Genomic DNA, 71,302 nt, shown 5'->3' with positions numbered 1-71,302 from the left:
TCAGTCGCTCAGTGGTGTCCAACTCTGCGACCCCATGAATCACACACCTGGCCTCCCTGTCCATCACCAACTCCCGGAGTTCACCCAAACTCATGTGCATCAAGTTGGTGATGCCATCCAGCCATATCATCCTCTGTCGTCCCCTTCTCCTCCTGCCCCCAATCCCTCCCAGCATCAGGGTCTTTTCCAATGGGTCAACTCTTCACATGAGGTGGCCAAAGTATTGGAGTTTCAGCCTCAGCATCAGTCCTCCAATGAACACCCAGGATTGGTCTCCTTTAGGATGGACTGGTTGGATCTCCTTGCAGTCCAAGGGACTCACAAGAGTCTTCTCCAACACCACAGTTCAAAAGCATCAATTCTTTGGTGCTCAGCTTTCTTCACAGTCCAACTCTCACGTCCATACATGACCACTGGAAAAGCCTTAACTAGATGGACCTTTGTTGGCAAAGTAATATCTTTGCTTTTGAATATGCTATCTAGGTTGGTCATAACTTTTCTTCCAAGGAGTAAGCATCTTTTAATTTCATAGCTGCAATCACCATCTGCAGTGATTTTGAAGCCCCCCAAAATAAAGTCTGACACTGTTTCCGCTGTTTCCCCATCTATCTGCCATGAAGTGATGGGACCGGATGCCACAATCTTCGTTTTCTGAATGTTGAGCTTTAAACCAACCTTTTCACTCTCCTCTTTCACTTTCATCAACAGGCTTTTTAGTTCCTTTTCACTTTCTGCCATAAGGGTGATGTCATTTGCGTATCTGAGGTTATTGATATTTCTCCCGGCAATCTTGATTCCAGCTTGTGCTTCCTCCAGCCCAGCGTTTCTCATGATATACTCTGCATATAAGTTAAATTAGCAGGGTGACAATAGACAGCCTTGACCTACTCCTTTTCTTATTTGGAACCAGTCTGTTGTTCCATGTCCAGTTCTAACTGTTGCTTCCTGACTTGCATACAGATTTTTCAGGAGGCAGGTCAGGTGGTCTGCTATTCCCATCTCTTTCAGATTTTCCAGTTTATTGTGATCTACGCAGTCAAAGGCTTTGGCATAGTCAATAAAGCAGAAATAGGTGTTTTTCTGGAACTCTCTTGCTTTTTCGATGATCCAGTGGATGTTGGCAATTTGATCTCTGGTTCCTCTGCCTTTTCAAAAACCAGCCTGAACATCTGGAAATTCACAGTTCACGTATTGCTGAAGATTGTCTTGGAGAATTTTGAGCATTACTTTACTAGCGTGTGAGATGAGTGCAATTGTGTGGTAGCTTGAGCATTCTTTGGCATTGCCTTTCTTTGGGATTGGAATGAAAACTGACCTTTTCCAGTTCTGTGGCCACTACTGAGTTTTCCAAATTTGCTGGCAGATTGAGTGCAGTACTTTGACAGCATCATCTTTCAGGATTTGAAATAGCTCAACTGGAATTCCATCACCTCTACTAGCTTTGTTCATAGTGATGCTTTCTAAGGTCACATTATTTCACATTCCAGGATGTCTGGCTCTAGGTGAGTGATCACCCCATCGTGATTATCTGGGTCGTGAAGATCTTTTTTGTACAGTTCTTCTGTGTATTCTTGCCATCTCTTCTTAATATCTTCTGCTTCTGTTAGGTCCATACCATTTCTGTCCTTTATTGGGCCCGTCTTTGCATGAAATATTCCCTTGGTATCTCTAATTTTCTTGAAGAGATCTCTAGTCTTTCCCATTCTGTTGTTTTCCTCTATTTCTTTGCATTGATTGCTGAGGAAGGCTTTCTTATCACTCTTGCAATTCTTTGGAACTCTGCATTCAGATGGGAATATCTTTCCTTTTCTCCTTTCCTTTTCGAACTATCACTAATTCAAAGTTGTTAAAATGATAAGCATTCCATTGAATTAGACCCTGGATGCCTGCCTGATGGGAGAGGAAGACTCTGCCCTGGGAAGGATGGGCCCCACACTGGCTGTGAAGAGGTACTTCAGGGAATCCATGTCTACCTGAAAGAGAAGGAATACAGTGACTGCGCCCGGGAAATTGTCAGATTGGAAATCACGCGGCACTTTCTGTGTGTTAACAAACTCCTAAGAAAACTCAGAAGTAAGAAGGAACCTATCTTTTTGCCTTTCATACTGTTCATGGGGTTCTCAAGGCAAGAATACTAAAGTGGTTTGCCATTCCCTTCTCCAGTGGACCACGTTTTGTCAGAACTCTCCACCATGACCTGTCTGTCTTGGGTGGGCCTACACAGCATGGCTCATAGTTTCACTGAGTTAGAGAGGCTATGGTCCATGTGATAAGATTGGTTAGTTTTCTGTGATTGTGGTTTTCTGTCTGCCCTCTTATGGAGAAGGATAAGAGGTTTATGGAAGCTTCCTGATGGGAGAGACTGACTGAGGGGGAAGCTGGGTCTTGTTCTGAAACTTGTTCTGAAACTCCAATCCTTTGGCCACCTGATGCAAAGAGCTGACTCATTAGAAAAGACCCTGATGCTGGGAAAGATTGAAGGTGGGAGGAGAAGAGGATGACAGAGGATGAGATGGTTGGATGGCATCACCGACTCAATGGATATGAGTTTGAGTGGGCTCCAGGAGTTGGTGATGGACAGAGAGGCCTGGTGTGCTGCAGTCCATGGGGTCGCAAAGAGTTGGACACAACTGAGTGACTGAACTGAACTGAAGAAGGAATTTGATTCTCAGTGACTCGTGTCCTAGCTCAGACTCTTCATTGTTCAGTCATTTCCAAAGCTGTGATTTCTGCCTCAGCTATGAAGTAGTTTGAGTCACACTTGGTATCTGCAGTAATATGGAAAACATTGATATCCAACTCTTCTCAGAGTTGGAGGAAATTTAACTGATGTCCTGTGACTGAATCTCATTGTAGAAAAAATGTATATTTGTATGTATTTATGTTATTTACTTATTTGCATTAATTTATTCATGTTTATGGTATGTGTATTTATTGGTTGTATTTTTAATATAAGGTTATGCCACATTTTAAAAATAAAACTGTTACATTTTTACTTTTTAAATTTATTTTAAGATATTTTTCTGCTTCCTCTTTTTGAAACCTTTCCCAAAGTCCTTCTGCTGCAAACTACTTTTATAGAAGGGTGTTGTGCAGTTCATTCCTTTACTTGTTGGCCTTGGGGAGAGAGTCTTGAGTATGAGAGGCAGAGGCCCTGAACTTACAACGCTTACATTGGAGCAAAGGCCACCGCTGTGAAAAAAGTAGTTACAAAGTAATTAGATATTTACATTCAGGATCTGAGCCACGCAGGAGAAGTAAAAGATGCTTATGGCTGTGAGTATCCTCAGTAGCTCATCAGTTCCTGGGTGCCAAAGAATTGATGCTTTTGAACTGTGGTGCTGGAGAAGACTCTTGAGACCCCTTTGGACTTCAGGGGAATCAAACCAGTCCATCCTAAAGGATTCAGTCCTGAATATTCATTGGAAGTACTGATGCTAAAGCTGAAGCTACAATACTATGGTTATCTGATGAGAAGAGCTGACTCATTGGAAAAGATCTTGATGATGGGAAAGATTGAAGGCAGGAGAAGGGGATGACAGAGGATGAGATGGTTGGATGGCATCACCAACTCAATGGACATGAGTTTGAGCAAACTCCAGGAGATAGTGAAGGACAGGGAAGCCTGGCGTGCTGTAGTCCATGGGGTCGCGAAGAGTTGGACATGACTTAATGGCTGCATAACAGTTTCTGTAGGGCTTCCCTGGTGCCTCAGTGGTAGAGAATCCACCTGCCAATGCAGGAGATACAAGTTCGATCCCTGATCCTGGAAGATCCCTTAGAGAAGGAAATGGCAACCCCCTCTAGTATTCTTGCCTGGAAAACCCCCATGGACAGAGGAATCTGGTGGGCTATAGTTCATGGGGTCACAAAGTTCAAACAGGACTTAGCAACTGAACAGCAACAATAATTTCTGGAACGAGCCCACAGAGTTGGGCAGTATTGATGCATAGAAATATGACATGTAATTGCCCTGGAGATATGGAAAAGGGCCCACTGGTAAACTTTGTGAAAGATGTTAGATTTTCTCTTAAGAGCCAAGGAAGTTACTCTACAATTTAAAGGTTAAAGTGACTTTAACCAGAGCAGGTGCAAGGAAATTCATTAAACCAGCAGTTGTTTAAGTGTGGTCTGTAGAGCCCTGTGGATCCCCAAGGCACTTTAAGGGGATTCATGAAGTCAAAATGATTGTTATATCTTCATATAACGATATCAAGACCTTATTTGCTTTTTCACCACATTAACAACTCCTACGGGTGGTGCAAAAACAGTAGTGGGTAAGACTGCAGGTGCCTGTGTCGATCAAAGCCACGGCACCTAAATGTCCTAGTAATTCTCATAGTTTTCACCGTAATCTTCTTGAAGTAGAAGTTCCAGTTTCACTTAAGAATACCTTTAGAGAAACAGTAAGATTATGAATTTTATGGAATCTTAACTTTTGAGTATGCATTTAAAAACTATCCTCTGTGATAGATTTTTAATGTGCTGTGTGACAAGCACTTCTGCTGCGTGCATGATGATTGTTCTGAGGAGAAGCACATAGATTGATGACCGTATGAGCTGTGAGCTAAATTAGCCACTCTTTTCACAAACTCCATTTTTACTCCAAACCATGACAGACAAACTATGGCTATTCAGAATTTGGTATCTGACAGATATTTTCTTGAGATATTTATAAAATGAAACTGTCACTTCAAGGAGGACATTTTTTGCCAGTGATAACAGTTGGACTTTCAATATAAAATTAGAATTTTAAAAAATCTACCACTGTGATCCTGACAATCTCCCAAAACTTAAAGACTTTATGATGACAGCAATGAAGATATTAACAAATAAGTTACTTGAGTCTATATATTGAAATAGATGTAGATTTTCTAAGATCTGAATATCTCTGCACCAGTGTTTTAAAAATGACTCATGTATATACTACAAAATCATGCATAGGTTAAAGAGACCTATTCAAGGGGCAAGTCAGATTGATACGTTGTTATGTAACTGAATTTTAAAAGTACACTTTTTGGGTTTTTGACTAATCCTTGAGAAACTGCTACTTATCAAAGTCTATTTTTGTAAATGATGCATTTCATATACATACATACATACATGTATATGTATATATACATGGACGGAGGAGCCTGGTAGGTTACAGTCCATGGGGTTGCAAAGAGCTGGACACCACTGAGCGTCTTCACTTATATATGTATATATACTTTCTGGTGTCGAATCATCTTTATATTTCTAAGGTACTCTTAATCATGATGAATTAGTTTATTAATCTGATTTTGAATTCTGTCACACTGGAATGTGTATAGATTTGGGAAAATTCTGACTGTAATTGAATTACATTTCTGCTACTTCATAGCACCTATGGTCTGTTGTTCTTGCACATAGTAGGGACTCAGTAAATGAGGGTATCAAAGGACACGCTGAAGAGAACCAGTTATTGTTTAATGGCTTGGTAGGGTTGTTCAGAAGATAGAAATACTTCCTGTAAAGTGTTTAGCACAGTCCCAGATGCAGAGGGAATATTTAATGAATGTTACCTTTTCCTATTTCTTTTAATGTTATTTGAATTCTCTTACTGACTTGAACGAGTGTGTGTGTGCTTGCTCAGTTGCTCAGTAGTGTCCTACTCTTTGCAACCCCATGGACTGTAGTTTGCCAGGCTCCTCTGTCCATGGAATTGTCCAGGCAAGAATACTGAAATGGATTGCCGTTTCCTCCTCCAGGGGATTTTCCCGACCCAGGGATGGAACTGGCGTCTCCTGTATCTCCTGTGTTGGCAGACTAGTTCTTTACTAATGAGTCACCTGGGAAGCCCTTTAATGAGTGAGGCCAATCTATTTTCAATTCATGTTTCCTAAAGCTGTCAATTTGGGCTTCCCAGATGGCGCTAGTGGCAAGGACTAGCCAGACTGGCGGGCTACAGTCCATGGGATCGCAAAAGAGTCAGACACAACTGAAGAAACTTAGCCTCCACACACTCAAGGCTGTGAATTTACCTCAGTATGCAACTTTGCTTCTGCAAATTTGAAGAATAGTGATTGAATTTCCGTTACTTACTAAATTTCTCATTTCATTTTTAAATTCTGACTTGACCATAATTTATCAGGATGATTTAAAATCTCTAAATGATTGCTTTTGTGCTAAGTTGCTTCATTTGTGTCTGACTCTTTGCGACCCTATGAGCTGCCAGGCTCCTTTGTCCAAGGGATTCTCCAGGCAAGAATACTGGAGTGGGTTGCTGTGCCCTCCTCCAAGGGATCTTCCCGACCTAGGGATGGAATCCAGCTCTTTTATGTCTATCTTCATTGGTAGGCAGGTTCTTTACCACTAGCACCACCTATTTTAATATTAATTGCAGGCATTGTGATGTGAGCATGCATGTTTGCTCTGGAGGAATTATAGATATTTTCTGGGTAGTCTAATAAATGATAATTTTCATGGATGATTTACAAATATTTGATAGAAGTTATATTTCCTATTCTAGGTTATAGTGGCCCTATATATAAACCTCTGGTTTATAGTCTTTTACATCATATTTCAGTCCTTCTTTTCTCTATTATTTTTCTATATTTTTTTTTACCAACTTATCGCACTGTACTAAAATTTCAGTGCTACCATGTTTCTGTTTGCATTACTACATATTGCTACATTTTTTTCCACTAAATCTCTTATAATATTTGAAATTTAGTTCCATGCTTTTAAAATTTAATTATAGATCCAATTGCATTTCTATGTATATTGACCTTTTTTCTCAAATTTAGCATGTTTTTATTGAATTGTCCTGGATGTTAATGACGTTAATATTGATATTAATTATTTATCAAGATCTCATTGACGTTAACATTGCCACCTCTAATTATATCCTTCATTATATTTTCTTGCTCTGTATTTGCCCATCTTTTTTGTTATTGTAGTTTTAGTATTAATAAGTATTTAGTATTATTTGAATTTAGGCTTTTCTTCCTCTTCAAGGTAATAGTGGGGTTTATGTTTAAAGCCATCAACAGATTTTTTCATTCATAAGTAGCTTGCATTTATTATCTTGAGTGCTGTATATTTGGGTCTTAAGTACATTGATTTCTGCTTTACTGTTACTATTACTTTTACATTTTTTTAAAGCTACTGAATTAGTTTATTTTATTATTTATTTGGCTGTGCTGGGTCTTTGTTGCTGTGTGGGCTTTCTCTAGTTGTGGTGCCTGGGCTTCTCATTGCAGCAGCTTCTCTAATTGTGGAGCATGGGCTCCAGGTACACAGGCTTCAGTAGTTTCGGCTGATGGGCTGAGTTGTTGCAACTCCCAGACTCTGGAGCACAGGCTCAGTAGTTGTGGCTTTCGTTGCTCTGAGGCATGTGAGATCTTCGTGGACCAGAGATCAAACCGGTGTCCCTTGCATTACAAGGCAGATTCTTAACTACTGGACCACCAGGGAAGCCCTTTTACATATTTTTTTTTTGACACTTGTCATACTCCTTTCAATTCTCCATTGCCATTGATTTAAACCCAGTATACTTTTGAAAGCCATTTAGAGTTTCTCTTAAGTTTTGAATGAAAAATTGCAAAATTAAAACTGCAAAAATTAAACTATTGGGGGAGTTCCCTGGTGGTCCAAAATCACTGCAGATGGTGATTGCAGCCATGAAATTAAAAGATGCTTACTCCTTGGAAGGAAAGTTATGACCAACCTAGATAGCATATTCAAAAGCAGAGACATTATTTGCCAACAAAGGTCCATCTAGTCAAGGCTATGGTTTTTCCAGTGGTCATGTATGGATGTGAGAGTTGGACCGTGAAGAAAGCTGAGCACCAAAGAATTGATGCTTTTGAACTGTGGTGTTGGAGAAGACTCTTGAAAGTCCCTTGGACTGCAAGGAGATCCAACCAGTCCATCCTAAAGGAGATCAGTCCTTGGTGTTCATTGGAAGGACTGATGTTGAAGCTGAAACTCCAATACTTTGGCCACCTGATGCGAAGAGCTGACTCATTGGAAAAAACCCTGATGCTGGGAGGGATTGGGGGCAGGAGGAGAAGGGGATGACAGAGGATGAGATGGCTGGATGGCATCACTGACTCGATGGACATGGGTTTGGGTGGACTCCGGGAATTGGTGATGGACAGGGAGGCCTGGTATGCTGCAATTCATGGGGTCACAAAGAGTTGGACAGGACTGAGCAATTGAACTGAACTGAACTGGTGGTCCAGTGGTTAGGACTTCCACTACTGTGGGCCTGGGTTCAATCCCTAGTCATGAAGCTAAAATCCCACAACCTGCGTGGCACAGCCAAAAATAAATAAATATATTTTTAAAAGTAATTTTAACCAATTTTACTGTTTCCTTCTAGTTCTTATTAGGGCTCTTGCTTTTAGCCAATATAGTAAGTGTTCATAGGAGACATGATAGGAATAGATATCACATGAATTTATGTTCAAGTATAAACAGACAAGAGGTTCTAAAAGATTAGTGAAAATAAATTGACGGTTTATTTAAGAAAATCAGATCAGATCAGTCGTTCAGTCATGTCTGACTCTTTGCGACCCCATGAATCGCAGCATGCCAGGCCTCCCTGTCGATCACCAACTCCCGGAGTTCACTCAGACTCACGTCCATCGAGTCAGTGATGCCATCCAGCCATCTCATCCTCTGTCGTCCCCTTCTCCTCTTGCCCCCAATCCCTCCCAGCATCAGAGTCTTTTCCAATGAGTCAACTCTTCGCATGAAGTGGCCAAAGTACTGGAATTTCAGCTTTAGAATCATTCCTTCCAAAGTAATCCCAGGGCTGATCTCCTTCAGAATGGACTGGTTGGATCTCCTTGCAGTCCAAGGGACTTTCAAGAGTCTTCTCCAACACCACAGTTCAAAAGCATGTTAATTTTCAATGTGCTTAGCATGATGGTCGTAGAAGGCAATGGCACCCCACTCCAGTACTCTTGCCTGGAAAATCCAATGGATGGAGGAGCCTGGAAGGCTGCAGTCCATGGTGTCGCAGAGGGTCGGGCACGACTGAATGACTTCCCTTTCAGTTTTCACTTTCATGCTTTGGAGAAGGAAAGGGCAACCCACTCCAGTGTTCTTTCCTGGAGAATCCCAGGGACGGGGAGCCTGCTGGGCTGCCGTCTATGGGGTCGCACAGAGTTGGACACGACTGAAGTGACTTAGCAGTAGTAAGTCATGATGGTAAGTTGAATGCAGTAGGCAAAATTACTGCCATGTATTTCAAATGTGATGACTGGAAAATTTTTTGGAGTCCTGTGGTCAGTAAGGGCATAATCAACTTAAACAATTCTCATTGTAAGGTGAAGCATATGAGGATATAGCAAGGAGTCTGGTATTCTTATCTAGCTTGTAAACTTGCTCTGAAGACAGTTCTCATCTCATCCTGGGAATCAAAATCTTTTTGAATGCTGATGATACTGTCGTCTATCATTAATGATTACAGCTTCTGACCTGTTTTTCAAGACATACTGAATCTGCATCCAGGCACGAATACAGTTAAGGAAACAACTAGAAGATCTACCAGAGTGTCACATAAACTACTCTTTTTTGATGGCTACCCTGTGAGCTTTAACCAAGAAAGCAGGTGGATCAAGTTAGGTCTGAGGGAGAGCATAAGGGCAGGGCACCATGCTCTCCATCTGTTCCTGGGAGCCTATCATGGCCTATCTTTAGGGATCCATTATCCAGCATTGAACTGGAGCAAGCTAAAGCAGGGAGAGGAAGATTTAGGCAAACCTCCTCCCTGTGCTCCAGGCCCTCAGCTTTGGAGTCTTACTTGACTAGTGAGTAATACATTCCTGAACAAAAGATATGAAATTGGAGTTTTACTGCCACCTATGGGATGATGCTGTGAAGTGCTGCACTCAATATGCCAGCAAATTAGGAAAACTCAGCAGTGGCCACAGGATTGGAAAAGGTCAGTTTTCATTCCAATCCCAAAGAAAGGCAATGCCAAAGAATGCTCAAACTACTGTACAATAGCACTCATCTCACACGCTAGTAAAGTAATGCTCAAAATTCTCCAAGCCAGGCTTTAGCAATATGTGAACCGTGAAATTCCTGATGCTCAAGCTGGTTTTAGAAAAGGCAAAGGAACCAGAGATCAAATTGCCAACATCCTCTGGATCATGGAAAAAGCAAGAGAGTTCCAGAAAAACAGCTATTTCTGCTTTATTAACTATGCCAAAGCCTTTGACTATGTGGATCACAATAAACTGTGGAAAATTCTGAAAGAGATGGGAATACCAGACCACCTGATCTGCCTCTTGAGAAATTTGTATGCAGGTCAGGAAGTAACAGTTAGAACTGGACATGGAACAACAGACTGGTTCCAAATAGGAAAAGGAATATGTCAAGGCTGTATATTGTCACCCTGTTTATTTAACTTCTATGCAGAGTACATCATGAGAAACACTGGACTGGAAGAAACACAAGCTGGAATCAAGATTGCCAGGAGAAATATCAATAACCTCAGATATGCAGATAACACCACCCTTAGGCAGAAAGTGAAGAGGAACTCAAAAGCCTCTTGATGAAAATGAAAGAGGAGAGTGAAAAAGTTGGCTTAAAGCTCAACATTCAGAAAATGAAGATCATGGCATCCGGTCCTATCACTTCATGGGAAATAGATGGGGAAACAGTGGAAACAGTGTCAGACTTTATTTTTCTGGGCTCCAAAATCACTACAGATGGTGACTGCAGCCATGAAATTAAAAGACGCTTACTCCTTGGAAGGAAAGTTATGACCAACCTAGATAGCATATTCAAAAGCAGAGACATTACTTTGCCAACAAAGGTCCATCTAGTCAAGGCTATGGTTTTTCCTGTGGTCATGTATGGATGTGAGAGTTGGACTGTGAAGAAGGCTGAGCGCCGAAGAATTGATGCTTTTGAACTGTGGTGTTGGAGAAGACTCTTGAGAGTCCCTTGGACTGCAAGGAGATCCAACCAGTCCATTCTGAAGGAGATCAGCCCTGGGATTTCTTTGGAAGGAATGATTCTAAAGCTGAAACTCCAGTACTTTGGCCACCTGATGTGAAGAGTTGACTCATTGGAAAAGACTGATGCTGGGAGGGATTGGGGGCAGGAGGAGAAGGGGACCACAGAGGATGAGATGGCTGGATGGCATCACTGACTCGATGGATGTGAGTCTGAGTGAACTCTGGGAGCTGGTGATGGACAGGGAGGCCTGGCATGCTGTGATTCATGGGGTCGCAAAGAGTCAGACATGACTGAGTGACTGATCTGATCTCTGGTGGGATGTAGTCAAATACTGGCTTAGAGACTGGCCATATTGGTCTCGAACTTCAGCTGGGAAGAAGGCAGGAAATTAGAAATCAAAGAACATTTTGATGTCCTACTAATTTAAAAGCAAAAAAAACACAAATGAAACAAATGTAGAAATAAAACAAAAAATATTCTGATTCATAGTAGTGATCCTAGTAATGCGAAAAGTAGGCTTTTGGATGCACATATTCATCTTACTCCAAAGTACGTTTACACATATAACTGGCATATTTGTATAATTTAAACCCAAAAAGAGACACATATTTAATTAACAAATTATTTGTGAATGTTATCCCTGAGCTGACTTACATTGTGTCTAGCACCATGTAAAGACAAGCTGTAATAACTGACTCTTGGGAGGAAGGCATTGGGTTTTTGTTTTTTGCTTTCTCAAAGGATCCTTGAATTCTGTAATGCAAATTTACTCACCCACCTCTATGATCAATTACCTGCAAGTTCTGCACATTAATAATTTCTTTCTTTTTAAACATACAATTTAAAAAATTTTTTAATTAATATTTTGGCTGCTCTGTGTCATATTGCTGTGCTTGGACTTTATCTAATTGCAGCAAGGGATACTATTCTTTGTTGTGATAAGGAAGTTTCTCACTGTGGTGGCTTCTCTTGTGACTCATGGGCTGTAGAGCATGGGCTCAATAGTTATGGGACACAGGCTTAGTTGCCTCAGGGCTTGTGGGATCTTCCAGACCAGGAGTCCAGTCCATATCCCCTGCACTGGGAGGTGAATTCTTAACCACTGTACCACTAGGGAAGTCTGATAATTTCTTTCTTAGAAAGAATTCCTTGAAAGCATATGCTCACTGGATATTTTTTTCTCTCCGTAGGCTCACAGGACCTATGTCATGATGACAAGCACCATAGTTTTAAGAGACAAAAGGAAATTCACTGTGGAAAAAAAAAATACACAGTGATATAAGTAGCTCATGATGAGGCTAGAAATGTAATTTTTCCAGCCAAATTCAACAACCTTCCTGTAATCATTCCAAATCTCTGGACTACAGAAAGCCAGGTATCAGCTCCATCTCTTTGAGCTGTTTCCAGGCCCCTTTCAAGGAAGTTGGACCTGACTATACCTGCTGACATTCCTTCCCCAAGAGGTTGCCCCACAGCCCTCTCCTGAGATGACCATCTTAGCCTAGCCCAGGCTGAGTTCCTGTCCCTTTGTAGAACTCTGAGGCGGAAAAGATAGGAGTATGATGAGTGAGCAATCCGCCCTTTCTTCCATAGTTCTGCTGACCCAGAATTCAGATTTGTGTCAGGATTTGAGCAGATTTCTGCTTCTGGAATGTGGTGACCTGTTTCCTGGGATATGGTGACCTGTTGCATCTGAAGGGTACTGAGGGGGATGGCAGTGATACTTCTAGCTTGGAAGATGGTAGGATGATGAAACCTTTCACCTACTCAGTGATATCAAGGGGAGAAACATAACTAGGCTTTCATTTTGTCATGCCTGAGTCCCATTCATGAGGGCTATTAAGCTGGAAGAATTAGGCACAACAACACCCTTGTCAAGGATCTTCGGTAGGTCTAAATTTCATATTGTTACCGAGTCCATGCTTGCTCTGCTCACCACACAACAGGCCAGCGAATCTGAGGGAGGAAGTGTTGAGGCAAGGAAGAGACTTAAATTGGGGAGCCGGCAGCCAGAGAAGATGGGAGGCTAGCGCCTCAAAATAAACATCTTGTTTAGGGCCTAGATGCCAGGTTCTTTTATGGAACAGAGATGCACGGGAAGAAACAGAGTAAAAAGACTTTTAACTCTGCAGACTTGCAAATGTCCCCTAGAATAACAAGCCCCAGGCAGGGGAATGTGTTAGTTTTACTTCCTTACAGTCAGTCCTTCACAGATGGGTGGGGTCAGGTTATCTCCCTGAGGCAGGCCATTATGGATGTTTATAATAACAAAAATGGGTTAAAGTCACAGAAGCAGATCCAGTGCAAATTTAAAATTAATTCTTCCCAGTTATAATATCTGTCCTCATCTGGACTCCAAGGCTGCAGTCACATTAACAAAATGCCTGTGTTGAAAGCTGTTGTCCACATCATCTACAGTATAGTAGACTTGCTTGTGTTTCCCACCATAGAAGGGCAGCAGATCAAGCGGCAAGACGCTGGATTTGAAGTCAGAAAGACTTGGATTCAATTCTGAGTACTATTTCCAACCATTTGAGCTGTAAGGAAAATTACTGAAGTTGAGTCTGTATTTTCTCGTCAGTAACAATTTCCTACTCATGTCTGATTGTCTTTAAGGTTCTACTGGTCCTGTTTGATGGGCTCAGAGACAGATGAATTTTAGAAACCAAAGTACACAGAACCCTGAGGATAAAAATACTGGCAACAATTACCATCTACCTTGTCCAGTTCCTAAAGCCTCCATCCTGTGGAAAACTAAAGCAGGGACACTGGTGACAGCAACATTGCAGAGCTCCTGAAGGGCTCGGATTTCTACTTTCATTTTTCATCTTACTGTAAATTCATCTGATTGTAAAGTGTACGGCAACACTTCTATAATGTAGATGTATCATTTTTATTATGTACACTTTCCAATAAAGACAAAAAGCTTTAGAAATAGTATGTAATTTGTCTGGGGCAACAGTTACCAAGTGATGAAGTCAAGATTGAAACTCAAGGTAGTCCGTCCTGACTAACCCCTTCTACCCTATACATTCCCCGGGGAGCACAGATGAATGGATAAGATCTTAGCCTACAGCTTACAAGTAATTAATAATAGGCCAGAAGCATTCTGCCAGGGCCTCGCTGAGAGGTAGAATGGTATGGAAGAGCTGTAGGGTAATCAGCATGGCTACAAGCCAGCAGAGACTGATTTGTAAGGACCCCACCTAAGAGTTGGATATGACCGAGTGACTAAGCACACGCACACACATACTCCCAACCCAGAAGCAGGTGTGTTTCAACTTTAACCTATGCCCTCGGGAACCCACAGGGCCAACAATGTTGTAAACGCCTGTGCATTCTTCTCTCATTCTCACATTCCTTGCCTGGTTTTAATTTGTGGAATCAGATCTGCAGTCAGAATTTCTTGGCTAAAATGTACACCAGCAAGAAAATTAGCTCTTTCTTCTAAAAACAGCATTAGTGCACATAGTTTAAAAATGAACAGGGTTCTTCTTTAGGAAGCTTGAATCTTCTTCCCACCAGCCACAAAATGACTCCCGTTCCTAGTCTCTTTACAGTGAGGAATGGTCATGTGAATGAATTCTTGCCAGTTGAACATGGTTGGAAGTCATGTTTTCCTTGCACAGGTCTGGCCCTTGAAAACACAGCCACGTACTCCATCAGGCTTTTCCCCTTTACAACGGAGAGGAATAAACCCAAGCACCACAGAGACATTTAAAATCACATATTGTTGATAGCAAGAGCATTGTACAGAAGTGTCCCTGATTCACTGTTTGGAAGAGAACCATCTGATCAGGAATGTTTACACTGAGGTGTTAACACGGAGGGAAGATAAACCTCTATTGTGTTCAAAATGCAGTTATAATGTTTTTCTGTTTGAGCAGCTAATATTAATTACCTTAACAGACCGAAGTCTGTAACAAAATAATGAAGAAAATTTGCCATGAAAAGTTACATCTCAGCTTTTAGTAAGAAATAGAATATTTCTTGCCATATTAGTAAAGAAGAATGTTACAATCATCAGCGATTGCAGCCCTTCCCATGAGCTAGTGAGCCCTGAGGGAACTCCAGAAGGAGAACACACGCCATCTAGCAGCCCTCATACTGTAGCCACTCCCTACAGTGAGCCCTGAGGAAAAGAAGATCAGGATGTGTAAACACAAGAAATTGGCCCCAGACAGCTAAGGTGCATAGCAAAGGAATGATTCCAGTCAGCCCAGACTCTTGCATCTTCCATACATAGAAAACTGCTGAATTCCTTTACTTGGCATATCTAATTTTAGTTCTCGATAATCTTGATGTTCAGACTACCTTCCCTTTGTTGCAAAACTTCTAGGTAACCTGGGTCTTCCCCATGCCTCCTCGGGGCAGTCCTCTCAGGATGACTTAAGATGTCTCCCAGGCTTGAAGTCCTAAAAATTCCCATTGAATAAAACATAACTCTCAGTTTTTAGGACATGAATAGTTTTAAAGTCGACACAAGAGACAGCATATACCTTCCAAAAAAACAAAAAAGATAAATGATTTATTATAACCAGGTTATTTAAAAAAGCATAGGTTTAAAAAAAAAAGCATAAGTCATTTACATTTCTGAAACTTTCTTTTTTGGAAACCCTATGTATTTTAAATATAAAGCCTTGAATTTCAGATTTTTCATAGCTGATACAGAAAATACAATGCAGATTGCTTGCTTGGATTTGACGAACAGTAGTATTAACATAATTGATTAGAGAATTATGAAAATAATTTTATTATTTTCTGAATTTTCTGTGAAATTTATTCATTGAGGAAAGCACACTTCACTCATCCTTTGGACAATCTCCAAGACAAGGCAGCTATAGTCCTCCTCTTCTAAATAGCTGCTGACTCCTCGGAGGCACTTTTGGGACAACTTTCCCAAGTAAGGACAAGCTAGAAGATTGTCTATTTTCATCTTCTGCTCCAGCTCCAGACTGGCTAGAGAGTAATTTAACAAGCAGATCTTACTCCAAACTATACTGTAGTTTTCTGAGTGGAACAGGTTTAAGATCTGGAACAGATTGAGAATCCAACGATAGAAACTGGTGGCTTGTGTCTTCTAGATGTTGATATCTCCTACGTTGTAGTGAAAAAAAAGAAAATGAAAGCCAGTCCTGTCATGCTTGCGTGATTGATCTCATATCTCAAAAACTGAGGATTTCCTGCTTTTCACAGCTTTGAGCCTAGCTTTGAGCCTAGGAGAGGCTGAAGCAAGGTATCCCTAGCACCATTAGCAAATAGATCGTGCCATTCAGCTCAGTGATTCAGCGGACCACGGAGAAATGGCACGCGCTGCTGCGGTTCAAGTGAGCCCAAAGCTCCTTTGGCTGCGCCCCAGCGGCCGGGAGGGGGCACCCGAATTCGCCGTAACGCACCGACAGCACCGCCCACCCAGCGGGACCCGCCTCCAGGTTCAGCGCCACGAACTCTAGCGCGGGATCCACCGGGAGAACCCAGGGGTCCCAGGCCGCCGGGGCCCAGGGAACGCGTGGGGCCGACGGAGCCGTGAGGAAATTTCCTTTTCGGGCCCTACTGCCCAGGGCAGCTTTGCCGCGGCTTCGCTCAGAGCCTTTGATTTCTGCACCTGTTCTTGCGTTCATCCTCCCCTTCCTGGGAAAAGATTTTAGCCAGAGCGGTTTACACCGTGCCTGTTAATGCTGCGATTGATGGCTTGAAATCAGAGCATGTCGTGGTATGTTTTCAGATTCAGGGTTGTTTCTGGGGGAAAAGACTAATTCAGGGAAAGGGGAAAGGCATCTACAATCTGGACAGGTATCTTCCAAGTAATGGGATCCCCCAGTCCTGCGAGTGGAATGATTTAGGGACACGGCTGATGCGCGGCTCAAACTTACTGGAGCCTGAGGCAAAAGGTAAGCTTTGTTTCTATATGTTTCCTTTTATGATTTTTAATGGTTTATTTTTCCTACAGTTTTAAATTGGTGGAGAAATATTGAAACTTATTGAAAATATCATTATTAATAACCATGTAATTATTATAAACTATTAATTAACATTAAAATTCACAGCACCATTTGAAATATTGAAACTATTATTTAAAATACTATTAATTATTAACATTAAAATTTTAAATATTGAAGCTATTATTTATTAATAGCTGAATAATTATTATACACTATCAATTATTAATATTAAAATTCACAGCACCTTTTAAAATTTACATGTTTTATTTATACCCAAACCAGAATTCATTATAATTTTTCTTCATTCTAATAAAAGGAAACTAGTCAGTTTTCAAAATATGCTTCTTTAATTATCTTGTTTTCATTATTAAGAATCACTATTTTGACATTTTTTGTGGTTTTAAAGAATTTTTAATTAACTTCAGCTGGCTGGAATTCCTTTTGCAGCATCCCACTGTGACTAGTATTTTCTATAAAATTTTCAAGGCCACTTCTGATTTTGCTTAAGATTGCACTAAACCAAATTTATGAGTCACTTGAGAAGATCGAAACACAAAACTGATTTTATATTACAAATTACTGATGTTGCATCTTGCTTGCGTGTGTTTGTGTGTGTGTGGGTGTGTGTGTGTGTGTTAGTCGCCCAGTCATGTCTGACTCTTTGTGAGACCACGGATTGTAGCTTGCCAGGCTCTTCTGCCCATGGAATTCTCCAGGCAAGAATATTGGAATGGATTGCTATTCCCTTCTTTAGAGAATATTCCCAACCCAGGGATTGAACCCAGGTCTCCCATATTGCAGGGAGATTCTTTACCACCTGACCACCAAAGAAGCTGCACATCTTGCTTAAAACTACTTAAAATAAATTTCTGCAGAACTTAAATCATTAAAATACGTAAGAGCCAAGTCAGTGGCTGCTTTTTGCATATCAGATGTATTTACATGAAAATAAAGTTCCTTTGTTAAATACTCAAAATGTGAATGCACTTAGTTTAGATTTTTATATTCATATCTAAATTTCAAAGTTGAAATCAGGATGTCTATAATCTAACTTTAAAAATATGCTTATAGCCCAAAATAATTGATACTTTCATCCAGTTATTCCTGCATTTCCAATTTCTAATTCCTGTTTGTCCATATATTTTCAAGTTCAGAAAGTGCGTGCATATCTATCCCAAGCGTTTTACATTTATTAACGTACTTTCAGGGCTTCCCAGGTGGCTCAGTGGTAAAGAATCCACCTGACAATGTAGGAGCCACAGGAAACAGGGGTTTAGTTCCTGGATTGGGAAGATTCCTTGGAGGAGGAAATGGTAACACACTGCAGTATTCTTGGTGGGATAATCCCATGGACAGAGGAGCATGGTGGGTAAATCCAAGAGGTCACAAAGAATTCAAGCAAGAGTTGAACACCACTAAACCTGTATGCAGGTCAGGAAGCAATGGTTAGAACTGGACATGGAATAACAGACTGGTTCCAAATAGGAAAAGGAGTACATCAAGGCTGTATATTGTCACCCTGCAGAGTACATCATGAGAAACACTGGGCTGGAAGAAGCACAAGCTGGAATCAAGATTGCCGGGAGAAATCTCAATAACCTCAGGTATGCAGATGACACCACCCTTATGGCAGAGAGTAAAGAGGAACTAAAAAGCCTCTTGATAAAAGTGAAAGAGGAGAGTGAAAAAGTTGGCTTAAAGCTCAATATTCAGAAAACTAAGATCATGGCATCTGGTCCCATCACTTCATGGGAAATAGATGGGGAAACAGTGGAAACAGTGTCAGACTTTACTTTTGGGGGCTCCAAAATCACTGCAGATGGTGACTGCAGCCATGAAATTAAAAGATGCTTACTCCTTGGAAGGAAAGTTATGACCAACCTAGATAGCATATTCAAAAGCAGAGACATTACTTTGCCAACAAAGGTCCATCTAGTCAAGGCTATGGTTTTTCCAGTGGTTATGTATGGATGTGAGAGTTGGACTGTGGAAGAAAGCTGAGCGCCCGAAGAACTGATGTTTTTGAACTGTGGTGTTGGAGAAGACTCTTGAGAGTCCCTTGGACTGCAAGGAGATCCAACCAGTCCATTCTAAAGGAGATCAGTCCTGGGTGTTCTTTGGAAGGACTGATGCTGAAGCTGGAAATCCAGTACTCTGGCCACCTCATGCAAAGAGTTGACTGCTTTTAAAGACTGATGCTGGGAGGGATTGGGGGCAGGAGGAGAAGGGGATGACAGAGGATGAGATGGCTGGGTGGCATCACCGACTTGATGGATGTGAGTTTGAGTGAACTCCAGGAGTTGGTGATGGACAGGGAGGGCTGGTGTGCTGCAGTTCATGGGGTCACAAAGAGTCAGACACGACTGAGCGACTGAACTGAACTGAACTGAAGCATGCGTGCAACATACTTTCAAACTCACTGTGTTTCATTTGTTGTAAGCAAAATGGTAGGCCTCCTATGAGTAAGCTGTTTTGTTTTTGTTTTGTTTATTTATTTATTTGGCTGTGGTGGGTCTTAGTTACTGCATGCACGGTCTTCCAACATCCTTGCAGTGTGATCTTTAGTTTCGCTTGTGGGACCTAGTTCCCTGACGAGGATGAAACCCGGGCCCCCTGCACTGGGAGCTCGGAGTCTAAGCTACTGGACCGCCAGGGAATTCCCTGAACAAGCTGTTTTATTTCTAGATGGGTTTATGGAGGGTTTTAGTAGAGCTTTATTAACTTTTACCATTTGGTTTAAAATAGCATCCTGCCAAATTAAACTGCATGAAAATGTATAATCTTTTTGTGCCAAAATGCTTTAAATTTCAGCACAATGTACATTGTCACTTGATACTATATCTTTTAATATTTGGCAGACATCTTTACTTTATGTGTGAAGTGCCACGATTACACATGACCTTGATACCCATCAGATGTCTATTTATGTTATTAATATGGATTTTAGAATAGGAAAACTGAAAAAATACATTTATCCTCTGTACAGTACTAAAAAAACTTATCATATGTCAAGTCACAAAAGCAATATGTTGATGATTGAACTAAAACTATGAGTTGAATAAGGCACAAATTTAGCATAATGATTCTTGAGGGAAATAATGAATTGTTCATCATTGCATGCACTTCTCTGTCTTTCCACTCTGACAAGTCCACCACAAAGTAATATTATTTACAAAAATGAGAAATTGCTATTTTAGCCAAATAATGATTTAAAATAGTAAAATATTTAAAATAATCATGTTTCTGTCATTTCCTACATTCTTCAAAATAATTCTCAGAAAACATATTGCAAAAACAGAACAAGATATGCACAGAGATAGTAAGCTACACTTTCCTCAAAGTTCCACCTATTTCTCTCCTCTGCTTCACAAACAAGTTTGCAAAATCGTTGTCTGTACGCAGTACCCTTAATTCCCCTTCTTCACTTACTCGCATCTGGTTTCTGCCCCATTAATTCTACTAAACAAGATCCTGCTACGGTCACTGGTGGCGTAAGTTTCAGGTCCTCTGGGACAGGTCAGTCCTCACTCACCCTGCAAGTCCCACCGTGTCTTTGAAACACGCTCCTTTCCTTCAATAGTCTCTCCCCTGTTCATCCTTGTGTCCTTCTCACTGCACTGCCCCCTGCCTCAGTGCCTGTTGCAGACTCGCATCTGCCTGACCCTTAAATACTGAGGGGCCTCTTCTCATTGTCTATTCTGTTTATAAGCGACCACATCCATCCCCATTTCCTTATTACCAGACACACAATGCTGCTGCTGCTGCTGCTAAGTCTCTTCAGTTGTGTCCAACTGTGTGACCCCATAGACGGCAGCCCACCAGGCTCCTCTGTCCCTGGGATTCTCCAGGCAAGAACACTGGAGTGCGTTGCCATTTCCCTCTCCGAGACACACAATAAAGAATTTCAAATCAGTACTTTTACCTGTGGTGTTTGTTTATTGTAGACCCACTTGGCCAAAAGCCAATCAGGCTTCTACAATTACATACCTCCCAGGTACCATAGAAAAGGTATCCCTCTTTTTTCCCTGAAAATTACCTGTAAAAATTACCTGTAAGTATCTTCTGATGTGAGAACCCAGTTTTCCATTACTTCTTTTTGTATTTTTTAATATAATTGAAAATTTTTAAAAATACATTATTTTTATGTATCGTTCTCTATGAGACTGAAAGTTTCAACGTAGAAGGTACTGAATTAGATTTATTTACCAGTGTTTCTTAAAGGCAATTCCACAATCTGCCACTTTGATACTCAATTAATACATGTGACATGAACTGAATGAATGAATGAGTAGATAAGTATTACCATCAATTACTCACTTTTGTTTAGAATACTGAAGATTGAATTTAGGTGTTAAGAATAAACAGACTCAGTGTCTGGATTTCTACACAGAGACCACTGCACAAATATGTTTCCAGTGAGGCAGTGTCACCTGTGGAGATTTCTTTGCTCAAAATACAGGATTTTCTACTTAAATACTCATTGCTGGATTAGTTCATTTTTGTGTGTATTCAATCATTCAGTAAAAATATGTTTGGAAATGCCATTCACTAAAAGAGAGCAGAATAAATTTGATCTCACACACAAAAAAAGAAAACTAAAAGTTTGATAAGAATTTAATAAATAAAAAATCATAGTTAATGAAATGGAAAGCTGAACATATTTCCTAAATCTTAATACAATGTGAAGGCAAGCATCCTTATATGAAAATATAAATATGACAAGAACAAATATAAATAAATAATAAATAAATCAGGGAAATAATCACTTAAGGACTGATGACCCTAGAGCTAAGTTTTTAACATCCTTGCTTAATACTACAAAATATATGCTTAAGTAATTCAGTAAATTTTGTGGCTAAAGCAGAAATCAGAAACTTCTGAAATGACCACAGGTGAATGTGCAAGGCTGATGTGACATCTTAGTGAGAGTCATTTCAAGGTGAGTTCAGATCTCCACCCATCTTTCTTAACCTTTCTTGCAAGCTGGTTGATGACGAGAGGGCTCTCATCATCTCCACTCTGACGATTTCCCAGGCGCAGTCGCTGTATTCCTTCTCTTGCAGGTAGACATGGATTCCCTGGAAGTACCCCTTCACAGCCAGTGTGGGGCCCGTCCTTCCCAGGGCAGAGTCTTCCTCTCCCATCACCTGCCCCAGGCAGGCATCCAGGTCGTCCAGCTGCTGATGGAGTCCAGTGCAGAGCTGCTCCAGCAGGGTGGTGTCCCAGGCAGCAGAGGAGCGCTCTGTGTGGAAGAGGTTGAAGCTCTGCTGGAGCATCTCGTGGAGCACAGAGATGGCCTGGGCCTCCTGGAGCTGGCTGCCCTCCACCATCTCCTGGGGGAAAGCGAAGTGTTTTCTGTCCTGCAGACAGAAGCGAGGGGAGAGTCTCCTCATTTGGCCCAGGAGCCTGAGGTTCTGCCTGCCAACCAGCATGTGCTTCTGAGACAGGTCACAGCCCAGGGATCCTCCCAGGCCGTAGCTGACCAGCACCAGGGCCATCAGTAGAGAGAGCACGAAGGCCATGGGGAAGATGAGGCTGCTGCTGGGCTGGCTGGGACGGCGTCTGGAGGAACCTTGAGGTAGATTCTCTGATGCCACTCTTTCTAAGCAAGGCCATTAAATAGGGAACATGGTAGTTTTCATTTTCTAGTCATTTCTATACACTTTTACTTCCTTTTTTGATTTTCCTGTATTTATTCTGAATATGGTCAAAGAAATTGTCATCAGTCTAAACTATTAATTTTATCTATTTCCCAATAACTTAAAATGTACCCATCCAAATGGATATTTATCAATCAAATGAGAAAGGTCTTTTACTTAACTCAGGAGCGATGTATGTTTGTAATTACACACATTATTGCTTTTTGTGTCTTATGCATAAATGTTGCTCTGCTCTTGTTCATGAACTCATCTGTAGCCTTGATCTTAGGCTCCACTTTTCCCTCTTACTTTACATAGGAAGCCAGGCTCCCTCATCTCTGTTTCTGTGTTTATAAAGTATTTACCAGTTCACTCTGGTAATTAAGCTCTTTGAAATAAATGATGGTTTATCTTCAGTGTTCAATTTAGAGAAGATTCTGATTATTGTGAGTCCATGAGCTCCTCCCATGTTTCTCTTCCTTCTAGAACACGTTCCTGCAGGTCCATGTGGTTGTGCTTCAGGGAACCATGAAGTCAGGACTATTACAGACATCACGCTTTCTTTCCACCATTTTCATGCTGGAGACGTATTGTCCTGCACTGGCTGGGCCAGTACCCCACCAGAATCCTGGTTCTTCTCAGGGAACATGGTGAGGAGACTCTAATTCCAGGATAATTGTATTTCCCCAGGTGTACATCACTCACATGGGAGAGATCACATGGAGCCACCCCCTGTCCTCTGGAGTGACTGAGTCCCCTTGCTCACCTGCTGGGTTCCCTCCCTGCAGACAGGCTCACCACAGCCTGAGAACATGAAAAATCTTTCTGTGGAGGGCTTGTTTACTTGTTGGGAAAATAGATTGTCTTCCTAAACCCCCACCTTCTCCTCTGGAATGTTTATGTGAAGGACCCGAGTTCCCAGTGGTGATCCCTCTTCTCCTGACCCATATCCCCAAGTGTCCTAAGTGTCAGTATTGCTCACATGCTGAGAGTAAGGTGTGTTTGTGCAAGTAGAGAGAGGAATTATCCAACTACAATTGTTTTACCTTTAGTAGAGAGATAATTTTTATTTATAGTATAGATTTATCTGTATAGTATAGATTTATCATTCAACTCTCTTAATTTTTTGAACACGTGTGATGTTCAGAGTTTCTGAGTTGGCGGAATGAGATTCAGCGGTGTTGCTGTCTCTCATCAGAAGTTCATGTCACAGAACTTAGTGAGCTTCAGTTGTTCATTCAGTCAGTTGATTCTACTGGGCTTTGTACCTCTGTCTCTGTCTTCCTCTGAGAATGCAGGGCTCACACTACTCAGTCGGGGGGAAATAGCCTTCTTTCTTTGCTTGTGGGTGATTCTTCAGTTGAAGTTGTTTTAATTTATATTGACATACTGGACAAGATTAGTCTCACTGCTCCTGCTCTAGTCCTATTTCATGATGAGGTGAGAACAATAAAAGGAAGTAAAGAAAGCCAGAGGGGCTGTATCTCTATCATTTTCAAGACTTTAGATTTTTTTGTTTTTCTTTGCAACTTTCCTAGAAAGTAAAATTCGAGATGAGAAAACAAATGTAGACAAAAAGAAAACAAATGTAAATCTGAACGTCATGAATATGAAAAAAGGGAAGTGGCTTTCCCCTGACACGATGACGTTTTCTGAGTTAGCAAACTTCAGTGCAGCACAGCTGGGGACACGCTGAGGCAGAGGGGAAGGATGAGGCCAGTGTGAACAACAGAAAGGCTGGGACACAGCTGCGTCTGCCAGAAACTCAGTGAAGGAAAAGTTCTGGGTCAGTTGACTGCCCTTGGCTTTGCAGGATTAGTTACCTCATTTTTCTTTCATTTAATCCATGTAAGATCAGTTTTAGGAGAGAAGGAAGAAGTCACACCCATCAGCTCATATGAAACTGATAAGCGGAACCTCAGTTGGTATAACACTAACTCTCTGTGGCAGAATTGTGGAGACCAGCCTTGCTGAGCATCTGTCCTGGTGATAAATCCACTCAACAATGAGAAGATGCTTTGTGAAAGCTAGAATTAAATAAAAGGGAATCAGATAATTCCAAAGATCCTTTTGTTAATCTGGGTAATAGTAATCATAATATTGAAAAGTAATAACTGGATTTTGTTTGCTACTAATGGACTTGCCATTTTAAGCTCTTTAAAATATTAACCCAGTTCTCTCATTAACCCTATTTGGATCACAGCATTTATACAACTGGAGAGAAATATCAATCTGGAGCATTGAACTATTCCCAATGTACCAAATACAAAGGTACACCTAAGGAGCTTTACAATGATTTGTCTGAACAAGCCCATTAAAAAGAGTGAAGGGTTCAAATGAACATGATAATGGGAAACCAACAAAATAAATTGGAGGAGGAGAATGAGATGACAAAAGCCCTTAAATCCCTTGCAAATGCTAAATGGCTTTGTAGGGCAATAAGGGAGGTGGTCTTAAGTCTAGAGAAATCTCTTTAAGGTCTAATCAAAATAGACAAAATTACTATTAAGTAGTTAGAGGGGAACAGATTTTTCTGCTAATTGAAAAATAAAAATAAATGAGGGACTTTCCTACAGGTCAGGATCTGGCCCTTCTCACTGTGACCTGGATTCAGTCCCTGGTATGAAAAATTAGGTCCCGCAAGCCATGAGGTGGTAAATCTAAGATTTTATGAGTGATTTCTTCAATGAGATATAGTAAAATAACTTTATTAGCCCTATAAGAGCTGAGCCCTGGGATCTTTGTATTTTAAATTCTGGACTTTTCTCGTGAGTTTAAGAACAAAGGGAGAGCATCAATTTCTAGCCACATGAACTCTGACTTTTCTCCTTCGAGATGACAGCTAAAATGTCACTTGGCATCTTGTTCCCAACAAGTAAACAAGTGGGAATGAAGTCACTACCCATTGTGTTTCCTGGCCTCCAGCAGGCTCTGATAGAAGTTCAGAATGGAGATCGGAAAGAGGCACTCTGTGCTCTGGGAAACTAACACAACAGACCAGCAGAGAGTTAGACAATTTTCCTGAGAAAAAGTTATGAACCCAGTTTTTGCAACTCCTCATAGGTAGAAGAGCACTAAAATCATTCATGGAGATATCTGTTCCTACTGACTCTCAGCCACCTTTTACCAAGTGATGGCATGTAACCCCTTTAGCACAATCACATTTATATACTGACCCCCTCTAAAACCTTGAAGCAGTTCCTCAGAGCTGAGTAGAGTCTGTCCTCTTGGCTAGAATCCTCAGTAAGCCCACCCAAAAAACTGAAGTCCCGGCAGTCAGGTTGCCAGTATTTTTTCAGTTGCCAAGAATCCTTTGTGGTGCTCCCTCCCTTTTAAGGTTGAGGTCATAGGACTCAATTTTAAGTCCTTTTCTCATTTTATACTCTTTTCCCATTTGATCAGTTTTTCTGTTCCATGCTTTATATTTAATGGAATTGCTTGTAAATTTCCATCTCCAATATCCAATGGACATTTGCACTGATATGTTTACTAATGAGAGGGTAACAGGCAGGAAGGCCAGGGGTCTCCAAAGGGAGGAAATAGCCTGCACACGTCAGACATTTTTCTCTCTCTTAAGCGGCAGGAGGAAACAAACTAGCGATATTTTTTCCTTCTCTATACAAATTTAAAAGGAGGTTTCTCTTAAAATACTGTGTTGCCATAATGACATCTGGTTTCACCTGAAGATAACTATTCTCAAACTTAGAGATAACCAATGCCTTTTTCTTATGGAAATGTTTGTCTTAAGCTATGCTAATATACTATACATTTACCCCAAACTCTGTCTTCAAGTTGGTTCTGCCTCTTGGCTCAGAACCTACTTGACAAACCAGTATGTTATACTCAGATATTGTTCCCCTAATCTATGTAAATGAAACTATTTGTATGGTGATCTGCCCTTCTTCAATATTCAAGTTAATCATTTTATGGCCCAGGATGAACCATTTGGTGCCAAGATTATCCCAAAATGCATCTTATGGGTGAGGGGCCTGGTGCCATTCTGAGTTTTAAGACATACCTTTCTTTCATTAACAGACTGCTAGTGACTATATAACATCCTGCGGAAGACTAGCAGGGGGGTACTCTTTCTGCCCTCTTCTGATGCCTATGTCAGAAGCTTTCTCTATCTCCTTTATACTTTAATAAAACTTTATTACACAAAAGCTCTGAGCGATCAAGCCTCATCTCTGGCCCCAGATTGAATTCTTCTCCTCCGAGGGCCAAGAATCCCGGCATCTTTGCGTGATTCAACAACATTTCACTAATTACCCCTATAGTAGTTAACATTTATATCCTCTCACAGCTTGGTCCATATTCTACTGGCAGTATTCCAATTTTCTCCCTTTTATTGTAGAATTCAACCTAACTGATACTCATTTCTACTACTAATTAGTACTATTTTTAAAATAGTTAACATTTTAATATGAATTAACTGATTATTGATTTGATATAATTTCCTTTTAAAAAAAATCAAAGTTACAAAAGTGATTGAATTAGTTATGTTTATATCTAGGTCTTGAGGGCAACACACAACCTGGCTAAATGAAGTGTATTTTTCACTCTAATCTGCATATCAAAAAAATGGGTCAAGGACTTGTAAAATAAATTCTTTAATCAAGTTGTGCATTCACCTCGGTGTTGCTTTTTTAAAGAAAAAAGCAAAGGATGTTTTTTAATAGTAATAATTTAATGAATAATAAAAATTATAAGCTGACTAAATACAAAATATGTATTTTCCCTTAAGTATACATACATAATATTATATAAACAAAATAATTTAAGTAAATATAAATAAATAAATAAATATTAAAGTAGATAAATGTCCATGTAGATGAATAAGTAGATAGATCAGCTTTAGTATCTGTGAGGGAGTAGTTCCTGTAGAGTAAAACATGATATCCTTTAATATTCCTGAAAACCTTTGACAAATTGAATCAATTCAGGGCAGGATGACAGCAGAAATGAGAGTCCTTGACATGGCAGCACAGGAGGAAGTGTGGTCTGTTGGTCCATGACAGTCATTTCCGTGTTGAACCAGGTGTGTGTCAGTCCTTTCTCCTGAATCTCTCCTGCAAGTTTGTTGAGGAAGAGAAGGCTCTCATGACTTCTGCTCTGACAACCTCCCAGGCACAAGGGCTGTGTCTCTTCTCTCGCAGATAGAGAGTGATTCTGTGGAAGTATTTCCTCACAGCCAGGCTGGCATCCTCCTTGAGCAGGGGAGCCCCTCGCAGCCCCTCCTCCTGCCTCAGACAGGCTTGCAGGTCAGTGAGCTGCTGATCCAGTGCAGCGTGGAGCTTGTCCAGGAGGCTCTCGTCCCACGTGGTGGCCGAGCCCTCTGTGCTGAAGAGCTGGAAGGTGTGCTGGGTCACCTCGTGGAGCACAGAGATGGCTTGAGCCTTTTGCAGCTGGCTGCTACCCAGCACCTCCTGTGGGAATGCGAAGTCATTTCTGTCCTGCAGGCAGGAGGAAGGGGAGACCCTCCTCAGTTGTCGCAGGAGCATCAGGACCCTCCTGTTGGGCAGGCTGTAGGAGTGAGGCAGGTGGCAGCCCAGAGAGCAGATGGCGTTGCAGCAGAGCAGCAGCAGGGACAGGAGGAAGGACCAGGCTGGGGCCATCAGGGACCTTGCAGATGCTTCTGGCCTGGGGAGGTGGGTGACTCTGTGAACCTGCTTTCTAGGTTCTCTGAAGACCTTCCTTCAGGTCTGTGTCTTAAATAGGAGCCCATGCTTTCCATTTTCTGAAAGTTCCCTTTTGCTTTCTACTTTTGTTTTTGCTTTTCAATTTGCACTCTTCAAATGGGTTAGGACAGCATTTCACAAACGTTGTTTTCATTATTGCCCCCCCTTCCCCTATTGACAGAGTCTTCTGAGATATTTTTTTCCTATTACCCCGACCATGAAATTTTAACAACACGATTATGCTGTGGATCCATCTTTGTACTCCATGCATATCTTTATACATAGAAAAAGAAAGTGCAAAGCTTCCTTGTTGTATTCACCCTAGGGTTAACAATGCCATAAAATGAAAGGTGTACATTAAATGTAAAAGCTGTTGAATTTTATTTAACTTGATGAATGAGTTTGAAGAATGACTTTTAATGGAGGATACTTACTTATATAAATAGTAATGTACCAAATTACATATTCATATGAAATTCATTTAAAAATGTATAATAATACCACAGTATAGATAGACTTAAAAATCTTTCAAAACTCAAAATCATTGAAAATCTTAAATTATTTTCTTATTATTTATTTTGAGGTACTTTTAACTTTCCTTCAAATCAGAAACCAATTTTTAATTCCCTGGCTACTCAATATTCATCTCTATTTTATCAACATTTCTTTCTGTTTAGCTCTTGACATGCTTTTAAGCATATTCTTGACAACTTTGATAGGGATAAGTAATAAAATACCATGATATCACTCCAATGGAAGAAAGTGAAGAGGAACTAAAGAGCCTTATGATGAGGTGAAACAGGAGACTGAAAGACTGGGATAACACTCGACATTTAAAAACCTCAGCTTATGACATCTATGGTAAATAGATGGGGAAAAAGTGGAAACTGACAAATTTTCTTTTCTTTGTCTCCAAAATCACTGTGGGCAGTGACTTCAGCTACAAAATTAAAAGACAGTTGCTCCTTGGAAGAAAAGCTATGACAGAACTAGACAGCATATTAAAAAGCATAGGCATCACTTTGATGACAAAGGTCTGTATAGTCAAAGCTATGGTATTTCCAATGATCTTGGGAGAGTTGGACCACAAAGAAAGCTGAGCGCAGTAGAATTTTACTTTCAAATTGTGTTGCCTTAGAAGACTCTTAAGGGTCCTTTGGTCAACAAGTAGATGAAACCAGTCACGAAATCAAACCTGAATATTTTTGGAAGGACTGACGCTGAAGCTGAAACTCCAATAAATAAGTGTTAGTTGCTCAGTTGTGTCTTGATCTTTGCGACCACATGGACTCTAGCCAGCCAGTTGCTCTTCTGTCCATGGAATTCTCCAGGCAAGAATACTGGAGTAGGTTGCCATTCCCTTCTCCAGGGGTCTTCCTGACCCAGGGATCAAACTTGGGTCTCCTGCATTGCAAGTACATTCTTTACCATCTGAGCTACCAGGGAAGCCCTATACTTTGGCCATCTGATGTACAGAGCCAACTCAATGGAAAAGACCCTGATGCTGGGGAAGATTGAGGGCAGGAGGAGAAGGGGGCAACAGAGGATGAGGGTTTGATGGCATTACCAACTCAATGGCAATGAATTTGAGCGAACTCCAGGAGATAGTGAAGGACAGGGAATCCTGGTGTGCTGCAGTCCATGGGGTCGCAAAGAGTAGGACAGGATTTTTAGTGGCTCAAAAATAACAGTAAAATTTCCTTCCATTGAACCCTGAATGGTAAGCTTCTCCAGGCAGCTGCAAGAGGGAGGTCTTTTTCTTGGGTTCCTTTGGGAAATGCCCACTTGGGAGAGTTTGCAGTTCTGGGTTCTGCAGACAACCAGGGCATAGCATCCTCAGTGAGCCTCTTGATACTGACTTACTGTCACGGGAAAAACCTTTCTTTTTCACAGGGAGCCTTGTCATAGCCATGCCCGTGACAGTGTTCTCTGGTTGGAAGCATGGAACCTTGCATTTTCTGAGCCTTCCCTAGAGTTTTGTGCTTTATTTTCCAGGAAGGATTCCACTTACTGAGGGGTTTCAGGTGGGGAGTCAGTGAGTTGGAGTCGATTTTACAGATTTGGATCCTTTCTGGTGTGATCCAGTGACAGCTCAGAGACAGGGGAACCTGGCAGTGGTAATGGGACCTCTGGAAGGTGTCTGGGATGCCCTGGGGGTGAGTCAGAGGGTGGCCACCACCAGGGCCAAGGACCAGGGAGCTGTGATTTCCTGTTTTAAGAATATTTATCCCTGCGCAGACTAAATTTTAAAAAATCTTCTTCTTGGCCTATCACAGATAATAAGAAAAGAAAAGTAATTTAGAACATGGAACTAAAAGATTTCTTCTTGAACAAGTTGGCAGGAAAACTCAGGAATTAAGGGAAAATATTTTAATTGTCAAGATGCTGAAATTAACTGACTGTTACCGATAACATGAAGTTAAGCAAATTGGTTAATTTCATTCCCCCTCTCTGACTTGTTACTGATTAAAAGATTGGTTGATGCAAATATTTGGACCAAGCCATGGATAGGGAACAATTGGCTAAAAGATTAAATGCCTTGAAAAAATTAAATTAAAAAAATTAAAATTTAGAAAATTATTTTGAGTATTTTTTCCCATTATCCCCTAGGAAGAACCTGAAGGCAGAGCATTCTTTCCTGTTGCCTTGTATTTCTTGGTGTTTCTTTTCTCTCAAAATACTTTTAATGTCCTTAAGATGGGCCATCATTCCTCTGTTTGATCCAGACTCTATGATCTTTATTTGTGAGCACAGATTACCAGTCCTTTTTGTTAAGAAGGAGGTTGAGAATAATTACACATGACAATTTCTTCTCTGTCATGTGTGCTTTGAACATGAAATATTTATGTACGACTTCAACTAGTGTATTGCAGGAGCTAAAAATGCCATGCCCTGTGTCTTAATTCAGGCTGCTCTAACAAGGTCCCAAAGCCTGGGTGGCTCATCAGTGATAGAAGTTTATTTGTCAGAATGGTGGGGGCTGAAGTGTGAGATCAGGGTACCAGCAGGGTTGAGTTCTGGTGAGAACTCTCTTTTGGGTTGCAAACTGCCAGCTTCTCTCTGTCCTCCTATGGTGGAGAGGAAAGAGGAAGCAAAGTGTCTTGTGAGTCTCATAAAGACAATAATCCCATGCTTAAGGAATCCCTCCTCATAACGTCATCTATTGGAAGTGGATGAGCAAATTAGAAGTGTTCAAACGAGATGGCAAGAGGGGAGATCGACATTTTAGGAATCAGTGAACTAAAAAGGACTGGAATGGATGCATTTGACTCAGATGACCATTATATCTACTATTGTGAGCAAGAATCCCTTAGAAGAAATGGAATAGCCATCATAGTCAACAAAAGAGTCTGAGATGCAGTACTTGGATGCAATCCCCAAAATGACAGAATGACCTCTGTTCATTTCCAAGGAAAACCATTCAATATCACAGTAATCCAAGTCTATGCCCCAACCAGTAATGCTGAAGAAGCTGAAGTTGAATGGTTCTTTGAAGACCTACAAGACCTTCTAGAACTAACACCCCCAAAAGATGTCCTTTTCATTATATAGGACTGGAATGCAAAAGTAGGAAGTCATGAAACACCTGGAATAATAGGCAAATTTGGCCTTGGAGTCCAAAATGAAGCAGGGTAAAGGCTAATAGAGTTTTGCCAAGAGAACTCACTGGTCATAGCAAACACACTCTTCTAAAAACCCAGAAGACTCTACACATGGACATCACCAAATGGTCAATACTGAAATCAGATTGATTACATTTTTTGCAACCAAAGATGGAGAAGCTCTATACAGACAGCAAAAACAAAACTGGGAGCTGACTGTAGCTCAGATCATGAACTCCTTATTGCCAAATTTAGACTTAAATTGAAGAAAGTAGGGAAAAACACTAGACCATTCATGTATGACCTAAATCAAATCCCTTATGATTATACAGTAGAAGTGAGAAATAGATTCAAGGGATTAGATCTGATAGACAGAGTGCCTTAAAAACTATGGATGGAGGTTTGTGACCTTGTACAGGAAGCAGTGATCAACAACATCCCCAAGAAAAAGAAATGCAAAAAGGCAAAATGGTTGACTGAGGAGGCCTTACAAATAGCTATTAAAAGAAGAGAAGCAAAAGGCAAAGGGGACAAGGAAAGATATACCCATCTGAATGCAGAGTTCCAAAGAATAGCAAGAAGAGATAAGAAAGCCTTTCTCGGTGATCAATGCAAAGAAATAGAGGAAAGCAATAGAATGGGAAAGACTAGAGATCTCTTTAAGAAAAGTAGAGATACCAAGGGAACATTTCATGCAAAGATGGGCACAATTAAGAACAGAAATGGTAAGGACCTAACAGAAGCAGAAGATAATAAGAGGTGGCAAGAATACACAGAAGAACTGTACAAAAAGATCTTCATGACCCAGATAACCACGATGGTGTGATCACTCACCTAGAGCCAGACATCCTGGAATGTGAAGTCAAGTGGGCCTTAGGAAACATCACTATGAACAAAGCTAGTGGAGATGATGAAATTCCAGTTGAGCTATTTCAAATCCTAAAAAATGATGCTGTGAAAGTGCTACACTCAATATGCTAGCAAATTGGGAAAACTCAGCAGTGGCCACAGGACTGGAAAAGGTCAGTTTTCATTCCAATCCCAAAGAAAGGCAATGCCAAAGAATGTTCAAACTACCACACAATTGCATTCATCTCACGCGCTAGCAAAGTAATGCTCAAAATTCTCCAAGCCAGGCTTCAACAGTACATGAACCATGAACTTCCAGATGTTCAAGCTGGTTTTAGGAAAGGCAGAGGAACCAGAAATCAAATGGCCAAAATCCGTTGGATCATCAAAAAAGCGAGAGAGTTCCAGAAAAAACATCTACTTCTGCTTTATTGACTATGCTAAAGCCTTTGACTGTGTAGACCACAACAAATTGTGGAAAATTCTTCAAAAGATGGGAATAGCAGACTCCCTGATCTGCCTCCTGAGAAATCTGTATGCAGGTCGAGAAGCAATAGTTAGAACAACATGAAACAACAGACTGGTTCCAAATAGGAAAAGAAGTATGTCAAGGCTGTATATTGTCACCCTGCTTGTTTAACTTATATGCAAAGTACATCATGAGAAATACTGGACTGTATGAAGCACAAGTTAGAATCAAGATTGTCAGGAGAAATATCCGTAACCTCAGATACGCAATAACCTCTGACACTCTTATGAGAGAAAGCAAAGAAGAACTAAAGAACCTCTTTATGAAAGTGAAACAGGAGAGTGAAAAAGTTGGCTTAAACCTCAACATTCAGAAAACTAAGATCATGGCATCCGGTCCCATTACTTCATAGCAAATAGGTAGGGAAACAATGGAAAGAGTGAGAGGCTTTATTTTTCTGGGCTCCAAAATCACTGCAGATGGTGATTGCAGCCATGATATTAAAAGACGCTTGCTCCTTGGAAGAAAACCTATCACCAACCTAGATAGCATATTAAAAAGCAGAGACATTACTTGGCCAACAAAGGTCCATCTAGTCAAGGCTATGGTTTTTCCAGTTGTCACGTATGGATATGAAAGTTGGACTATAAAGAAAGCTGAGCATGGAAGAATTGATGCTTTTGAACTGTGTTGTTGGAGAAGACTCTTGAGAGTCCCTTGGACTGCAAGGAGATCCAGCCAGTCTATCCTAAAGGAAATCAGTCCTGAATATTCATTGGAGGGACTGATGTTGAAGCTGAAAGTCCAATGCTTTGGCCACCTGATGTGAAGAACTGACTCATTTGAAAAGACCCTGATGCTGGGAAAGATTGAAGGTAGAGTAGAAGGGGACGACAGAGGATGAGATGGTTGCATGGCATCACCTACTCAATGGACATGAGTTTAAGTAAGCTCCGGGAGTTGGTGCAGGATAGGGAAGCCTGGCATGCTATAGTCCATAGGGTCACAAAGAGTTGGACACAACTGAACTGAACTGAACTGAACCTCATCTAAACCTAATGATCTCTGTAATATCCCATCTTCTGTTATGATCACATGGTGGGGGTACCTTTCATTATACGAATTTTGGGTACACACACGCATTAAGTCCGTAACATGGTAAGAAGATACCGACGTGTTGTGTTTATGGCAATGATTCATTAGAATATATTTCATTCTTGATATTTATTTGAGGATAAAAAAACACATTCCTTGATGTTGCCATCACTTTTTGTGGCACATTAGTCCTGAATTGATTACTAACTAAATGTTACAACGCTACTGTGAACATAATTACCAAGGACCTACCAGAAAAATTCCACAGATCAGTCTTTATAAAAAAATGATGTTGTCAGGAACTACAAATTCCTTAGCCCTTAAAAGGGACACTTAATCCTTCCAACATAGTTGAAACTGAGTTGTAAATATTCTCATTTCCAAGAGCCACCTGGTAAGACTTTATTTGAGTGAAATAATGTAATAAGAAAATGGCAAATCCAGGTTTCAAAACCTAATATGTCAGATTCCAAGCCCCACCTCCCTAAACACCATAAACATCTGTGCAAACTGCATGTATTGAACCATCACTTATTTTCCTGTTTTACTAACATGCATTGTGCCTTTGTTGTCTATACCTCACTGTTACAGTACTTTATATTTTCATTAGTTTATTGTCTATCTCCAAATTTCTAGATAAATTGAGCAGTTTACAAATTTACACATAATCCTGATGAGTTCATATAATTAGCAAAATAAAACTATCAACTGGTAATTATTTCTGAGAGTCTAATGTGATTGACAAAATTAATAATTCTAATAATAATTAAATATCATATTTAACTGACCATATAGATTTATAGAGATTGCTGAATTAGTCCTCACCATAAATTTGAGATATGTGATAGATAAGACCCCTGAGAGTTATAGGCCCTGCAAGAGATTGGATTACAAATATTTCCATGAGCCTCTGTAGAAAATGGGCTTCCCTTGTGGCTCAGTGGGTGAAGAAAGCACCTGTCCATGCGGGAGATGAGTGTTGGATCCATGGCTTGGGAAGATCCTCTGGAGAAGGGAATGGCAACCCACACCAGTATTCTTGCCTGGGAAATCCCATGGACAAGGGAAGCCTGGCAAGCTACAATCTATGGGGTACAAAAGAGTTGGACTTGACTTACAAACTAAATAAAAACGATAAAAACTCAGGAAATTCACCTTCATAAAGATTTAATAAATAAAAGAAATTACAAATTTAATGAACTGGAAATGTAAATGTATTTTCTAAATTTTAATACAGTGTAAAAAATCTTTTATATGAGAAAATAAATATGAGGAGATAAAAGGATAAATATAACTAAATAAATAAGCAAACAAATAATAAATAACATCAATGCAGTCATTGCTTAGGACTGAATCCCCCTAAACTGAATACATTTACTTCCTACTACAGACAAAGTACTGGTTGAATTAATTTAATAAATTTTGTGATTAAAGCAGAAATCAGTCTTCTGAAATGACTACAGGTGAGCATACAAGGGTGATGTGGCATCTTAGTCAGTGAGAGTCATCTCAAGGTGAGTTCAGGTCTCCATCCATCATTCTTAACCTTTCTTGCAAGCTGGTTGATGAAGACAAGGCTCTCATGATTTCCAGTCTGACGATTTCCCAGGCGCAGTCACTGTATTCCTTCTCTTTCAGGTAGACATGGATGCCTTGGAAATACCTCTTCATGGCCAGTGTGGGGCCCGTCCTTCCCAGGGCAGAGTCTTCCTCTCCCATCACCTGCCCCAGGCAGGCGTCCAGGTCGTCCAGCTGCTGATGGAGTCCAGTGTGGAGCTGCTCCAGGAGGGTGGTGTCCCAGGCAGCAGAGGAGCGCTCTGTGTGGAAGAGGTTGAAGCTCTGCTGGAGCATCTCGTGGAGCACAGAGATGGCCTGGGCCTCCTGGAGCTGGCTGCCCTCCACCATCTCCTGGGGGAAAGCGAAGTCTTTTCTGTCCTGCAGACAGAAGCGAGAGGACAGTCTCCTCATTTGGCCCAGGAGCCTAAGGTTCTTCCTGCCAACCAGCATGTGGTTCTGAGACAGGTCACAGCCCAGGGATCCTCCCCGGCCGTAGCTGACCAGCACCAGGGCCATCAGTAGAGAGAGCACGAAGGCCATGGGGAAGATGAGGCTGCTGCTGGTCTGGCTGGGACGGCGTCTGGTGGAACCTTGAGGTAGGTTCTCTGATGCCATGCTTTCTAAGCAAGGTCATTAAATAGGGAACATGATAGTTTTCATTTTCTAATTATTTCTATACACTTTTACTTCCTTTTTTTATTTTCCTTTATGTATTTACAATATGATCAAATAAAATGTCATAAATCTAAACTATTAATTTTGTGTATTTCCCAATAACTTCCTATGTGCCCATCCAAATGGATATTTATCAATCAAATGAGAAAGGTCTTTTTCTTAACTCAGGAGTGATGTATGTTTGTAATTACACACATTATTGCTTTTTGTCTCTCATGCATAAATGTTGCTCTGTTCTTGTCCATGAACTCATCTGTAGCCCTGATCTTAGGCTCCATTTTTCCCTCTTACTTTACATAGGAAACCAGGCTCCCTCAGCCCTGTGGTTTCTGTATTTATAAGCGATTTACCAGATTACTCTGGCAAATACGGTCTTTGAAACAAAAGATGATTTATCTTTAGTGTTTGATTTAGAAAAGAGTCTGATTATTACAAGTTCATGAGCTCTTCCCACGTTTCTCCTCCTTTTGGAACATATTCCTTCAGGCCCTGTAGTTGTGTTTTAGGGAACCATCAAGTCAGGACTATTACAGACATCGCCCTTTCTTTCCACCATTTTCATCCTGGATACCTATTTTCCTCCACAGACTGGGCCAATATCCCCACCAGAATCCTGGTTCTTCTTGGGGAACATGGGTGAGGAGACTCTAATTCCAGAATAATTGTATTTCCCCAGCAGCACCTCACTCACAGGGAGAGATCACATGGAGCCACCCCCTGTCCTCTAGAGTGACAGAGTCCCTTCCGCACCTGCTGGACTCCCTCCCTAAGGACAGGCTCACCACAGCCTGAGGACTTGAAAATCTCCTTTCTGTGAAGGGCTTGTTTATTTGTTGGGAAAGTAAATCATCTTCCTGAAACCCCACCCTCTCCCCTGGAGTGTTTGTGTGAAGGACCCAAGTTCCCAGTGGTGACCCCTCTTCTCCTGACCCATGTCTCCAGGCGTCCTAAGTGTCAATAGTGCTAAGGCGCTGAGAGCTAAAGTGTGTTTGTGCAAGTAGAGGAATTATCCAACTGCAATTATTTTACCTTTAATAGATAATTTTTATTTTACCAAATATAGATTTTATCATTCTACTCTCTTAATGTTTTGAACACGTGTGATGTTCAGAGTTTCTGAGTTGGCGGAATGAGATTCAGTGGTGTTGCTGTCTCTCATCAGAAGTTCATGTCACAGAACCTAGTGAGCTTCAGTTGTTCATTCAGTCAGTTGATTCCACTGGGCTTTGTTCCTCTGTCTCTGTCTTCCTCTGAGAATGCAGGGCAGTGAGACTCACACTACTCAGTCGGGGGGAAATAGCCTTCTTTCTTTGCTTGTGGGTGATTCTTCAGTTGAAGTTGTTTTAATTTATATTGACATACTGGACAAGATTGGTCTCACTGCTCCTGCTCTAGTCCTAATTCATGATGAGGTGAGAACAATAAAAGGAAGTAAAGAAAGCCAGAGGGGCTGTATCTCTATCATTTTCAAAACTTCAGATTTTTTTGTTTTTCTTTGCAACTTTCCTAGAAAGTAAAATTCGAGATGAGAAAACAAATGTAGACAAAAAGAAAACAAATGTAAATCTGAATGTTATGAATATGAAAAACGGGAAGTGGCTTTCCCCTGACACGATGACGTTTTCTGAGTTAGCAAACTTCAGTGCAGCACAGCTGGGGACACGCTGAGGCAGAGGGGAAGGATGAGGCCAGTGTGATCAAGGAAAGGCTGGGACACAGCTGCGTCTGCCAGAAACTCAGTGAAGGAAAAGTTCTGGGTCAGTTGACTGCCCTTGGCTTTGCAGGATTAGTTACCTCATTTTTCTTTCATTTAATCCATGTAAGATCAGTTTTAGGAGAGAAGGAAGAAGTCACACCCATCAGCTCACAAGGAATCCCAGTTGCTAGAAAACTAATGCTCTCTGGCAGGATTGTGGAGACCTTCCTGAGCATCTGTCTAGGTGATAAATCTCTCAACAATGAGAAGATGCTTTACGAAAACTAAAATTAAATAAAAGGGAATCAGATAATTCCAAAGATCATTATATTAATCTGGGTAATAGTAATCATAATATTAAAAAGTAGTAACTGAATTTTGTTTGCTGCTAATAGACTTGACATTTTAAGCTCTTTAAAATATTAACTCAGGGTCTCATTAACCCTATTTGGATCACAGCATTTATACAACTGGAGAGAAATATCAATCTGGAGCATTGAACTATTCCCAATGTACCAAATACAAAGGAGCTTTATAATGATTTGTCTGAACAAGCCCATTAAAAAGAGTGAAGGGTTCAAATGAACATGATACTGGGAAACCAACAAAATAAATTGAAGAAGATGACAAAAGCCCTAATATCCCCTGCAAATGCTAAAGGGTCACTGTTAATAGTTTTGAAGGGCAATAAGGGAGGTGGTCTTAAGTCTAGAGAAATCTCTTTAAGGTCTCATCAAAATAGACAAAATTGCTATTAAGTAGTTAGAGGGGATGGAGAAGGCAATGGCACCCCACTCCAGTACTCTTGCCTGGAAAATCCCATGGATAGAGGAGCCTGGTAGGCTGTAGTCCATGGGGTAGATAAGAGTCGGACACGACTGAGCGACTTCCCTTTCACTTTTCACTTTCATGCATTGGAGAAGGAAATGGCAACCCACTCCAGTGTTCTTGCCTGGAGAATCCCAGGGACGGTAGAGCCTGGTGGGCTGCTGTCTCTGGGGTCGCACAGAGTTGGACACGACTGAAGTGACTTAGCAGCAGCAGCAGCAGTTAGAGGGGAATAGATTTTTCTGCTAATTGAAAAAAAAATAAAAATGAACGGGACTTTCCTACTGGTCAGGATCTGGTCCTTTCACACTGTGACCTGGATTTAGTCCTGGGTATGAAAAATGGGATCCCACAAGCCACAAGGTGGTAGGTCTAAGATTTTATGAGTGATTTCTTCAGTCAAATATGGGCTTCCCTGGTGGTTCCAATGGTAAAGAATCTGTCTGCAATGCAGGAGATCTGGGTTCGATCCCAAGGTAGGGAAGATCCACTGGTGAAGGGAATGGCAATCAACTCCAATATTCTTCCCTGGAAAATTCCATGGACAGCGAAGCTTGGAGAGCTATAGTCCATGAAGTTGCAAAGAGTTGGACATGACTAGGGACTAACACTTTCACACTTTCTTCAATGAAATATAGTATCCCTGGTATCTTTGTATTTTAGACTCTTGACTTTTCTCATGAGTTTAAGAACAAAAGAAAAACATCTAACAATTTCCATCCATTTTAGCTCTGACATTTCTCCTATAAGATTACAACTAAAATGACACTCCGCATCTGGTTCTACCTGAATGAAGTCACTACCCACTGCAGTCCCTGACCTCCAACACACGCTTGATAGGAGTTCAGGATAGAGATCAGGAAAGAGGCACTCTTTGCTGCAGGAAAACTGACACAGCAGGCTGGCAGTTCAGGTCCCTCCATTGTGTCCAGCTCTTTGCAACCCCATTGATAGTTGCACGCCAGGCTTCCCTATCTATTCCTGTCCAACAGGCCAGCAGAGAGTTAGATAATTTTCTGAGAAAAATTTATGAACCCAATTTTTGCAACTTCTCATACTTAGAAACGCTGTAAGATCTTTCAGAGAGACATCTGTACCTCCTGACTCTCAGCCACCTTCTACCAAGTGATGGCATGTAACCCCTTCAGCATAATCATGTATGTGCTGACACCCTCTAAGTCCTTGGAGCAGTTCCTCAGAGCTGAGGAGAGTTCGTCCTCCAGTTATAGTCCTCACTAGTCCTCCAAAAAAACTGAACTCTGGCAGTCATGTTGCCAGTATTTTTCAGTTGACAAGGACCCTTTGCAGAAGACCTCCTCAGGTCAACTTGCTGGTCTCATTCATAGTGAAGACACCTGCATTTCTCACCTCCAGTCCAGATGGGTCATCCTATTGTTTACTGATAGAGTCCAGTGAAGAACCTCTTTTCTTTATTTTTCCAACCATGAATTCAGATGTGGGTACTGAGAAAGCCTCATGTATTACCAAGATGGAAGAGCATACATACTTCCTGGACAGAATTATGGAAGGTTTTGAAAGGACTCCTTAGCGTGGAGAGACTACCTTGGACTCCAGGGTCAGCCTCATGGTTTTGTATAGTTGAATTTATTTAAAGTTCTAGCCTCAATGTATTAAACATTATAAAATAATACTGTAGAACTTTAATAAAAATATTGTTTAAGAAATCATTTGTTAATAAAATGATATTTTAACAGTAATATAGGAATGGTTTTTGCTTCTTTTAGGACCCTATTCCTCAGACAGGTTTCCAAGCCTCTAAATGTACTTTAAATGTCTCTCTGATGATTCATGGGGTCACAAAGAGTCGGACACGACTGAGGGACTGGACTGAACTGAACTGAACTGACTTTAAATGTTCCTGCTCACTGCTGTTTGTACCAACTGGAAACAAGAAAAAGACGATTGATTCATCAATGTCCTTTTTCCAAATTGCCTACATTAAATACATGAATTTCCACAAAGATCTTTGCTACTTTTAGGAATTGTGATCTTCCAGAGTGTACATTACTGATATGTGTCCTTTCAGGAAGGCTCTGTCACGCTAGTTGCTAAGTGTATTAAAATCGCTGCCTGTGTCCCTTCTATTTAAGATTGTTTAATTTTGCTTGTCTCTGAAAGAGGCAAAGGTATCATGATGGAGTTAAAGAACTTCCTTGCATTTCATTGTCCCCAGGCACGTCTTGCCCTGCTCTGTGATAACTTGCTGGGTCCTAAGGAGGTAGCAAGTCTGCAACTGTGATGGGCGTGACCCTCCTCCCTTCAGAGACTCTGAAGCCTGCTGTGGTATGAATGTCACCTGTGCTGGAGGCACAGCTAGTAGCTAGGCTTTCATGCTGTCTCTGTGCTCTCAGCATCCACTTCAGTCTTCTCATTCTCTGGAAAGGAATGTTGTAGAGAAATGCTTGCCTCAATTCTGCTCATCTGTATTGTTCCATGTCCTGAGGACTTGCTGCTATTGTCTTGCTTCTTCTGAACCACTTTGTGTATCATCTTGAGATTCCTAGCTTAATAGGAAAGTAAAAATGTAAACCTAAAGGGCCTGTGCTGTGATTTTCCATAATGTTCAACACATCATTGATTCCTTCTTCATTAAGAAACCTGCTGGTTTCTGTTGATTAATTCTACCAAGCAAGCTCTCACTAAGGTGATCAGTGTCATCTCTTTTCCCAAGTAGGAAGAACTTTCCATCTACATATCCACGCATGCATTGAGTCTTAAGGGGTTGCAACCCTTCCATCTCTGTCTTTTCACCACTCTCTCTTGTGTTGCTAACACACGGCCATTCCATCTCTGCTTCCTTTGTGGCATTCCCTCCCTTTGAAGGTTGAGGTCATAGGACTCAATTTTAAGTCTTTTTCCCATTTGATACTCATTTCCCACTTGATCAGTTTTTCTGTTCCATGCTTTACATTTCATGACATTGCTTGTAAATTGCCATCTCCAACATCCAGTGGGCATTTGCACTGAAATGTTTACTAATTAATTGTAGTAGTTAACTTTTTATATCCTGTCACATCTTGCTCCACATTCTACTGGCAGAATTCCAGTTTTCTCCCTTTCATTGTAGCATTCAACCTGATATTCATTTCTGCTACTAATTCAGTTCAGTTCAGTTCAGTCTCTCAGTCGTGTCTGACTCTTTGCGACCCCATGAATCGCAGCACGCCAGGCCTCCCTGTCCATCACCAGCTCCCAGAGTTCACTCAGACTCATGTCCATTGAGTCGGTGATGCCATCCAGCCATCTCATCCTCTGTCATCCCCTTCTCTCCTCCTGCCCCCAATCCCTCCCAGCATCAGAGTCTTTACCAATGAGTCAACTCTTCACATCAGGTGGCCAAAGTACTGGAGTGTCAACTTCAGCATCATTCCTTCCAAAGAAATCCCAGGGCTGATCTCCTTCAGAATGGACTGGTTGGATCTCCTTGCAGTCCAAGGGACTCTCAAGAGTCTTCTTCAACACCACAGTTCAAAAGCATCAATTCTTCCGCGCTCAGCTTTCTTCACAGTCCAACTCTCACATCCATACATGACCACTGGAAAAACCATAGCCTTCACTAGATGGACCTTAGTGAACATTTTATTATGAAGTAACTGATTATTGATTTGAGGTTAATTTCTTTTTAAAAAATCAAAGCTACAAAAATGACTGAATTAGTTACATTTACATCTAGGTCTTGAGAGCAACACACAACCTGGCTAAAGGAAGTGTATTTTTTATTCAAATCTGAAAATCAAAAAAAGGGGTCAAGGACTTGTAAAATGAATTGTTTAATCAAGTTATGCATTCAGCTTGGCGTTTCATTTTAAAGAAAAAGAAATAAAGAATGTTTTTATAGTAAGAATTTAATGAAAAATAAAAATTATAAACTAAGTATGAAATTCATGCCAATCCCAAAGAAAGGCAGTGCCAAAGAATGCTCAAACTACTGCATAATTGCACTCATCTCACACACTCGCAAAGTAATGCTCAAAATTTTCCAAGCCAGGATTCAACAGTATGTGAACCGTGAACTTTCAAATGTTCAAGTTGGTTTTAAAAAATGCAGAGGAACCAGAGGTCAAATTGCCAACATCCGTTGGATCATCGAAAAGCTCCAGAAAAACATCTACTTCTGCTTTATTGACTATGCCAAAGCCTTTGACTGTATAGATCACAACAAATTGTGGAAAATTCTTCAAGAGATGGGAATAGTAGACCACCTGATCTGCCTCCTGAGAAATCTGTTTGCAAGTCAAGAAGCAACAGTTAGAACTGGACATAGAACAACAGATTGGTTCCAAATAGGAAAAGGAGTATGTCAAGGCTGTATATTGTCACCCTGCTTGTTTAACTTATATGCAGAGTACATCATGAGAAATACTGGACTAGATGAAGCACAAGCTGGAATCAAGATTGTCGGGAGGAATATCAATAACCTCAGATATGCAGATGACCCCACCCTTATGGCAGAAAGTGAAGAACAACCAAACAGCCTCTTGATGAAAGTGAAAGAGGTGAATGAAAAAGTTGGCTTAAAGCTCAACATTCAGAAAACCAAGATCATGGCATCTAGTCCTATCATTCATGGCAAATAGACAGGGAAACAATGGAAAGAGTCAGAGGCTTTATTTTGGGGGGCTCCAAAATCACTGCAGATGGTGATTGCAGCCATGAAATTAAAAGACGCTTGCTCCTTGGAAGAAAAGCTATGACCAACCTAGACAGCATATTAAAAAACAGAGACGTTACTTTGCCAACAAAGATCCATCTAGTCAAGCCTATGGTTTTTCCAGTAGTCATGTATGGATGTGAGAGTTGGAGTATAAAGAAAACTGAACGTGGAAGAACTAGTGCTTTTGAACTATGGTATTGGAGAAGATTCTCGAGAGTCCCTTGGACAGCAAGGAGATCCAGCCACTCCATCCTAAAGGAAATCAATCCTGAATATTCATTGGAAGGACTGATACTGAAGCTGAAACTCCAATACTTTGGCCACCTGATGTGAAGAACTGACTCCTTGGAAAAGATCCTGATGCTGGGAAAGATTGAAATTAGGGGAAGAAGGGGACTACAGAGGATGAGATGGTTGGATGGCAAACTGACTCAATGCCCATGAGTTTGAGTGGACTCCAGGAGTTGGTGATGGACAGGGAGGCCTGGCGTGCTGTAGTCCATGGGGTCGCAAAGAGTTGGACACAGCTGAGTGACTGAACTGAATTGAACTGAGTATTATGCCACTGTTATCTGTAGACCACCAGAAAATGGGAACTATGGTCCTATCAATCGTTGTGGAAGAATGCAAACCTTATATATTACATCTTAAAAAGGAAATGCAGAGAGTTGTGGCAGGATTTATCTTGGTGCAATTTAAACTGTCAGAATAGACTATGGCGTCACACCTCTGAGTCTTCTTTTAGACTAAAGAAGATAATTAGATTGAGCTTTGGGTTTTTATTTCAAGCTCAGTTGACTCATGTAGATGAATATCTCCTTTTTGATTGAGACTTTTCCATGAGTATATTTCATTTCCAGTGTAATAACACAGAAGAAACATCGAAGCTGTGACAGTCTCTGATGCCCAGAACAGAAGGGAAAAGCTTTTCAGTGGAAACAAAAGAGAAAAGTGTAGAAAATGACAGTTTTGACCTATTAAAGATCTTATTTGCAGGAAGTTGCTGGAAACAGCTGGATAAAGCCTGGCACAACCTGACATCTGCAGCATCACCAAGCTCACCAGGTGCCAACCCCTTTCCTGATGACACGGAGGGTGAAGTTATCCAGCCCTGGAGAATGGTGATCATCACCATTGCCATCCTCCTAGAGACCAGAAATCACCAAACTCAGAGCTTTAGTGAAACTGAGTCCCAGGGCTACAGCTTAACAAGGAGCTCCAAGCTGCCTTCCCTACACCTCTGTGGCTGGGATGGGCACCGCAGATCTCCCTGTAACAGACCAACTGGCCATGCCTGCCTAGCGGAAACTGACTCCAGGTCAAGAGCCTTGAACTTGAGCATGGGTACCACCAAGGATAACCAGAGAGTCCCGGTTGACAGGAGCCTCATGCCAGGGCAAGGCGTCGCTGGGGCCCCAGGAGCTTGTGGGGCCCCAGGAGCAGTGAGGAAACTTTCTTTTCGGACTAGACTGCCCAGGGGTGTTTTGTAGTGGCTTTGCTCAGAGCCTTTGATTTCTGCACCTGCAGCTACATCCATCCTCCCCTTCCTGGGATGAGATTTTAGCCAGAGCAGTTTACACTGGTGCCTGTTTATGCAGTGATTAGCGGCTGGAAATCAGAGCATATTGTGGTGTGTTTTCAGATTCAGGGTTGTTTCTGGGGAAAGGAGTGATTCAGGGAAAGTTGAAAGGCATCTACAGTCTGGAAGGGCATCTACCTGATATTGGAACCCTCCAGTGGGAAGACTTGAGGACAAGACTGAGACTTCAAGGAGCCCCTCAAAAGGGAAAGTGATGTCATTTAATTTAAATGGTTAATTTCTCCTGCAATGATCAAGTAGTTGAAAAATGTTTTTAAATGTATAGGTAAGTCTTAAACTCACACCAAGTTTAAATATTTTCCTTAAGCCAAAACAAGACTTTAAGGTTCTGGCTTCAGTGGAAGCAAAATCATCTGCAATGTGTTCAAAATTACTTCTTTGTTCATCTTAGTTCAATTGAGCAAAAGCTGTAGTTGACAAACTTATGACGCATTAACTACCTTAAATAATTTCAGTTTTCAAAATCTTTCTTTCTTCTCATTTCTTTTAATCTAGGATTGTATGTTAAGCTTTCAAATTTATACATAGTTTTCCACTTAAGAGTTTTACTAACTTTTTAAAAATGTCATTTCATACAGATAAGTTGCTTTAAAATTCATAATCAAGATGTTTTTTATTTCAACATAATGTAAGGTTACACTTAATATACTATTTGCTACTTAATAAGCATCTTTTATGCCAAATGCACTGATTGCATGTTGATTTGATGCCCAGTAAATATCTCGCTGTGCTTGGTACAGCTATGAGATTATTTCATTTGCTAGTAAAATGTAAAAATGTGTAGATATGCTTTGTACAATATAAAAAAAGATTTCTGCTGCTAAGTCGCTTCAGTCATGTCTGACTCTGTGTGACCCCATAGACAGCAGCCCACCTGGCTTCTCCATTCCTGGGATTCTCCAGGCAAGAACACTGGAGTGGATTGCCATTTCCTTCTCCAGTGCATGCATGCTAAGTCACTTCAGTTGTGTCCAACTCTGTGCGACCCCATGGACAGCAGCCCACCAGGCTTCTCTAGCCACAGGATTCTCTAGGCAAGAATACTGGAGTAGGTTGCCATTTCTATCTCCATAGAAAAGATTAACCTATTCTAATTTGCAGAGGTAGAATTTTTGCATTAAAAATTAGAGCTGAGCAAGGCACAGATATGGCATAACCATTCTTAGGGTAGACATGAAATAATGGTGAAACCTTTGTATACACCTGTCACAGAACAACTCTCAGAGTTATGTTTAATGTGTCCCTGCTGCTTTATATAATCTACTATTTATGGTAACTTTGTAAGTTGTTATATTAACATTATATAAAGCACATAAAATGAGATGGTATATTGAATGGAGTACAGTATTCTCATTATCTCTATTTTATTTTCAATTGGACACTGATTGCTTTACAATGTTTTCTTGATTTCTGTTGTACAACAATGTAAATCAACTATAAATACACATATATCCACTCCCATATTCCTATTTTAAAGCTGAGAAAACTGTAGTATAGGATAGAAAAAACAACTGGACTAAATAGTGCCGAAAGTTGAGGGAAGACTAAAGAGATGCCCAGATAACAAATATACTGGTCACCTAAGAAGACAAGAGTAAGCCACACACACACACACACAAAATGCAGCAAGATTGTCATTTTCAAACAGTTTAATTGGTAAAACTCTTTTAAGCTTATCATCATTATTATTATCATTATTACACTTACACTTTTATTGACAACCCTGAGGACCAGTAGTATGCTACCATTGTGCAGGATGCTGGGTGGGAATAAGAAATGGAGACGTGTCCTGCTCTGGGGAGTCAATTCCTCACCATTCAAGGGACTCTCGGTTAGAAGGTCCTGATGGAGGATGTGTGTAGGGGAGGGGCGTTTAAAACTAAAAAGCAAGGCCTTGATCTTTTTTTTTTTCCTTTTAGTTCTACCAGTTTATTGTTACCAACCCATCTCCCTCCACCCTCATGCACGCGTGCTCAGTCATGTAACCCCATGGACTGCTGTCCGCCAAGCTGCTCTGTCCATGGACTTTTCCGGCAAGAATACTGAGTGTGTTGCCATTTCCTTCTCCAGGAAGGCCTTGATCTTGAAAAGTACAGACTGTAGGAAATTCTTAAAACAATAATAGTTGAAATATGGTAAATGAAATGTATAAATTGCTGGAATCTTTGTTGATCAATTTTTGTAAATGAACCCTGGCTTGTTACTGCAGGAACTTGGATATACCTCAGTAATGATATTTTCTGTGCATCACATTGACATATTGATTATTAAACTCCTTCTTAGAAAATCATACTGTTTGAAGATAGAGAATATACCTATTTCCAGTAATTAACCTCCTGTTCAAATCTCAGCCAAACATAGGTCCATGGTGCTGAATAAAAGATATGGTGAGTGTGCATGAGATGCTTCAACATATTTCAAATGGTCAAGTATTGAAGTTGACTTAGTTTCTGTTTCAAGATGGTGGAGTAGAAGGACATGCACTCATCTCTTGCAAGAGCACCAAAATCGCAACAAGCTGTTGAAAACTGTCCACAGGAGGACTCTGGAGCCCACCCAAAAAAGATACCCCATGTCCAGAGACAAAAAAGAAATTACAACGAGATAGTAGAAGGGGCTCAAGCACAATAAAAATAAATGTCATATCTGCCAGGTGGGAAACCAACAAACTGGAAAACAGTACTACCAAAAAAGTTCTCTCACTGTTGTGAAGGTTCTAAGACTCACTTCAGTCTTCCGGGTCTGCAGATCCAGCATAGGGACTGGGTATCCCCAGGGAATCTGACTCTGAAGGCCAGGGAGATTTGATTACAAGTTTTCCACAGGACTATGGAAAAGAGACTCCATTCTCAAAGGGGACAAACAAAATCTTGCGAGCACCAAGACGCAAGGGAACTGAGCAGCAGTGAGCCCACAGGAGACTGAACCAGACCTACCTGCTAAAGGTGGAGTCTCCTGTGGAGGTGGGTCAGCAGGGGCTTGCCGTGGGGGCAAGGGCACTAGCTGCAGCAATCCTGGAAGGTGCCCCGTGGCGTGAGTCCCCTGGGGGTTTCAGAAAATCACACTTCATTCATTAATAATGTTTCTCCCGTCTTTAGTATGAGAAGGGTAACAATTGGTTTCGGAACTCTTTGTTGGGTTTTGGTCTTTCAGTAGCAATGCAGAGGCTCCTGGAGGTGATCTTGCCAGCAAGTATGGACAAGGGACTTTACTGAAAAGAGAACTAGGATCCAAGCTGGGACGGCGTAGGACTGGAGGGCAGAAGTCCATTTCACAGCGCCTGCTCTTTCCTTCCTGCCTCTGCATGTGTTTGACTTTCTGCATTGATATGAGATCTCTATACTTTCCCCATTATTCGTCTTTGTATTACATCAAAGCATTTTCTACTCATGCTTTTAGAAATATGAAACCCAGAAATTGGAATTCTCTTCAGCATACAGCAAAGGAAAGTTCTCACACAGAAAACACTGTGAAACCAGCACCGAAGTTGAAAGAAAATACCTTTGTCAGGGGCAAGCACCTTTCCAGTGCTGCCCTCCAGTCGCTGTCTCAGGGCGGCTGTCCTGTCTCCTCCCTGAGGGCAGTCACTCTGTGATTCTAACAGTCCTGATGATTTCTGCCAGGAGCACTTGATGCCTCTTGTGTGATATAAACTCATGAATCCAAACAGTAATCCTGTGAAAACTACTCTTACTGTCCCCATATTAAAGATGAAGAAACTGATCTATAGTGTTTGTGATATTTTTTAGGATGTCACTGCTGGTAAATAGCAGAGTTGGGATTCAGAGGTTTTGGAATTTCTAGAACTCTCCTTTCACTTGGGCTCTCTTCCTGTGGCTTCCACTCTGACTACACCATGCAGCTAGAAGAAACCAGCACAGAACAGAGCTCCTGTGTTGGAGGCAGTGAAGGTATTGTGGAAGGGAGTGAATTGCTCAGTAAGGCAGTGCTGAGGAGAAGGTGGGAGGCAGAGTAATAGGAGTCAGGAGCAGCCAGTCCACACCGTATGGCATCAGCTTTCCTGCAGGAGGTGACTGCTTCCCTCAGATATGTCTATCAACCATTCTATCAACTAATTTATACCTACAGATACCAATCTGTGGGTATAAATTAGTTATGCCTATGACATTAAGATAGCATATTCAAAAGCAGAGACATTACTTTGCCAACAAAGATTCGTCTAGTCAAGGCTATGGTTTTTCCTGTGGTCATGTATGGATGTGAGAATTGGACTGTGAAGAAAGCTGAGCGCCAAAGAATTGATGCTTTTGAACTGTGGTGTTGGAGAAGACTCTTGAGAGTCCCTTGGACTGCAAGGAGATCCAACCAGTCCATTCTGAAGGAGATCAGCCCTGGGATTTCTTTGGAAGGAATGATGCTAAAGCTGAAACTCCAGTACTTTGGCCACCTGATGTGAAGAGTTGACTCATTGGAAAAGACTCTGATGCTGGGAGGGATTGGGGGCAGGAGGAGAAGGGGATGACAGAGGATGAGATGGCTGGATGGCATCACTGACTCTATGGACGTGGGTCTGAGTGAACTCGGGGAGTTGGTGATGGACAGGGAGGCCTGGCGTGCTGCGATTCATGGGGTCGCAAAGAGTCGGACATGACTGAGACTGATCTGATCTGATGACACCAAGGAAATGGCAATGCACTCCAGTGTTCTTGCCTGGAGAATCCCAGGGATGGGGGAGCCTGGTGGGCTGCCGTCTGTGGGGTCACACAGAGTCGGACACGACTGAAGTGACTTAGCAGCAGCAGCAGCAGCATGACATCAAAATTAACCATTTTCTACAATTTCATAATCTCCTTTCTACCTGTTTTCTTTTTGGCACACTCAACAGCTTGTAGGAACTTAGTTCCCTAACGGAGGCTCCCTGGAGGGAAAACTCAGAGTCCTAAAAACTGTACCACCAGAGAACTTGAAGAAGTCCACCTTTTGACGGACATTTGTTGGAAAGTGATAGAACTGTTCCACAGTATAAAGGGAACAAATACTGTTTTGTGATAGGTATATATAGACAAAATAAGGATTTAAGTTTTTAAAATTAAAAAAAACTCAAGAAGTTTACCTTGATAAGTATTTAATAAATAAAACAAATAATTTTAATGAAATAGAAAGGGGAATATATTTTCTAAATCTTAATACAATGTAAGCATATACATATTTTATATGAAAATATAACATTGAGATAGAGTAATACATTAAATCAATAAAATATAAATAAATAACATCAAACAGTCTTTGCTTATGGACTGATACCCCTTTTACATCTACTTGCTTACTAATACAGCATTACTATGTATTGGCTGAACTAATTCAATAAATCTGGTGGCTAAAGAAGAAACCAGAGTCTTCTGAAATGACAACACCAGAGTGTACAAGGGTGATGTGGAATATTAGTCAATGAGAGTCATGTCAAGGTGAGTTCAGGTCTCCATTCCTCATTTTTAACCTTTCTTGCAAGCTGGTTGATGAAGACAAGGATCTCATGATTTCCACTCTGATGATTTCCCAGGCGCAGTTGCTGTATTTCTTCTCTTGCAGGTAGACATGGATTCCTTGGAAGTACCTCTTCAGGGCCAGTGTGGGGCCCATCCTTCCCAGGGCAGAGTCTTCCTCTCCTGTCACCGGGCCCAGGCAGGCGTCCAGGTCGTCCAGCTGCTGATGGAGTCCAGTGCGGAGCTGCTCCAGCAGGGTGGTGTCCCAGGCAGCAGAGGAGCTCTCTGTGTGGAAGAGGTTGAAGGTCTGCTGGAGCATCTCGTGGAGCACAGAGAAGGCCTGGGCCTCCTGGAGCTGGCCGCCCTCCACCATCTCCTGGGGGAAAGCGAAGTCTTTTCTGTCCTGCAGACAAAAGCGAGGGGAGAGCCGCCTCATTTGGCCCAGGAGCCTAAGGTTCTTCCTGCCAACCAGCATGTGGTTCTGAGACAGGTCACAGCCCAGGGATCCTCCCCGGCCGTAGCTGACCAGCACCAGGGCCATCAGTAGAGAGAGCACACAGGCCATGGGGAAGATGAGGCTGCTGCTGGGCTGGCTGGGAAGACGTCTGGTGGAACCTTGAGGTAGGTTCTCTGATGCCATGCTTTCTAAGCAAGGCCATTAAATAGGGAACACAGTCATTTTCATTTTCTAATCATTTCTATACACTTTTACTTCCCATTTTGGTTTTCTGTTAAGTATTCTGAATATGGTCAAAGAAATTGTCATCAATTTAAACTATTAATTTTACCTTTTCCCAGTAACTTCAGATGTGCTATCCAAATGGATATTTATCATCAAATGAGAAGGTCTTCATCTTATGTTAGAATTGAAGTACATTTGTAATTACACATATTATTGCTCCCTGTCTCTCATGCATAAATGTGCCTCTTCTCTTTTCCAGGAACACATTTGTAGCCCTCATCTTAGGCTCCATTTTCCCCTCTCACTTTACCTAGGAAGCTAGGCTCCCTCAGCCCTATGGTTTCTGTATTTATTTAGGGATTTACCAGATCACTGTGGCACTTGATCTCTTTGAAACAAAGGATAGATTTTCCTTAGTGTTTGATTTAGAGAAAAGGCTGATTATTTTCAGTCCGTGAGCTTACCCCACATTTTTCTTCCTTCTAGAACACTTTCCTACAGGTCCATGTGGTTGTGTTTTAGGGAACCACAAGGTCAGGGCCATTACAGACATCACCCTTTCTTTCCACCATTTTCTTACTGGAGACCTGTCGTCCTCCACAGACTTGGCCAATACCCCCACCAGAATCCTGGTTCTTCTCAGGGAACATGGGTGAGTGTTAGGGGCCAGCATGAGGCACTCCGCCCGTGGCAAAGGTCATGAGGAAGGAGGCTCGACATACGCAAAGGCGGGATCGAGCCTCAGGAGTCCCCCTGGAAATCCTTGAGCATCTACCCGCATAACCAGAGCCTGCCTACTTTACTACTTTGTGCTCTCACCTACACCTCTGACTTTACGGGGGGCTGTCCCCCACCACCTCTTTCGGAGAAGGAGTTAACTTAGAGCTCCAGTTAATAAAAACTCCTGGGCGTAACAAGAGTGTTTTAACCTACAAACTCCTCTGAAGGTTCTCTAGCCTGCCTGACAGGCTTGTCCGGCCACATGTGATTGCTCACAGCCTCCCAACCGTGAGAGGCATGAGATGCTTTAAACCTTCTAAAAACAGGTTCTTTAGAGAAGTTAGAAAACTATTAGTATAAGTATAGTGGGCTGATTAGAAATTGTATTGGTGAAGGGTTTTTCATTTGTTGAGCCAATGTTTGTTGCTAAGTCTCCACATCCCCTGCCCTTACACACATTAATGAATATATAGAAGAAATAAGTATTAACCTTTGATATTAATCACGTTAGACCTTAGGCTAAGTAAATTCTTTCCTTAACTAAAACCCACTACACCCTCACCCTATAGGAATGTAACTTTATTTGGATGGCATCTGTTTTAAGAATAAACACACCTGGAGAAATAAGTGTCCTGGTTGACTGACCGCTGTCACAAGGAGAGGGTCATAAATTGTCAGCAGGCCCCCTGGCCAGAAGATGATGTAACACCCCTAAGACCTCTGTATACATTTGTATGAAGCACCTTTGATAAAAGTCAGGACTGCTGACCCTGCGTGACTTTTGCATAACATCTCAGTGTATAAAAGTAGACCATGGAAAATAAAGAATTGGGATCAGTTCCTCGAAAGACTGGTCTCCCCATGTCGCTCTCTCTCTCACTCTGGCTGAGTCTCCATCTGGAGCGCGGAACCCGCCATGCTTACTAATTTTGCCTGGGCTTCTAAGATCTGACTGGGGAGGCCTCAGTGTCTCCTCTCCTTCGGGAGAACGGAAGGACACCTGCGGCCTATATAAGTGGTGCAAACTTCTTGTCTTGAAGTATTATTGGTCTCCCACATAAACCAAGCTACTCAGCCTCTTTTCTCCACTGAATTTTCCTACTGAGCTATCCTTATTCTATTACTCTTTATATCTCTAATTAATATCTAATTGAAGCTATTGTATCCTGATCCTCGCTGACGCCGTCCCCGCTTCGAATACCCTGGATCAGCCGGGGCTGGACCCTGGCAGGTGAGGAGTCTCTACATCCAGCATAATTGTATTTTCTAGAAGCACCTCACTCAGAAGGGAGAGATCACATGGAGCCACCCCCTCTCCTCTGAGTGACAGAGTCCCTTCCTCACCTGCTGGACTCCCTCTCTCGGACAGGCTCACCACATCCTGTGGCCTCAAAATCTCCTTCTGAGTAGGGCTTGTTTATTTGTTGGGAAAATAAATTGTCTTCCTGAACCCCATCCTCTCCCCTGGAGTGTTTCTGTGAAGGACCCTAGTTCTTGGTGGTGACCTCCTCTTCTCCTGATCCCAGGTGTCCAAAATATCAGCAGTGCTCAGATGCTGAGAGCAAAAGTGTGTTTGTGTAAGTTGGTGAAGGAATTTCCAAATCCAATCATTTTGCTTTTCAGATCAGATCAGATAAGTCCCTCAGTCCTGTCCAACTCTTTGCGACCCCATGAATCGCAGCATGCCAGGCCTCCCTGTCCATCACCAAGTCCCGGATTTCACTCATACCCACGTCCATCGAGTCAGTGATGCCATCCAGCCATCTCATCCTCTGTCATCCCCTTCTCCTCCTGCCCCCAATCCCTCCCAGCATCAGAGTCTTTTCCAATGAGTCAACTCTTCACATGAGGTGGCCAAAGTATTGGAGTTTCAGCCTCAGCATCAGTCCTTCCAATGAACACCCAGGACTGGTCTCCTTTAGGTTGGACTGGTTTGATCTCCTTGCAGTCCAAGAGACTCCCAAGAGTATTCTCCAGCAGCACAGTTCAAAAGCATCAATTCTTCCACGCTTAGCTTTCTTCACAGTCCAACTCTCACATCCATACATGACCACAGGAAAAACCATAGCCTTGACTAGACGAACCTTTGTTGGCAAAGTAATGTCTTTGCTTTTGAATATGCCATCTAGGTTGGTCATAACTTTCCTTCCAAGGAGTAAGCGTCTTTTAATTTCATGGCTGCAGTCACCATCTGTAGTGATTTTGGAGCCCAGAAAAATAAAGTCTGACACTGTTTCCACTGTTTCCCCATCTATTTCCCATGAAGTGGTGGGACCAGATGCCATGATCTTCATTTTCTGAACGTTGAGCTTTAAGCCAACTTTTTCACTCTCCACTTTCACTTTCATCAAGAAGCTCTTTGGTTCTTCTTCACTTTCTCCCATAAGGGTGGTGTCATCTGCATATCTGAGGTTATTGATATTTCTCCTGGCAATCTTGATTCCAGCTTGTGTTTCTTCCAGTCCAGCGTTTCTCATGATGTACTCTGCATATAAGTTAAATAAACAGGGTGACAATATACAGCCTTGACGAACTCCTTTTCCTATTTGGAACCAGTCTGTTGTTCCATGTCCAGTTCTAACTGTTGCTTCCTGACCTGCATACAAATTTCTCAAGAGGCAGATCAGGTGGTCTGGGATTCCCATCTCTTTCAGAATTTTCCACAGTTTATTGTGATCCACATAGTCAAAGGCTTTGGTATAGTCAATAAAGCAGAAAGAGTTGTTTTTCTGGAACTCTCTTGCTTTTTCCATGATCCAGCGGATGTTGGCAATTTGATCTCTGGTTCCTCTGCCTTTTCTAAAACCAGCTTGAACATCAGGAAGTTCACGGTTCACATATTGCTGAAGCCTGGCTTGGAGAATTTTGAGCATTACTTTACCAGTGTGTGAGATGAGTGCAATTGTGTGGTAGTTTGAGCATTCTTTGGCATTGCCTTTCTTTGGGATTGGAATGAAAACTGAGCTTTTCCAGTCCTGTGGCCACTGCTGAGTTTTCCAAATTTGCTGGCATATTGAGTGCAGCACTTTCACACATCATCTTTCAGGATTTGGAATAGCTCAACTGGAATTCCATCACCTCCACTAGCTTTGTTCGTAGTGATGCTTTCTGAGGCCCACTTGACTTACACATTCCAGGATGTCTGGCTGTAGGTCAGTGACCACACCATCGTGATTATCTGGGTCATGAAGATCTTTTTTGTACAGTTCTTCTGTGTATTCTTGCCATCTCTTCTTAATATCTTCTGCTTCTGTTAGGTCCATACCATTTCTGTCCTTTATCGAGCTCATCTTTGCATGAAATATTCCTTTGGTATCTCTAATTTTCTTGAAGAGATCCCTAGTCTTTCCCATTCTGCTTTGCTTTTAGTAGATAAATAATATCTACTTTGCCAAGTATAGTTTTTATTATTCAACTTTTATTTAAACTGTTCAACACTTGTTCTTCTCAGAGTTTCTGAGCTGGAGGAAGGAGATTCAGTGCTGGTGTTGTCTCTTGTTGGAAGCGTATGTCACAGAATCTAGTGAGTTATAGCCGTTTGTTCAGGCAGTTGATTCCACCCGGCATCTCTGTTCCTCTGTCTCTTTCTCCTCTGAGAATGCAGGGCAGTGAGACCCAGCATGCTAGATCAGGAGAAATAGCCTTCTTTCCTTGAGTGTAATTTTTCATTTAAACTTTTTATATTCACTTAGTGACTTATTGGACATGATTCGATTCACTGCTCCTTCTCTGGTTGTAATTCAGGATGAGGTGAGAACAAGAAAGGGAAGTAAAGAAAAGCAGAGGGGCTGCATCACTTTCAAGAGGTTAGATTTTTTTTTGTTTCTCTTTGCAATTTTGCTAGAAAGTAAAGTTCCATAGTTGTTTTGTGGGCAACTAGAAAACAGGGGTAAGTCTCAATGTCATGAATATGAAAGAAAGGAAGTGGCTTCCCCTGACACAGTGATGTATTCTGGGTTAGCAAACTTCAGTGCAGCATAGCTGGGGCCTAGGCTGTGGCAGAGGGGAAGGATCAGGTCAATATGAACAACAGAAAGACTGGGACAGGCTGCTTCTTACAGAAGCTCAATGAAGGCCAAGTTCTGGGTCAGTTGACTGCCTTCAGCTTTGTAAGACCAGCTAGCTGATTTTCCTTTCCTTTAATCCACATGTGATCAGTATACGCAGAGACGGAAGAGAGACGGGCAATCAGAACCCCAGTTGCTAGAACACAAACCCTTTCTGGCAGGGTTTAGGAGACCAGCCTTGCCTAGCATCTGTGTAGTTAATAAATCCACTTGGGTAATGAGAAGATGCTTTGAAAAAACTAGAATGACAGGGAATGAAATGATTCCAAAAGATCCTGATCTTAATCTGGGTAACAGTAAAATTATGATATTAAAAGTAATAGCTGAATTTTATTGATTGCTAACCCTAATGATCTCCCTAATATTCCAGTTTGTGATATGATCACATTGATGGGTTGGGTTTCTACAGGTTTTTTAAGAATTTTAAAAATATTTATTTTATGTGCTTATTTGGCTGGGCCAGGTGTTATTTGAAGCATGCTGGATCTTGGATCTTCCTTGCTTCATGCAGGATCTTTACTTGGGCCATGGGAAATCCTGCTTGCCCCATGCAGGATCTAGTTCCCTGACCAGAGATCCAACTCAGGCTTCCTGCTATGGGAGCATGGAGTCCTGGCCACTGGACCATCAGGGAGTCTCGAGGGGTAGGGTTTCAATATATGAATTTGGGGAACACACACACATTCAGTCTGTAACATGGTAATAAGAAGATACTACGGTATAGTGTTTATGGCAAGGATTCATTAGGATCTATTTCATTCTTGATATTTATTTGAGGAGAAAGAATATATTCCCTGATGCTACCCTCACTTTTTATGGCACATCCATCCTGAATTGTTTACTAAATAAATGTTATAAATGTTATACTGTGAACCTAATTACCAAGGACCTACCAGGCTTCCCTGGTGGCTCAGATGGTAAAGAATCCGCCTGCAATGCAGGAGACCAAGGTTCAATCCCTGAGTCAGGAAGATCCCCTGGAGAAGGAAATGGTAACCCACTCCAGTGTTCTTGCTTGGAGAATTCCACGGGCAGAGGAGCCTGACAGGCTACAGTTATGGGGTCACAGAGAGTCGGACTCGACTGAGCGACTAACACTTTCACCAGACAAATTCCACAGACTATCAGTGTTCATCAGAAATGACAGTGACAACAGCAACAAATTCCTTAGCCTCTGAAGGGACTCACTTAATCCTTCCAACATAGTGAAACTGAGTTAATATTCTCCTTTCCAAGAGCCCCCTGCTAGGACTTTATTTGAATGAAATAATCTAATAATGAATTTGCAAATCCAGATTTCAAAACCTAATATGTCAGATTCCAAACTCTCTATCCACAGCATAAACCCCTGAGCACACTGCATGTACTGAACTCTCACTTATTTCCCTCTTTTACTTCTAACACAAGATGTCCCTTTGTTGTTTCATACCTCAATGTTACAAATCTCTTATTTCCATTAACGTCTCCCTCCAGATTCTCGATAAGCTGAATGACTTACAAAGTATCCTGATTATTTTGTGTAAGAAGCAAAATGAAATTATCAAGTGGTAGTTATTACTGAGAGTCTAACTGTGCTTGACAAAATTAATAATTCTAAAATAATCGTATTTAAGTGTCCAAGATGACTCATACATTGTTAAGTGATCCTCACCATAAAATTGAGATACATGATGGACAAGATCCTTGAGAGTTATGACCCCTGCTCAGATTGGATTACAAACATTTCAGTGAATCCTCTGTAGAAAACCCCAAACTGATGGTACTTGTGGATATAGGTAAAGCATACTTAATGCTACCAAATTACATGAATGTGGGAAATGACTGGAAGATTAGAAGACGACGTATGCTAACGGGTGAATTGTGAGGGATGGAGCAGAACATCCCCTTGGCCATCAGCAGGGAAACAGGAGTCCGGAAACTCAGCACTTCCCCTGGGCCTTAGTGAAACAGCTCAGGTCCTGCACTAAGCTAAGCAGCCCTCTGAGCTCCTTTTGCTGCGCCCCAACGGCCGGGACGGGGCGCCCGATTTCTTAGTAACTGACAGACCGGCGCCGCAAACCCAGCTGGACCCGCCTCCAGGTACAGAGCGGCTAACTCGGGCGGCGGGTCCACGGGGAGAACTCGGGGGTCGCCCTCGGCAGGAGCCGCGACCCGGGCGAGGCGCCGCCGGGGCCCAGGGAGGGCGTGGGGCCGCGCGAGCAGAAAGGAAACTTCTTTTTCGGGCCGGACTGCCCAGGGGAGCTTTGCCTCCGCTTCTCTCAGAACCTTTAATTTCTGCACCTGCCCTTGTATCCACCCTCCCCTTCCTGGGAGGAGACTTTACTCAGAGCAATTTAACACTCCGGTGCCGGTTTATGCTGCGATTGATGGCTGGAAATCCAGCGGCAACCCACTCCAGTATTCTTGCCTTGAAAATCCCATGGACGGAGGAGCCTGGTAGGCTGCAGTCCTTCGGGTCGCGAAGAGTCGGACAGGGCTGAAACGATTTAGCAGCAGCAGCAGATGGCTGAAAAACAGAGCATGTTGTGTTATGTTTTCAGATTCAGGACTGTTTCTGGGGAAAGGGACTAATTCAGGGACAACAGGAAAGGCGTCTACAATCCTGACAGAAATCTACTCGATATTGGGACCCTCCAGTGGGAAGGAAGACTTGGGGACAAGACTGAGACTTAAAGGAGCCCCAAGGGAAAGAGAAAATTATTTCATTCAATATTAATATAAAAGGTAAATTTCTCCTGTAATGTTAATTGTCTGAAAAATCTTTTAAAATATATGTCTTAAACTCACATCAAGTTGAAATATTTTCTTATGCCACAACAGTACTTTTAAGTTCCTGGCTTTAATGGAAGCAAAATCATCTGTAATATTTTCAAAATTGCTACTTTGTATATATCTCTCTTCACTGAGGGAATGCCATATTTGACAAATTATGACGCAGTAACTACCTTAAATAACCAATCTCAACTTACAAATTCCTTTTTCCTCTCATGTGTGTTAACCAAGGATCATCTATTACACATTCATTTTTTTATGTAGTCAGTTTTTCATTGGAGAGTTTCATTAACTTTTTCAAAATGTCAAATCATATGGGTAAGTTGCTGAAAAACCTGCAGTCAAAATGCTTTTGATTTCAGCGTACTGTGTGCTCAGTAGGTACCAACTGTGAAATAGGCAGTTGGGTATATAATTGCAGCATGCATCTTCGGAAGGCATCACCATCAAGACAGATTTTTAAAGCCCTGAAAACTAGAGCAGGTCATGACCTAGTTCATGAGTTTGAACAGAAAACAGTTCTAGGCCCTGAACACAGGAAAATCACAAGTGTCTTTGTCACACATGAAACTCAGACTGGATACCAGCCAGATGGCAGGAGTGCAGTGTGAGTGTGGAGTCAGGGATCTGGTTGAGGACCTTGCAATCTGTGTGTCTTCTAGCTGGAGATCACGGAGTTTGAACAAAAATGAATCATGAAGTCCTTTACATGGGTAAAGTGACAATGCAAGAGCAGTGGGTGCATTGTGCATGGATCAGAAATTCACAGAAGAAACCTGCATTTCCAGTGGATATGATGGGGAAGGGCTGTCACCTGCTCTAGCGCACTGGTCTTAAAACTAAAGTCTCAACTCCACAGCTCTTCTCAGCTCTACTCTGTGATGCTGGGGCTCCAGTTCCTTCCAGTATATTTCTCCTTTGCCTGCAGATTGTTTTTCTTTCAGAGTTCTCCTGAACCAATTCCAAGAGGTGGACGAGAAGGCTGGAGTATGACTGATGACAACCAGTATCAATTAGGAAAAGGAAAACTAATGGTTGCTGCTAGATGCCATGTGTCACCAGTCAGATTGGCAAAATTGAAAAGGATGATAAGATCCTGTTTTGGTCAATGAGTGAGGACATATAAGAGCTTATATGGTCTTGAATGTGGATTCATGTAGCCATTGTTGTCATGGACAGTTGGCAGTGTGCATGTGCAAGGTTTATGTATTTTGACCAATAAAATTGACTTCATGGCCCCGTGTTCAGAGAAAGACTCTCGCTTGAGTATAAGACACCTGCATACACTTGTAGCAGTCTCACCTCAAAGGCACTGATTTCTGAGAAGGACCGACTCTAGGAGGAGACACTGCTGGAACTTAGGGACTGAAGTCTTCACGGAAAACAACTGGGATCAAACCCAGGACAGCTCAGGGTTGGAGAGCAGAGCCTCACCCTGCATGGCCCTTGTTCTTTTCTTTCTGCCTCTGCTTTGCTGCTGAAAGACTGAAACCCAACAGCAAGTTGAGAAGGTAATTTTAGAAATATGTTAAAAAGTAGCACAGGACTACTCATACTAAAGAACAGGAAACATTATTAATGAGTAATGTGTGTGATATTCTGCAGTCCTATGAGATCTCTATGATTTCCCTATTATTCATTTTTATAGTAGATGAAAGCATTTTCTACTAATCCTTCTTTCTCAAAGAATTTCTGTGACTTCCTAAGAATACTTCTAGAAGTCTGAAACACAGAAATTGGAATTGTCTTCAGCCTTGAGCACAGAAGAGTTCACACACTGAATATACTGTGAAACTAGCACCCAAGTTAAATATTTTTACCAAAGACCCAGCATCTTTCCAGTGCTGCCTTTCAGTCCCTGCCTCAGGCCAGCTGTCCTGCCTGCTCCCTGTGGGCAGCTATTCTGGGACTCTCCCTGTCCTGATTATTTGACCAAGCACACTTGTATGCTTCTTGTAATATGGACTTATTGATCCAAACAGTAGTTCTATGAAAAGCTACTCTTATTTTCCCGATATTTGAGAAGATCAAGATAGAATGCATGCCTGCATGCATGCTAAGTTGGTTCAGTCATGTCCAACTCCTGTGACCCATGGACTGTAGCCGACCAGGCTCCTCTGTCCGTGCGATTTTCAAGAAAGAATACTGGAGTGGGTTGCCATTCCCTTCTCCTTAGTATTTGTGATATTTTGCAGGGTCACACTGCTGTTAAATAGCAGAGCTGCAATTCAAAGGTTTTGAAGCTTCTAGAACTCTCCTTTCACTTGTGCTCTCTTCCAGTGATTTCCACTCAGAAACTTTGAGGTTAGAAACCATCACAGAACAGAGCTCCTGTGTTGGAGGCAGTGAAGATATAGTGTAAGGGAGTGGATTGTTCAGTAAAGCAGGACTGAGGAGAAGGTGGGAGGAAGAGTAAGGTCAGGATCAGCCACTCAGCACCACATGTTTGCAGCTTCTCTGGAGGAGGGGAGTCCTCCCCCCACATACTGACACCAACCATTCTCTGTTGATTGGGTATAAACTAGTTATACTTGTGAATTGAGGGCTAATCATTTACCACCATTTCAGAGACTCCTTTCCACCTGTTTTTTTTGGGTGAAGGGGGCTGCACTCCACAGCTTGCAGAATCTTATTTCCCTGACCAGGTATCCATGGCACCTGAGCTTCTCACACTGGAAGCATGGAGTCCTATCCACTGGACTGCCAGGGAATTCCAGGAATTCTACCTTTTGACAATCATTTCCTGAAAAGTGATATGACTATTCTGTAGTATAAATGGACAAATGCTATTCCACGATAGGTTTATGTAGACAAAACAAGTATTTAGTTCTTCTCAATGAAAAAAGAAATTTACTTTCATAAGAAATTAATAAATAAAACAAATTAGAAGATTAAGGAAATGAACATATTTTCTAAATTTTATTACAATGCAGACAAACGTTTTTACATGAAAATATAAATATGATGAGATAAAATAAATACGTAAATAAACATAAATAACATCACGGCAGTCATCCCTTATGGACTGATCCCCGTGCAGTTGAATACTTTTTATATCTACTTGCTTATTGCTACTGAGAAAGTACTATTGATTGAATTCAAGAAACATTGTGGCTAAAGCAGAAATCAGACTCTTCTGAAATGACCTCAGGGGAGCGTGCAAAGGTGATGTGGCATCTTAGTCAGTGAGAGTCATGTCAAGGTGAGTTCAGGTCTCCATCCATCATTCTTAACCTTTCTTGCAAGTTGGCTGATGAAGACAAGGATCTCATGATTTCCACTATGACGATTTCCCAGGCGCAGTCACTGTATTCCTTCTCTTTCAGGTAGACATGGATGCCCTGGAAGTACTTCTTCACGGCCAGTGTGGGGCCCGTCCTTCCCAGGGCAGAGTCTTCCTCTCCTGTCACCGGGCCCAGGCAGGCGTCGAGGTCGTCCAGCTGCTGATGGAGTCCAGTGCGGAGCTGCTCCAGGAGGGTGGTGTCCCAGGCAGCAGAGGAGCGCTCTGTGTGGAAGAGGTTGAAGCTCTGCTGGAGCATCTCGTGGAGCACAGAGATGGCCTGGGCCTCCTGGAGCTGGCCGCCCTCCACCATCTCCTGGGGGTAAGCGAAGTGTTTTCTTTCCTGCAGACAGAAGCGAGGGGAGAGTCTCCTCATTTGGCCCAGGAGCCTGAGGTTCTGCCTGCCAACCAGCACGTGGTTCTGAGACAGGTCACAGCCCAGGGATCCTCCCGGGCCATAGCTGACCAGCACCAGGGCCATCAGTAGAGAGAGCACGAAGGCCATGGGGAAGATGAGGTGGCCACTGGCCTGGCTGAGGCAGCGTCTGGTGGAACCTTGAGGTAGGTTCTCTGATGCCATGCTTTCTAAGCAAGGCCATTAAATAGGGAACATGGTAATTTTCATTTTCTAATTGTTGTAATACACTTTCACTTCCTTTTTTGATTTTCATTTATGTATTCACAACATGATCAAAGAAAATGTCATCAGTTTAAAGTGTTAATTTTACCTATTCCCAATAACTTCCAATGTACCCATCCAATTAAATATGTGTCAATCAAATGAGAACGTTTTTATTATTCAACAGTTTTACTTAAACTGTTCAACACTTTTCTGCTCAGAGTTTCAGAGCTGGAGGAAGGAGATTCAGTGATGGTGTTTCTCACTGGAAGCTTATGTCACAGAATCTAGTGAGTGTCAGTCATTCATTCAGGCCGTTGATTCCAGTGGGCATCTCTGTTCCTCTGTCTCTTTCTCCCTCTGAGAATGAAGGACAGTGAGAACCAGGCTACTGGTTCAGGGAGAAATAGCCTTCTTTCCTTTACTTGAGTATACTTTTTCACTTAGTTTCTACATTCATTTAGTGACTTTTTGGCCAGGATTTGTCTTGCTGCTCCTGTTCTAGTTCTAAATCACGTTGAGGTAAGAAAAATAAAGCGAAGTAAGGAAAGGCAGAGGGGCTGTAGCTCTATCATATTTAAGACTTTAGTTTTTTTTTGGTTGTTGTTTCCCTTTGCTACTTTCCTATAAAATAAAACTGCACAGTTGTTTTGTGGGCAAAAAGAAAACTAATCTAAGTCTGAATGTCTGAATATGAATGAAGGGAAGTGGTTTTCCCCGACACAATGATGTCTTCTGAGTTAGCAAACTTCAGTGCAGCACAGCTGGGGATGAGCTGTGGCAGAGGGGAAGCATGAGGCCAGTGTGAACAACAGAAAGGCTTATTGCTGGGCCATGGCTGCTTCTGACAGAAGCTCACGAAAGTCAAGTCCAGGTCAAGTGACTGTCCTTTGCTTTGCAAGATCAGCTACCTCATTTTTCTTTCGATTAATGCACGTAGGATTAGTTTCAGGAGAGAAGGAAGAAGTCAAGCCCATCACCTAACAAGAGATGGACAAGTAGAATGCCAGTTGCTGGAATACTAACCCTCACTGGCAGTGTCTTAGAGACCAGCCTTGCTGAGCATCTGTCTAGGTAGTAAATCCACTCAGGCAGTGAGAAGATGCTTTGAAAAAAACTAGAATGAAATAGAATTAAATGATTCCAAAACATCCTGAACTTAATCTGGATAATAGTAATTATGATATTAAAAATAATTGCTGAATTTTATTGCCTGCTACTAATGGACTAGTCACTTTTCAAGTTCTTTAGAATTTTAACTGAATCCTCTCATTAACTCTTAGGGTCCCACTTACTTATACTCCTGGAGAAAAATATAAATCTAGAGAAATGAACTATTCCAATCATAGCAAAGATTCAAGAGCAAACCTTGGGGGCTTTGATTTGTCTGAACAATCCAATTTAAAAAAAAAAAAAAAAAAGGAAGGCTGCAAACGGACATGACATTAAGGAACCAATGAAATAAGTGAGGAGGAGAGTGAGTTGAAAAAGACCCCTTAATCCATTTCAGATGCCAAAGGGTCATGACCTATTATTTTGTAGGGCCACAGTGTGTAGTCTGAAGTCCGCAAAATTATGATCTAATCATAACTAGAGAAAATCACTATTAAGTAGTTGGAAGGGAGTAGATTGTTCTGCCAGCTAAAAGTAAAGCAGGAGTTTGCTCATTGTCTAGTGGTTAGGATCCAGCACTTTCACTGCTGTGACCTGATTTTAATCCCTAGTTGGGGAAGTCCGATCACACAAGCCTCCTCGAAGTCTAAGCTTTTATGAGTGGTTTCTTCAGTGAAATATAGTAAAATAATTTTATTAACCCTATGAGAGGTAAGCCTTACTTTCTATGTATTTAAACCTCTTGAACTTTCTTGTGAGCTTGCTGCTGCTGCTGCTGCTAAGTTGCTTCAGTCGTGTCCGACCCTGTGCGACCTCATAGACGGCAGCTCACCAGGCTCCCCTGACCCTGGGATTCTCCAGGCAAGAACACTGGAGTGGGTTGCCATTTCCTTCTCCAATGTGAACAAAGAAAAAGCAGGTAACAGTTTCTCACCACATGAGTTCTGACGTTTCTCCTTCAGGATGACAATGAAAACATCTTTCCGCATCAGGTTCTGCAGAATGAAGTCTCTACCCACTGCAGTCCCTGACCTCCAACACGCCCTGATAGGAGTTCAGGGTTGAGATCAGGAACGAGGCGCTCTGTGCTCTGGGAAAACTGACACAACAGGCCTTCTGATAGTTAAATAATTTCGGGAGAAAATTGATGAACCCAATTTTTACAAATTCTCATGGGTAGAAAAGCTTTAAAATCTTTCAGAGAGACATCTGTTCCTCCTGATTCTCAGCCACTTTCTCCCAAGGTGTGAGATTATCTGCACGTCACCCCTTCACCACAGTCGCATGCATACTGACCTCTTCTACATCTGTGGAGCAGTTCCTCAGAGCTGAGGGGAGGCTGTCCTCTGGCCTGTAGTCCTCAGCAAGTCCTCCCAATAAAATGAACTCTGGGGAGTCATGTTTTTGGGTGTGTTTTTTTTTGGTTGACAAGGACCCCTTCCAGGACACCTCCTCAGGTAACCTGCTGTTCTCATTCTCAAGGAAGACACCTGTGTTTCTCACCTCCAGTCCAGCCGGATCATCCTGGTGTCTACTGATGGAGTCCAGTGAAGAACCGCTACTCTATTTCCCAACTTCAGGTCAAGATGTGGGTGTTGAGGAGGCCTGTGTGTGACCAAGATGGAAGTGCACGTGTGCTTCCTGGACAGAAGCAGTGAACATTTTTCTCCTTGGCAGGGAGAAACTGGCTTGAATTGTGAAGTAAGCCTCAAAGCCTTGTATAGTTATCTTTTTAAAAAATTTCTAGCTCAACCTATTAAACATCATTAAGTAATACTATAGAACTGACATGAAAAGGTTATTTAGAAAATAATTTGTTAATGAAACGATATTTTTAGCAGTAATATCAGAATGTTTTTTACTTGTTTAGGACCCTAATCCTCAGGAAGGTTTCCAAACCTCTCAATGTACTTTACATGTTCCCTGAGGGGCTTCCATGGTGGCTCAGTGGTGAGGAGCCCACCTGCCAATAGGACCACATGCGGTCCTAGAGGATGCACATGCTGCAGAACAGCTGAGCCGTGTGCCGCAACTATTGCCCTGTGCGCTAGACCCCGGGACCCCCACTACCAAAGCCAAGTGCACCGGAGCCTGTGCTCCCCAACAAGAGGAGCTACCACAGTGAGAAGCCTGTGCACCACAACTAGAGAGGACCCACCTTTGCCACAACTAGAGGAAAGTCCAGGAGGCAATGAAGACACAGCACAGTGAAAAATGAATAAAAAATAAAATTATTTCAAAAGTCCCTCCAACTTTACATATAGCTACTGAGTGCTATATGTCCCAGCTGGAACGAAGAGAAAGATGACTGATTCATCAATGTCCTGAAGATTGCCTACATTAAATACATGAATTTCCACAAAGATCTTTGTTACTTTGAGAAATTGTATTCTTCCAGTGTTCACGTTACTAACATATGTTCTACAAGGAAAGCTCTGTCCCACTGTTGCTAAACGTATTAAAAGCCCTGCCTGTGCCCCTTCTATTCAATCTTGTTTGATTTTGTTTGTCTCTCAGAGATGCAAAGACACCATGATGGAATTTAAGAACTTCTTTGGATTGCATTATCCCCAAGCACCTCTTGCTCTGCTCTGTGATAACTTGCTGGGTCCTAAGGAAGAAACAAGTCTGCAGCTGTGACGGGAGTGGCCCTCGTGCCTTCCAGGACTCTGCAGGCTGCTGTGGTGTGAACGTCACCCGTGCTGGGGACACAGCTGGTGGCCAGGCACTCGTGCTCTGTCTCTGTGCTCTCAGCATCACTTCAGTCTTCTCAGTCTCTGAACAGGAATGTTGTGGAGAAGCACTTGCCTCAGTGTAGTTCATCTGTGTTGTTCTGTGTCGTGAGGACCCGCTGCTGCTCCAGTGAACACTTTAAACATCTCTGTTCTCCTTCCAAGTTCTCAAGCTGCTGCTGACTTTCAACTCCAAGTGTCCAGTGTTTTGGGCTTTTCTCAAATGAGATTCCTGAACCAGGTGAGTTCCTCCTAGTGCAACCAGCACATGGATTAGCCTAGGTAGACACTCAGAGGAGAAGGCAATGGCACCCACTCCAGTACTCTTGCCTGGAAAATCCCACAGACAGAGGAGCCTGGTAGGCTGCGGTCCATGGGATCACAAAGAGTCGGACATGACTGAGCGACTTCACTTTGACTTCTCACTTTCATGCATTGGAGAAGGAAATGGCAACCCACTCCAGTGTTCTTGCCTGGAGAATCCCATGGATGGCGGAGTCTGGGGGGCTGCCGTCTATGGGGTTGCACAGAGTCGGACACGACTGAAGTGACTTAGCAGGAGCAGATCCTCCAAGGAGCCCCTGGTGTCTCCACCATTGTTCACTGTGGGGCGGGGTTCCCTCTATTTACTGTGTTTCTCTGGGAGGCTGGACAGTCTGGACCTGCAGTGCTTGGCAGGCAGAGCAGGTGAAGTCATAGGACAGTGTCTGACAGATCTAGAACTTTCACTCAGGTTCCGCTTTTAGTTGGTGGTTTGCAATCGTAAGGGGAAATTGACAACCAGAAACCATAATGGAGAAGAACACAGCTGTATGAATGGAGAAGACACCTTCATGCAGAGTGAATGAGGAGCGCACACTGGGGATTTCTACACTGGGAGGAAGTGAATGACTGTGATATTTGCGTGTAAGGATAAGATATGCACCTGACCTCTCGCCAACTGAATACCACGTCTTCAAGCATCTCTACAATTTTTTCCAGGGAAAAAAATTCCACAACCAACAAGAGGCAGAAAATCCTTCCCAAGAATTCATCAAATCCTGAAGCATGGATTTTTTTTTTGATGGTTGTTTTTAGGTTACTTTTTTTTGAAAAAAAATCAGAGTTACAAAAAGCACTGGAGTGGTTATGTTCCCTTCAAGGTCCTCAGAGCAACAAAAAACATAGCTAGAGCTAGAGTATTTTTACTTCTAACATGCGAATCCTAAAGAGGGCTCAAGGAATCATAAAATGCAATTTTTAATCAAGCTGCCATTCAGGCTTGGTGGCTCTGTTTTAACGAAAAAACAAAGTAAGTCTTTTACAGTAAGAATTTAATAAAGGAAGAAAAATCATAAACTGACTAAATACAAAATATACATTTTCCCATAAGTGTACATACATAATACTTTATCAACAAAATAATTTATCAACAAAATAATTTAAATATTTATAAATAGTTAAATAAATATTAAAATAAATAAATAAATGTCCAAGTAGTTAAATATGTAGATAGATGAGCTTCGGCATCCGTTTTGCCTATAGAGTAGAACATGATGTTACTTAATATTCCAGAAATCATTTGACATATTGATTCATTTCAGGGCGCAATGACAGAAATGAGAGTCTTCCACATGGCAGCGCAGGAGGAAATGTGGTCTGTTGGTCCATGAGAATCATTTCCGTGTTGAACCAGGTGTGTGTCAGTCCTTTCTGCTGAATTTCTCCTGCAAGTTTGTTGAAGAAGAGAAGGTTCTCATGACTTCTGCTCTGACAACCTCCCAGGCACAAGGGCTGTGTCTCTTCTCTTGCAGATAGAGAGTGATTCTGTGGAAGTATTTCCTCACAGCCAGGCTGGAGTCCTCCTTGAGCAGGGGAGCCCCTTGCAGCCCCTCCTCCTGCCTCAGACAGGCTTGCAGGTCAGTGAGCTGCTGATCCAGTGCAGCATGGAGCTTGTCCAGGAGGCTCTCATCCCACACGGCGGCTGAGCCTTCTGTGCTGAAGAGCTGGAAGGTGTGCTGGGTCACCTCGTGGAGCACAGAGATGGCTTGAGCCTTCTGCAACTGGCTGCCACCCAGCGCCTCCTGGGGGAATGCAAAGTCATTTCTGTCCTGCAGGCAGGAGGAAGGGGAGACCCTCCTCAGTTGTCGCAGGAGTGTCAGGACCCTCCTGTTGGCCAGGCTGTGGGTGTGAGGCAGGTGGCAACCCAAAGAGCAGATGGCGTTGCAGCTGAGCAGCAGCAGTGCCAGGAGGAAGGACCAGGCTGGGGCCATCGGGGACCTTGCAGATGCTTCTGCCCTGGGGCAGTGGGTGACTCTGTGAACCTGCTTTCTAGGTTCTCTGAAGACCTTCCTTCAGGCCTGTGTCTTAAATAGGAGCCCACAGTTTCCACTTTGTGAAAGTTCCCTCTTATTTTCTACTTTTGTTTTTGCTTTTCAGTTTGCACTCTCCAGTGGGTTAGGGCAGCACTACCCAATCATTTTTTTTTTTCATGTTGCTCTTCTTTCTTCTGCCCACAGAGCCTTTTAGATATTTTTTCTTAATTGCCCTGCACTGTGAAATTTTGATAACACAGATATACTGTGTATGTATTTATGTACTCTGTGAATATCTTTTCTCTGTACATAGAAAAAGGAGGTGTAAATCTTACTCTTTGTATTCAGTGTAGTTTAGAATTTCATAAAAATTTAAGCTATAATTTAAATTTAAAAGCTACTGAATTTTACTTTTTCTTTATAAACTCAGTTTTCAGAGTGATTTTTAATGTCATATGTTTACTTTTATAAGTAGGTATGTATCCAATTACATATTGAAATAAAATTTACATAAATACTTTTAATAATACCAAGATATAGACATACTTAAAAGTCATTCAAAGCTGCTCAAATCATTGAATAACTTAAAAATAGTTCTTTAATGTTTAAACTATTTATCATTGAATTTTCTTCATGTCAGAAAATAATTTTTAGTTTTACTGCCTGCTACATATTCATCTGGATATTATCAACATTTTTTCTCTTTAATACTTTGATATGTTGAACCATCTTTGTAGAATTTTGTAAGAAATGATAATATTTTTTGTATTTTATTTACAAAAGAAATTTTCCATTTTTATTTAATTTCTGGACCCCAAATCATACTGACCTTCAAACATAAGCAACATGCATGAGATGGACAATGGTTTCTCAGAAGTACAGAAAGGGAAATTCTCACAATATGACTTTGAGATCAAGCAAATGATGGAAAGTCCTCCAGTTACCTTAGGTTGTACCATCTAGTCACCTTAGGTTGTACCACTGATCTTGTATACAATTTGTTTATATTCCATAAACTCAGTCTCAATGCTTCTCTTATGTATGATACACAAGAAAGACCAAAGACAGAAATAAATACTAAGGGGTTAGATTTTGTTGTATCAGGTTGAGCTTTGACGTGTAATAACTAATCATTGTAATGACAAGATTTGTTCATATTCCAGAAAACTAATGTCTGCACGCGTGGAAGTAGCATTATCACCAGTGAGAAACCATGATTTAGGAATCACCATCCATGTGAATCTTTCTCTCTGTTCCTTTGCATTAAATTTCAAATTTCCCAAATGACTTTCAAGTTCCAATCCAAGTCTATTGTTTTCAAATAAAAGGAAATCATCTTTGTAATTAATTCAGAATGGGGTAAATATTGATTATTTCATGGGAAGATTTAACTTTTGGCTCTGCTCCTGAATTCTTTTTATTTTACAGTGGATTTTATGTTGTCTTGTCCCCTTATGTTCCAAACTTCAAATAAGAGATATGTGACCATCTTTGGCAAATCAGCTCTGTAGTGACTGAACTCTGTCTTCTTCCTGTGGTATCCTCTGTACCAGGCCCAGTGTAATCGCTCAACAAGTTGTTTTGTGGTTATTTATTTACTTATTCACTTCTGGATGCACCAGGTCTTCACTGCTTGCCCGGACTTTGGTCAGTTGTGGCAAGTGGGGATCGCTCTTCCTCGCAGTACCCGGTTTTCTTGCTGTGCAGTCCTCCTCAGGCTCTAGCGTGCAGGCTTCAGGAGTTGCAGCATGTGGGCTCTAGAGCAGGGTCTCAGTAACAGGGGAGCACTGTCTTAGTTGTTCCGTGGCAGGTGGACACTTCCTGGACCAGGGATCGAATCTGTCTCTCCTGAAGAAAGATTTTTCTTCACTGCACCATCAGGGAAGTCCTCAACAAGTAATTGTAGCTAAAGCACTTTTTCAGATTTCCTTCTACTACTAGAAGGCGTTTACAAATGACCCAGCTATTTTTCTTCATCTGGGCCCTATTTCCTGGAATTATAATAGACAGCATCTGGTATTTCCACTCTATTCCTGCTGGTACCAGTCATACTGAGTTTGTTGCTAAAACCAGTAGGAGTCTCCTTCCTTGAAGGCACATGTGGTCTGGGGATTCAAGTAGCAAGTGCCACACGCTTTTCAGCCTTTGCCCAGCACTATGTTAAACTCCAGAGAAGGCAATGGCACCCCACTCCAGTACTCTTGCCTGGAAAATCCCATGGATGGAGGAGCCTGGTAGGCTGCAGTCCATGGGGTCGCTAAGAGTCGGACACGACTAGGCGACTTCACTTTCACTTTTCACTTTCATGCATTGGAGAAGGAAATGTCAACCCA

At 41.8% G+C, this 71,302-nt stretch overlaps 6 protein-coding genes across 6 annotated transcripts; all 6 read right to left on the bottom strand.

The window, feature by feature from the left end:
* Positions 1–21,723: 21,723 nt before the first annotated feature.
* On the bottom strand, positions 21,724–22,817 carry LOC133253391 (interferon omega-1-like). Its single transcript, XM_061427035.1, has one exon. The coding sequence runs from the start codon at positions 22,403–22,405 to the stop codon at positions 21,818–21,820; it is 588 nt and encodes a 195-aa protein (XP_061283019.1). The 5' UTR covers positions 22,406–22,817; the 3' UTR covers positions 21,724–21,817.
* A 4,595-nt stretch (positions 22,818–27,412) lies between these two features.
* LOC133253390 (interferon alpha-B-like) lies at positions 27,413–28,217 on the bottom strand. Its single transcript, XM_061427034.1, has one exon. It carries the CDS (start codon positions 28,135–28,137, stop codon positions 27,568–27,570), a length of 570 nt encoding a protein of 189 aa, XP_061283018.1. The 5' UTR covers positions 28,138–28,217; the 3' UTR covers positions 27,413–27,567.
* Positions 28,218–35,657: 7,440 nt separating this feature from the next.
* Positions 35,658–36,409, bottom strand: LOC133253389 (interferon omega-1-like). Its single transcript, XM_061427033.1, has one exon. The coding sequence runs from the start codon at positions 36,385–36,387 to the stop codon at positions 35,725–35,727; it is 663 nt and encodes a 220-aa protein (XP_061283017.1). The 5' UTR covers positions 36,388–36,409; the 3' UTR covers positions 35,658–35,724.
* Positions 36,410–50,667: 14,258 nt separating this feature from the next.
* On the bottom strand, positions 50,668–51,362 carry LOC133253387 (interferon omega-1-like). Its single transcript, XM_061427032.1, has one exon. It carries the CDS (start codon positions 51,328–51,330, stop codon positions 50,668–50,670), a length of 663 nt encoding a protein of 220 aa, XP_061283016.1. The 5' UTR covers positions 51,331–51,362.
* Positions 51,363–62,103: 10,741 nt separating this feature from the next.
* LOC133252537 (interferon omega-1-like) lies at positions 62,104–62,819 on the bottom strand. Its single transcript, XM_061425179.1, has one exon. The coding sequence runs from the start codon at positions 62,789–62,791 to the stop codon at positions 62,129–62,131; it is 663 nt and encodes a 220-aa protein (XP_061281163.1). The 5' UTR covers positions 62,792–62,819; the 3' UTR covers positions 62,104–62,128.
* Positions 62,820–68,309: 5,490 nt separating this feature from the next.
* LOC133252536 (interferon alpha-B) lies at positions 68,310–69,157 on the bottom strand. Its single transcript, XM_061425178.1, has one exon. The coding sequence runs from the start codon at positions 68,925–68,927 to the stop codon at positions 68,358–68,360; it is 570 nt and encodes a 189-aa protein (XP_061281162.1). The 5' UTR covers positions 68,928–69,157; the 3' UTR covers positions 68,310–68,357.
* Between the last annotated feature and the right edge of the window lie 2,145 nt (positions 69,158–71,302).

This window comes from Bos javanicus, chromosome 8 (assembly GCF_032452875.1).
Source record: "Bos javanicus breed banteng chromosome 8, ARS-OSU_banteng_1.0, whole genome shotgun sequence".
NCBI classification, from domain to species: domain Eukaryota; kingdom Metazoa; phylum Chordata; class Mammalia; order Artiodactyla; family Bovidae; genus Bos; species Bos javanicus.
The sequence above is the reverse complement of the archived record's forward strand: the minus strand, read 5'-3'. Positions and strand labels throughout refer to the sequence as shown.

Bases quoted from the DNA above. Each gene is read 5' to 3' on its own strand.
- LOC133253391 (XM_061427035.1), bottom strand. From the start codon at position 22,405: ATGGCCTTCGTGCTCTCTCTACTGATGGCCCTGGTGCTGGTCAGCTAC.
- LOC133253390 (XM_061427034.1), bottom strand. From the start codon at position 28,137: ATGGCCCCAGCCTGGTCCTTCCTCCTGTCCCTGCTGCTGCTCTGCTGC.
- LOC133253389 (XM_061427033.1), bottom strand. From the start codon at position 36,387: ATGGCATCAGAGAACCTACCTCAAGGTTCCACCAGACGCCGTCCCAGC.
- LOC133253387 (XM_061427032.1), bottom strand. From the start codon at position 51,330: ATGGCATCAGAGAACCTACCTCAAGGTTCCACCAGACGTCTTCCCAGC.
- LOC133252537 (XM_061425179.1), bottom strand. From the start codon at position 62,791: ATGGCATCAGAGAACCTACCTCAAGGTTCCACCAGACGCTGCCTCAGC.
- LOC133252536 (XM_061425178.1), bottom strand. From the start codon at position 68,927: ATGGCCCCAGCCTGGTCCTTCCTCCTGGCACTGCTGCTGCTCAGCTGC.